Below are 72089 nucleotides of genomic sequence, written 5' to 3' on the forward strand. Positions count from 1 at the left end.
GGTTGTGTGCGGCCTGAAAGGCCTTTTTTGGTGAGCGGGTCTAATGCTAGAGTGGCTTTCAAGAGACCAGTTGGAAATGTGGTCCGGGTCTCACCTGCACATGCACCTGAATATAATCATAACGGCCAGGACATCGTTCCTGTGGTGTTGGCTCGGTTCTCTCCCTCTAGAGGGATGAAGGTTCGGGTTCCAGGTGTAGATCCTGGTGTCCGTGCATACAGATCTCCGCGACGGGGGAGCAGTACTTGCAAGGGACGTGTTTCCAGGGGATAAGGTCAAGTTGGAAAGCTTGTCTGCTATAAGCTTTTTTGAATTAAGAGTTAGTTTCGAAAACTGTATTCTTCGTGTTCTGTCCGTGTTAGTTCTGCTAGATGACTTGTCAGCAGTGGCGTAAGTATGCCGCTATGGCGGAGCTAGGAGAAGAGTGGCAATGGCAGAAGAGGCACAGTTTTGCCATTGGGTGGAAAGTCTGGTAAATGCTATATTAGCAGTTTCGTTCCGGGGGTGAACGACTGAGAACTAGATTTCATCTGCTGACGCGATCTCCATACTGGGAGAAAGTCAGTCATCATCGAGTAGTTTTCACAGACGTTACAAGTCTTTGAGGAATGTTACAATTGGATTTGTTGACGTCTCGCCTCAACGAGAGGCCTCAGGGATATTGTTCCAGGCCAAGGGTCGCTCAAGCTATGGCAGTGGACATCCTTGTGTCACCGTGGGTGTTTTTAGTCGGTCTATGAGGTCTCTCCGCTTTCACTTTTTCTGAAGGTGATAAACGGGAGATGAAAGAAGGTTCAGGCGATCCTCTTGGACCCGGTCTTGCCAAGGAGGGTTTGCTATTCAGTTTTTTTATGTTTACTCACAGAGGATTCCTGCCCTCTTCCTCTACGTGAGGATCTGTTACGACAAGATCAGGGCGTGTTTCAAGACTTACAGCGGCTGCGTCTGACGTCGTGGTGGTTGATTACCATATCCTAAGCTGAAAGGGTGTTCCCAGTGTAGTCATTTCCTCAATTCTTAAGACTAAGAAGAAGTAACGGCTAAGCTTTACCACCGTAGTTGGCGTAACTATGGTTTTTGCTGTGTATCCAGAAAGGCCTATGGAATACTTTCAGCTAGATCATTCTTATCCAGACTTTGCAAACCGGTGTGGATGCGAGCTTAAAGTTGGGCTCCATTTCTGTGCAGTGTAGCCTAATAATTTCTTTACAAATATTTCTCTCTTGGAAAGGGGTTGTGCTCTTGGCTTTGACATCCGCAAGGCGGGTGTCGGAAGTGGTGGTTTTGTCTCACAAGAGCCTTGTTTGATCTTGCATGTGGTTAGAGAGGACTTGAGAACTCGGTTAGTAGTTCTGCCAAGAGTGGTTTCTGGGTTTCGCAGAAATCAGTCTATTTTGATGCCGGTGGTTACTCAGGCATTAGCTGATTCAATTTCTCTCGATGTAGCCAGGGACTTGAATATTTTGGTCGCCAGTTGGGCTCAGTTTGGAGAACCAGTGGTTCTGTTTGTCTGGTATGTTCCCAGCATGGTTTGGGTGACTGTGTTATGCAGTCTGTTACACGCTGGATCTGTGATGCTATTTGGCATGTTCCTTCTTCGGCTGGATTGCCGTCACCGAGGTCGGTGGAGGCCCATTCTGCTGGGAAGACGGGCTCTTCGTGGGCGGATGCCCGAGGAGACTCGGCGGTTCAACTTTGCCGAGGGGATACTTGGTCGGGTTCAAACGCTTTTGCTATGCTCTGCAAGTTTGATACCCTGTTTGAGGGGGACCTTTTGTTGGCTCAATCGGTGCTGCAGAGTCGTTCGCACTCTCCCGCCCGTTCTGGAGCTTTGGTATTGACCCCATGGTCCTTTTGGAGTCCCCAGCATCCTCTAGGACGTATGAGAAAATAGGATTTTGGTACCTACCGGTAAATCCTTTTCTCTTAGTCCGTAGAGGATGCTGGGCGCCCGTCCCAGTGAGTCCTGTGTCTGCAGTTATTGTTTTTGGTTACACTCTAGTGGTGTTTCTTCTCTGTCAGACTGTTGCTGACGATGTTCAGGCCATGGCATGAGGTGTCTTATTATTGGTTGTGTTGTCACACAGGTTGTGTTACATATTCTCTCAGCATGTGGCTGTGTCTTGTTCATGCCGTGGGCTGGTTTTCTATTGAATGCCGCGTTCTGCGGTATGTTCGTGGTGTGAGCTGGTATGACACTCACCGTGTTTATAAATTCTTTCCTCAAAATGTCCATCTCTCCTGGGCACAGTTTTCTAACTGAGGTCTGGAGGAGGGGCATAGAGGGAGGAGCCAGTTCACACCCAGTTTAAGTCTTTATAGTGTGCCCAAGCTCCTGCGGATCCGTCTATACCCCATGGTCCTTTTGGAGTCCCCAGCATCCTCTACGGACTAAGAGAAAAGGATTTACCGGTAGGTACCAGAATCCTATTTTCTAACATGCTGGCTAACGTGTACACATAAAGAATAGACGGCACTCAAGGACTTTTAAAGTGAAAGCATATTGTGAGCAAAGTCACAAAATTTTGTGACTGTGTTTATAAAATACATTATCACTTTAAAAGTCTGTGAGTGTTGTCCCTTTTCTCTCTATATGTGTAAAGATGCAATTCACCCCAGCCCACCTAGTGGCCACCTGTATCTCCCCTTCGGGAGGTGTGTGTGTGTGTGGGGGGAGGAGTGTTGCAGGTTAGGGGAGCTAAGCTGAAACTTTGCCTAGGGTGCAGTGAGATCTTGCACCGGCCCTGTGTGGGGAGGCACTTTTACATTTTCTCGCTCAGGGTGCTAGTAGGCCTGGAGTCGGCCCTGTATATATATATATATATATATATATATATATATATAAAAGTACATTGGGATTGTAATGGACAGCCCTACAAGAAAATACAGTGGGGAGATCTGGACATACCTCCCCGGTGATGTGACTAATTAAATCACATGACCTGTAACGTTGTACTCTGAGTATAAGAATGTGTAATAAACCCTTGTTTTATTTTAATAGAAATTTTTGATTTTTGTCAACGTGAGAAAAATAATAAAGGAAATCTGCCTCCCATAATATGAATTTCTATGTGAACTGCATAACAAAGTTAGCAAAGATGGAATTGATTATCACTTAAGTCGGCTAATTAGCAGCCATATTGGTTAGGGCAGTGGTTCCCAAACTTTTCTGAATTACGCCGCCCTAGAAAATCAGAATTTTTTACATGGAACCCCTAGGCCAAAAGTTTCTTATTGAGAAATTTAGAAAGAACTACTAAATTAAGTAAACTGTGTTTATATGTCCTCCTTAGGTTAAATTGCGTGGTGAAAGACAAGAGTTGCTTCTGTTTGTTAACATATTTTCTGATGGGGGACACAGCGAAACCCATTAGTGGATCTACACCCACTATTCCTCTGGGTTGTGCAGCCTAAACCCTAAAGTCTAAACCAGACCTTAAGAATGTGTATCACTACAAAGACAGCGGATTGCTGAACTCAGTGCAACATCCAGGAGTTTCCAACTATTTTCATACCAACTCCAAGGGATCCAAGCATCTGTGCGTGAAATTCTTCCGCTAATTACAAGGACCCTTTATTCAACGCGAGTTTGGCAAATACGACGTTGCTGGACACTATATTTAACTCCTAAAGGAACTTTCCAGTCATTATTTAGAGGTTATCATAGGAACAGGACTCTTGACTATATGATGCTAACCCTATTGAGGAAAGGGGTCTGTGTGTATGAATTTGTTTATATATCTTTTTACATTTATCATTATTGTTATGCAATTGCTTTTTTTTAGCTCATGTATATATATTTACACATTGAATACAGGTGTTATTAATCCATTCCATATCTCGTGTGTGTACAATCATTCTTTCCACAAAAGGGTTGTCTCTATTGCTATAGGTAGCACCTCCACTTTTCCCTTTTAGAAGCTTCAGTGAATCTACCCTTTTGTTTTCTTTTCAGATCACATTCTGCCCACCAACAAACGTATACAGCATATTCTTCTCACTGCTCCAATATACAGCAAGAACAATGTAAACTTGCTGATGTTTGAGTGAAGTTGTCCAGGAGATCCCAGAGAGGGTCATCCTACTAGGACGTATTGAGGGCGTGGTGCTCAGAATCGCTTCAGTGTGTCCCCGCTCTTTTTGTACAATGCCATGAGCTGTGGTTTTGTGCCTCAGGAGTGAGAGTACAATGACGCATTTCACCTGAAGCATGGGAGAGCTGCCTAAAATTTGCAAGTCTCCCGGACATTACATGACAGATGTTATTGATGGAACAATGACATATGACAAACATGAAACTCCTACATCTACTTACTGTACTTAACATTTCCATGACTACATGTACATTTTTCATTAAAATATAATATGCTGTTATGACATCAATACTAGAACAATACTCACTCAAACCCACTTATCTTTTTAATATTTGAGAGTAGGCACCCACTTTAAGTAAGTCAGAAATGTTCTGGACAGATGAAAAATGCCGGTTAAAGAGATATACAGCACCCAAGCCAAGCAGGAAAGTATGATGGCAGTCTTTTCCAATGGCTGCTACTACTAGGGCTGTACCTAGGGTGGTGTGACCGGTGTGCTGGCAAAGAGCGCATATGCCCTGTGGGTGGACCTAGCTAAATTCACCCATGTTTTGTCTATGTGGGAGGGGGAGGAGGACTGAAACTGAGGTGATGGAGGAATGATGATGAAGATGCGGAATGGTAGCGAATGAGGAGGAGGAATAATGATGAGGGGGAATGAGGAGGAGGGGCTCTACTGTGGTGTAACATGTATAAAGGACTCTGCTATCTGGCACAACATGTATAAGGGGCTCTGCTGTCTGCCATAACGTGTATAAGGGGTTCTACTGTGTAGCATAATGTGTATAAAGGGCTCTGCTGTCTGGCGTAATGTGTATAAGGGGCTCTACTGTGTAGCATAATGTGTATATGGGGTACTATTAGGGGCGGAAGTACCAAAGACAATGAAGTATGTTGCCACCATGCTCCAGCCCTGAAGGACACACCTCCTCCATTGTCCCTCGCTCTGTGTCTTGCTGCTATAATAGAAGAGCCACCGAGTGGAGCACTGATCAGCATTAACTGAGCTACTGCTCCGTGACCTGGACTCTGTGCTCTTGTCTTGCAACCCTGACTGAAGATGGAGTCAAGGACACAGTTGCGGGCATGCAGAAGGAGGGTGGCACTGCTGTGAACAGTGCCAGGGGCCTGGGTAAGCAGCAGAAGGATGGTGCAGCTGTGCACAGTGCTAAGGCCCGGGCAAGCAGCAGGAGGACAGTGCAGCTGTGAACAGTGCCAGGTCTCCGGCAAGCAGCAGGAATATGGTGTAGCTGTGAACAGTGCCAGGGGCCCGGGCAAGCAAAAGGAGGGAGGTACTGCAGTGAACAGTGTTGAGGAGGGTGCCATGGCTATTACTCAGACTGTGGACAGGAATCAGGAGTGCAAGGAGTACAGCTGGGAGCAGTGGATAAGCAGCAGTGGGTAGTAACTGAGCCTGGAACCCGGGTAGTTAATTAGTATTACAGATTCTTGTAAGTGCAACTCTATGGGGGTATCATTCCATATTCCTGGTTACTGGTGATGACAGAGTGATCTATTTAAAGAGCAAGATAGTGTTTTAGGGGTAGATGTATGAAGTGGTGATGGGGGATAAAACAGTAACTATGCACGATGTGCAGGAGTTACCATTTCTCTCCATGTAATAATGTAGCGATTACCGGAAAATTGCAACCCTTCATTATCGGCTCTGCTATCTACATGATAGCAGCACCCATATCCTAGGCTATGTATAAATGGTCAGTGGCACTGACTGTTGTGACAGCTGCAGATGTCATTGCCCCATCCCCACAGCAAGGACAGCACTGTCCCTGGCTGCGGCGGCTGCCGGTCTCCTGGCTGCACAGGAGATTGCAAGATGCTTGTTAGATCTCACACATGTCCAGTGGAGCTGCCCGGGCAGTGAGACACAACACATCAGCACTAGGCTGATACGCAATGGGCTCTGACGGTCATCGCCGGAGAGGGGGGGGGGGGAACTCTGGAAAACGAGATGTTAATACATTTTGTCGCTACTGCTTCCTGCTTTGCCTCAGTAAAGAAGTGCTATAGCAGCACCATACGTGCCAGTATAGTACATCTCCCCCATATGATAAATTGATAGATACACCCCTGGTGCTACACCCCAATTTTCTTTCTGGCACAGGGCACCAAAATGTCTAGTTATGGCTCCGGCTACTAGAAAGAACTTTAGTAGTAAAACTTCTATGAACATGCTTTGTTTCAGTTTACCATTATTATGAGTGGGGGAAACCTGATGAATGAGACAAATCCATTTATCTATTTGTCTGGAATAAGACAACTTTCTGTTTTTACTCCACCACAAACAGTGCTGAACCGTGTTGACGAAATCATTACATTGGCAGAACATACTGTCTGGGATGGACATGTTTTTGCACATTTGTATATTTAACTCCCAGTTGACTTTTTAAAGAAAACATGAAAATGATGTTGAACAAAAAAGAAAATGAAGTCTTTGTGATCAATTGGTTTCACTCTAACAGGACAACAGAGGATTCATAAAGAGAAAAGCATACATAAAATAAATGGTATTAGATTTCTCCTAATAATAATAATCTTTTTGCAAATTCCAAATATTAAATCTGCAGCCAACTGTACTAAGTGCTGCACTAGAGGAGATATAATGGTGGACTGACTGGCTTACTGTCTGAATGGAGCTTTTTATTAGTAAAACTAGTGACACATTTTGTCTACTATGATAACATTAGAACATGAATAATATCCCTGTTTGAAAGAAATATAGTGCAAGTCAGTATAGGTTATGAGTGGGGGGAAATGGTGTTTATCTGCATAGTTTCATTATATATGAGTCTGTGCAGGGGTGTTTTTAGGGGTCCGAGCGCCCCTGGCAGAGTAAGAGACTGGCGCCCCCCTCCCCATATTTGAAATGAGGAAGGCCGAAAAAAGTGTGTGGCCACGCAATAGTACCCCCAATTCAAATCACATTACATTATTAAATTATATATAATACATGCAGCAGTGTATCTGGAGCCGTGTGGCAATCGGGAATCAGCAAAAGGCTACACACACTCCTTCTAAGCCTGCTCCCAGACTCCCATTGGCTAGTTTCACAGGAGTCTGGGGGCGGACTTACAAGGAGTGTGTGAAGCCTAATGCTGGGTACACACTGGTCGATATATATCGGCCATTCAATTGAGCGGTCGATATATCACAGTTGCGTCGGCCAGTGTGCACCAGCGATATGTCTGTGAACGACTTCGTCTGTGCAGCACAGCTGATGACCAATATATCTACAGACCACCTGTACACTTGATGCCAAGCCGATGCGGTGATTGACAGTGCAACTGGGCAGGCACATGTAAATGCCCATCCAATTGTAACATCAGTCATGACGGATCGGGCAGTGTGTATGCAGAACACACTGCCTGATCCGTCTACAGATGTATGCTTATTCCCGGGTGGTGCACGGCTCCAGATACACTATGTATGCCAGATCCCTGGGGGAGCCAGCCAGCACATATATTACATACATGATAACATGTATGTTTATATGTTCTAAGCGGTTCCCCTCTGCACTATATAGTCAGGGCTGCAGCCACCGGTGTGCGTGTGTGTATGTATGTATGTATGTATGTATGTATGTATGTGTGTATATATATATATATATATATATACATACATACATACACACACACACACACACTGATAAAATTCCCATTAGGCATATTTTATACATCTATAAATGCATGTGTGTGCTGGATCGAGACCTTGTGGCGCCCAGGGCGAACGTTTCCTTTGGTGTCCCCACTCCTCCCAAGCAGGGTGTGACAGAGGAGGGGTGTCAGGTGCATGGAGTGTGTAATGTGGGAGAGAGGGGGCACGAGGGGTGTCTGGGGTATGAGGGTGTGGGGACGGGGCATGAGGGTTTCTGGGGTATGTATATTTGCAGTGTAGGGAGGGGCATGAGGGGTGTCTGAGGCAGTGGCGTAAGTTCGTCACAGTTGCCCGGAGGCAAGATAAATATTGGTGCCCCCCTATTTCCTATATTAACATAAATATATGTATGTATGTATGTATGTATGTATGTATGTATGTATGTATGTGTGCGTGTATATATGTGTGTGTGTGTGTGTGTGTATATATGGAGTGTTCTGAAAAAAATGTATATACTGTATTTATACAATTAATTGTCTTTTATTTTAAATCACACAATTCTTAGCAGTCATACCCAGGATTAGAACCCATGACCTGTTACATTAACAGCAGACACTTTACTGATGGAGTTATTTGCTCCTTTAGCGGTAACATGAGAATTCTAACTATATGAAGTTACGTGTAATTGTCAGAGAAGTAACTTCATATACAGATGGGTCCACGGTTATCTTGACTAGTTTTCTGCGCCTAGTCACAACATGACTTATTAGCATAAACCCTTCATCTATTGTTCTCAGCTGCAATACAATACAGAGAACAATACAGCAGGGGATTAAGTCATTACAGCAGGGGATTAAGTTTGATTGGGCAGTCTCAGTTAATCCTATTAAAGGTCAAGATAAATGTGGACCCATCTGTAGTTAAACTTCTCATATTTCCTATACAGCAGCAAACAGTGCTTACAATGTAATAGGTTGTGGTTTCTAATCCTGGGTGTGATACTTGTAAAATGTGTATATTCAGTATAATAAAAAGGGTGTGATTTGTAAGGTGCAGGGACCAGTGAGGAAGTTGGCCACTGTTGAGATAGTGGCAGCTATCAATTAACTTAATTCAATAGTGTCACAGAATGGGAGGAGAGGTGCCCCCCTTCAGAGCAGGAGCCCGGCGGCAGATGACTCCATTGCCTCCCAGAGTTCTGCCTCTGGTCTGAGGTATTAGGGGTAGGAGGCGGTGGTGGAAGTACTGGAGTCAATGGAGTCGGCTATCGCCGGGCTCCTGCTCTGAAGGGGGCACCTCCTCCATTGCCTCTGGTCACTTCAATTACTGTGCGCCAGTTAGCAATGATGTGCACTGCAGCTCTCAAGTCCGTGTAAGGGGAGGCGGGATTTACCGGCAGTGTTGAGCAGCAGAGTGCCTGCCCCTTACAGCCTGGCTCCCGCACGCAGAGCCAACCAACCTCCCCCTCTTTTCCCTTCTGCTGTACGTCACGTGAGCACCACAGCCCTGCACTGTATCATCCTGCAGCATGGTGACACTGACAGGGCCAGTAGCAATGGGGGCAGCGGCTGGTAGCGAATATGGGAATCAGCGTCCGGCGCTCTCAACACTGGGAGAGATGCTGCAGCCCGCGGCTGCCAAACACCACTGTGTGGTGTTTGGCCATAAGTAAGAAGGAATGGGGTGTGTGCCCAGGGACGTCTGGGCGGGCGGCATCCCATGCTTGGAACTCACTACTGTGTGTGGCCCAGGGCTGTGGTTATGTGTGTGCATATGTGGCTGTGAGTGTGCATATGTGGCTGTGAGTGTGCATATTTGGTTGTGAATGTGCATGTGTGGCTGTGAGTGTGTATGAGTGTGTATATGTGGCTGTGAGTGTGTATATGTGGTTATGTGTGTCTGTATGTGGCTGTGAGTGTGTATATGTGGTTGTGTGTGTATATGTGGCTGTGTGTGTATGTATATATGTGGCTGTGATTGTGTATATGTGGTTATGTGTGTATATGTGGCTGTGTGTGTATGTACTGTATATATGTGGCTGTGCGTGTTGGTGGTGAAAGTGAAGAGGGGGGGGGGGTGGCACCATTAGTCTGGTTCACCTCTGGGCATCTGCTATAAACTTACACCCCTGGTGGGAGGGGTAATAGGGGTGTGACAGTGAGGGGCATGGTGAATATCTGGGGTATGGTGGGGAGAGCAGGATGTGATGGGGGGGGGTTCGGGGGCTTGGGGGGTGTAATGTGGGGAGGGGGCATGAGGGATGTCTGGGGTATTAGGGGGAAGCAGGGTGTAACAGAGGAGGGCAGTCAGGATATGATGGTGTCATTGTAGGGCATGAGGGATGTCTTTGGTATGAGGGTGTGGGGAGGGGGGGCATGGGGGATGTCTGGGGTATAGGAGGGAGCAGGGTGTGACAGACGAGGGGTGTCAGGGGCATGAGGGGTGTAATGTGTGTGGAGGGGGGCATGAGGGGTATCTGGGGTATAGGGGGAGCATTGTGTGACAGAGGAGGGGTGTCAGGGGCATTGGGGGGTGTATTGTGTGTGGAGGGAGGCAGGGGGATGTAATGCGCGGGGAGGACGGAGATGTTGGGGCAGGGGGTACAGCAGGCTGGAACAGTCTCATAAACACTAGGTCCTCTTACCAGTTCCTCCAGTCACCACAGCAGCAGCAGCACCGTGACCCCCCACATACCACCATCTTCCTGTCACCCCCAGAGCCGCCGGTCACATGACATGCCCATCAACAGTCATGTGCAATTAGCGCCTATGTCCGGCACCTCACTTTAGTGATGCAGCAATAAATAAAACTACAGCTCCCAGAAGCCTTTGCTGTCGGGAGCTCCTGGCAGCAATGGCTGATGGGAGCTGTAGTTTTTTAGCTGCCTCACTGAAGTGCGGTGCCGGACATCGGCGCTAATTACACTGATTGATGTCTCCTGTTCGGTCGCACAGGTCACTCACTGCCTCTACTATGCAATTGACAAGTCTACCCCCTGGCCGCGGGTGGCACCTCCGGGCAGCGCCCTTCTTCTGCCAGCGCCCCTGGCGAGTGCCATCCTGGCCAAGGGGTAGATACGCCTCTGAGTCTGTGTGTTCATGGTGCTATCAGGGCCGAGGGGATACGGTCGTTAGGTTGACATAGCTTAGGTCGACCACTGAAGGTCGACATGGGCATTAGGTCGACACGTACTAGGTCAAAAGGTCAACATGGGTTTTCACATTTTTTTCATTTTTTAGGCTTTTTCATACTTTACGATCCACGTGGACTACAATTGGGGATGATAACCTATCTTCAAATACACTTAAACACAATGGTTTCCTTATGGCAGTTAATACAGTGTACATCAGGTACAATAGGCTGCAGTGAGACTGGCAGTGTCTGCTTCATTTCAGGCAATTGGATGAAAATCCTCTCTGCACGAGCACATCCTCTTCTTCATGACTGATAAACAGTAGTAGATTAGCATTTAGCATAATACACTGGTCCATATCGGAAGTGATAGCAGTTGTACCTTGTTACTGTGTGAGTTTAATAAGGCCTGAGATGTGCAGATGTGCCTCCAGCAGTTAGTTATGTCAGAGATGTTGTCAATGTTGCACATGGATCAGTGGACGATTAAGATATCAGAAGCGATCAGTGCAGCTTACTGACAGATGGCTCAATTGTTTGCACCTGTTTCCCCTGCATTACAAATGTCTGGGATGAATTAATATGCTTTGTGTTAGACACATTTCACCTTTCTGTACCATGACGCATTGTTACTACATCTCTCCTGAAGTCACATAGAGCTCATCACTCTTTACCATGAGGTCAGGGAGAGAAAGTTATTTGCCAAGTCCTTACTTTTTTTTTTTTCTTCTTCCGAACATTTGATTGTTTTAAAAAATGATTGTTAATATTTAAGGACTTCCTTTCTGCAACGCTGCCAGGTTTGTGTTCAGTGGTTTTAGATACATTAGTACAGTCATGAAAAGGTCATTTACAATAGTGCGCTCTCCAAAGTGCAAATAGCATCTGTGCCTAGATTTGCGCAGTTGAAACATATTCAAATGGTGAAAAAACACATTTTGGGGAAGCTACCTAGTTTGCAGGTAGCCACACAGCCTTTATTTGGGTTTCTATCTATCTATCTATCTATCTATCTATCTATCTATCTATCTATCTATCTATCTATCTATCTATCTATCTGTCTGTCTGTCTGTCTGTCTGTCTGTCTGTCTGTCTGTCTGTCTGTCTGTCTGTCTATCTATCTATCTATCTATCTATCTATCTATCTATCTATCTATCTATCTATCTATTGTGGTAAAGAGGGTACTTTGCCACATTCTGATGTCCAGAACAGAGAATCGCTCCCTAGGACAATGGGCAGACAGGGTTAAGAAACCTGCATTTGCCTACAGTAAAGGTTTTACACACATCTGCAATACCTGGGTGTGATTGCTCTGGAGTGTGTGAAGAATTGGATTGTGGGTTCCAGTGGGCAGGGCTTCCAACACTGACTAGCAGCCAGATAATAGCTAGGGCCTGGTGTGGTATAGCTAGTGTTAGGAAACCATCTCATGTGTAGAAATCTGCTATTATAACATTTGTGATGAGTAAAGAAGCCATGTGACTATTAGTGATGAGCGGGTTCGGTTCCTCGGAATCCGAACCCCCCCGGACTTCAGCCTTTTTACACGGATCCGAGGCAGACTCGGATCTTCCCGCCTTGCTCGGCTAACCCGAGCGCGCCCGAACGTCATCATCCCGCTGTCGGACTCTCGCGAGGCTCGGATTCTATCGCGAGACTCGGATTCTATATAAGGAGCCGCGCGTCGCCGCCATTTTCACACGTGCATTGAGATTCATAGGGAGAGGACGTGGCTGGCGTCCTCTCCATTTAGATTAGAAGAGAGAGAGTGAGAGTGAGACACTTGATTTACTGGAGCTTAGGAGTACTCAGAGAGTGCAGAGTTTACTAGTGACTGACCAGTGACCACCAGTGCAGTTTTATTATATTATTATTTAATATAAGCCGTTCTCTGCCTGAAAAAAAACGATACACAGTGACACAGTAACAGTATACCATATCTGTGCTCAGCCTCAGTGTGCTGCATCATCTATGTATATCTGACTGTGCTGAGTGCTCAGTGCTCACACAGCTTAATTGTGGGGGAGACTGGGGAGCAGTAGCAGGAGTACATATTATTTAACAGTGCACACTTTTGCTGCCAGAGTGCCACTGCCAGTGTGACTGACCAGTGACCACTGTCTGACCACCAGTATATTGTGATTGTCTGCCTGAAAAAGTTAAACACTCGTCGTGTGGTGTTTTTATTCTATAAACGCATTCTGCTGACAGTGTCCAGCAGGTCCGTCATTAATTATATAATATATACCTGTCCGACTGCAGTAGTGATATATATATATATTTTTTATATCATTATCATCCAGTCTATATTAGCAGCAGACGCAGTACGGTAGTCCACGGCTGTAGCTACCTCTGTGTCGGCAGTCGCTCGTCCATCCATAATTGTATACCACCTACCTGTGGTGTTTTTTTTTTCTTCTATCTTCTTGATACTAGTAGCTTACTTTAGGAGTCTGCAGTGCTGACAGTGTCCAGCAGGTCCGTCATTATAATATATACCTGTCCGGCTGCAGTAGTGATATATATATATATTTTTTATATCATTATCATCCAGTCTATATTAGCAGCAGACGCAGTACGGTAGTCCACGGCTGTAGCTACCTCTGTGTCGGCAGTCGCTCGTCCATCCATAATTGTATACCACCTACCTGTTGTGTTTTTTTTTTCTATCTTCTTGATACTAGTAGCTTACTTTAGGAGTCTGCAGTGCTGACAGTGTCCAGCAGGTCCGTCATTATATAATATATACCTGTCCGGCTGCAGTAGTGATATATATATATATTTGATATCATTATCATCCAGTCTATATTAGCAGCAGACGCAGTACGGTAGTCCACGGCTGTAGCTACCTCTGTGTCGGCAGTCACTCGTCCATCCATAATTGTATACCACCTACCTGTGGTGTTTTTTTTTTTCTATCTTCTTGATACTAGTAGCTTACTTTAGGAGTCTGCAGTGCTGACAGTGTCCAGCAGGTCCGTCATTATATAATATATACCTGTCCGGCTGCAGTAGTGATATATATATATTTTTTATATCATTAACATCCAGTCTATATTAGCAGCAGACGCAGTACGGTAGTCCACGGCTGTAGCTACCTCTGTGTCGGCAGTCGCTCGTCCATCCATAATTGTATACCACCTACCTGTGGTGTTTTTTTTTTTTTCTATCTTCTTGATACTAGTAGCTTACTTTAGGAGTCTGCAGTGCTGACAGTGTCCAGCAGGTCCGTCATTATATAATATATACCTGTCCGGCTGCAGTAGTGATATATATATATTTTTTATATCATTATCATCCAGTCTATATTAGCAGCAGACGCAGTACGGTAGTCCACGGCTGTAGCTACCTCTGTGTCGGCAGTCGCTCGTCCATCCATAAGTATACTAGTATCCATCCATCTCCATTGTTTACCTGAGGTGCCTTTTAGTTGTGCCTATTAAAATATGGAGAACAAAAATGTTGAGGTTCCAAAAATAGGGAAAGATCAAGATCGACTTCCACCTCGTGCTGAAGCTGCTGCCACTAGTCATGGCCGAGACGATGAAATGCCAGCAACGTCGTCTGCCAAGGCCGATGCCCAATGTCATAGTACAGAGCATGTAAAATCCAAAACACCAAATATCAGTAAAAAAAGGACTCAAAAATCTAAAATAAAATTGTCGGAGGAGAAGCGTAAACTTGCCAATATGCCATTTACCACACGGAGTGGCAAGGAACGGCTGAGGCCCTGGCCTATGTTCATGGCTAGTGGTTCAGCTTCACATGAGGATGGAAGCACTCAGCCTCTCGCTAGAAAAATGAAAAGACTCAAGCTGGCAAAAGCACAGCAAAGAACTGTGCGTTCTTCGAAATCACAAATCCACAAGGAGAGTCCAATTGTGTCGTTTGCGATGCCTGACCTTCCCAACACTGGACGTGAAGAGCATGCGCCTTCCACCATTTGCACGCCCCCTGCAAGTGCTGGAAGGAGCACCCGCAGTCCAGTTCCTGATAGTCAGATTGAAGATGTCAGTGTTGAAGTACACCAGGATGAGGAGGATATGGGTGTTGCTGGCGCTGGGGAGGAAATTGACAAGGAGGATTCTGATGGTGAGGTGGTTTGTTTAAGTCAGGCTCCCGGGGAGACACCTGTTGTCCGTGGGAGGAATAGGGCCATTGACATGCCTGGTGAAAATACCAAAAAAATCAGCTCTTCGGTGTGGAAGTATTTCAACAGAAATGCGGACAACATTTGTCAAGCCGTGTGTTGCCTTTGTCAAGCTGTAATAAGTAGGGGTAAGGACGTTAACCACCTCGGAACATCCTCCCTTATACGTCACCTGCAGCGCATTCATCATAAGTCAGTGACAAGTTCAAAAACTTTGGGCAACAGCGGAAGCAGTCCACTGACCAGTAAATCCCTTCCTCTTGTAACCAAGCTCACGCAAACCACCCCACCAACTCCCTCAGTGTCAATTTCCTCCTTCCCCAGGAATGCCAATAGTCCTGCAGGCCATGTCACTGGCAATTCTGACGAGTCCTCTCCTGCCTGGGATTCCTCCGATGCATCCTTGCGTGTAACGCCTACTGCTGCTGGCGCTGCTGTTGTTGCTGCTGGGAGTCAATGGTCATCCCAGAGGGGAAGTCGTACTCGTAAGACCACTTTTACTACTTCCACCAAGCAATTGACTGTCCAACAGTCCTTTGCGAGGAAGATGAAATATCACAGCAGTCATCCTGCTGCAAAGCGGATAACTGAGGCCTTGGCATCCTGGGCGGTGAGAAACGTGGTTCCGGTATCCATCATTACTGCAGAGCCAACTAGAGACTTGTTGGAGGTACTGTGTCCCCGGTACCAAATACCATCTAGGTTCCATTTCTCTAGGCAGGCGATACCGAAAATGTACACAGACCTCAGAAAAAGACTCACCAGTGTCCTAAAAAAATGCAGTTGTACCCAATGTCCACTTAACCACGGACATGTGGACAAGTGGAGCAAGGCAGGCTCAGGACTATATGACTGTGACAGCCCACTGGGTAGATGTATGGACTCCCGCCGCAAGAACAGCAGCGGCGGCACCAGTAGCAGCATCTCGCAAACGCCAACTCTTTCCTAGGCAGGCTACGCTTTGTATCACCGCTTTCCAGAATACGCACACAGCTAAAAACCTCTTACGGCAACTGAGGAAGATCATCGCAGAATGGCTTACCCCAATTGGACTCTCCTGTGGATTTGTGGCATCGGACAACGCCAGCAATATTGTGTGTGCATTAAATCTGGGCAAATTCCAGCACGTCCCATGTTTTGCACATACCTTGAATTTGGTGGTGCAGAATTATTTAAAAAACGAGAGGGGCGTGCAAGAGATGCTGTCGGTGGCCAGAAGAATTGCGGGACACTTTCGGCGTACAGGCACCACGTACAGAAGACTGGAGCACCACCAAAAACGCCTGAACCTGCCCTGCCATCATCTGAAGCAAGAAGTGGTAACGAGGTGGAATTCAACCCTCTATATGCTTCAGAGGTTGGAGGAGCAGCAAAAGGCCATTCAAGCCTATACAACTGAGCACGATATAGGAGGTGGAATGCACCTGTCTCAAGCGCAGTGGAGAATGATTTCAACGTTGTGCAAGGTTCTGCAACCTTTTGAACTTGCCACACGTGAAGTCAGTTCAGACACTGCCAGCCTGAGTCAGGTCATTCCCCTCATCAGGCTTTTGCAGAAGAAGCTGGAGACATTGAAGGAGGAGATAACACAGAGCGATTCAGCTAGGCATGTGGGACTTGTGGATGGAGCCCTTAATTCGCTTAACAAGGATTCACGGGTGGTCAATCTGTTGAAATCAGAGCACTACATTTTGGCCACCGTGCTCGATCCTAGATTTAAAACCTACCTTGGATCTCTCTTTCCGGCAGACACAAGTCTGCTGGGGTTCAAAGAACTGCTGGTGACAAAATTGTCAAGTCAAGCGGAACGCGACCTGTCAACATCTCCTCCTTCACATTCTCCCGCAACTGGGGGTGCGAGGAAAAGGCTCAGAATTCCGAGCCCACCCGCTGGCGGTGATGCAGGGCAGTCTGGAGCGACTGCTGATGCTGACATCTGGTCCGGACTGAAGGACCTGACAACGATTACGGACATGTCGTCTACTGTCACTGCATATGATTCTCTCCCCATTGAAAGAATGGTGGAGGATTATATGAGTGACCGCATCCAAGTAGGCACGTCAGACAGTCCGTACTTATACTGGCAGGAAAAAGAGGCAATTTGGAGGCCCTTGCACAAACTGGCTTTATTCTACCTAAGTTGCCCTCCCACAAGTGTGTACTCCGAAAGAGTGTTTAGTGCCGCCGCTCACCTTGTCAGCAATCGGCGTACGAGGTTACATCCAGAAAATGTGGAGAAGATGATGTTCACAAAAATGAATTATAATCAATTCCTCCGTGGAGACATTGACCAGCAGCAATTGCCTCCACAAAGTACACAGGGAGCTGAGATGGTGGATTCCAGTGGGGACGAATTGATAATCTGTGAGGAGGGGGATGTACACGGTGATATATCGGAGGATGATGATGAGGTGGACATCTTGCCTCTGTAGAGCCAGTTTGTGCAAGGAGAGATTAATTGCTTCTTTTTTGGTGGGGGTCCAAACCAACCCGTCATTTCAGTCACAGTCGTGTGGCAGACCCTGTCACTGAAATGATGGGTTGGTTAAAGTGTGCATGTCCTGTTTATACAACATAAGGGTGGGTGGGAGGGCCCAAGGACAATTCCATCTTGCACCTCTTTTTTCTTTCATTTTTCTTTGCGTCATGTGCTGTTTGGGGGGTGTTTTTTGGAAGGGACATCCTGCGTGACACTGCAGTGCCACTCCTAGATGGGCCAGGTGTTTGTGTCGGCCACTTGGGTCGCTTATCTTACTCACACAGCTACCTCATTGCGCCTCTTTTTTTCTTTGCGTCATGTGCTGTTTGGGGAGTGCCACTCCTAGATGGGCCAGGTGTTTGTGTCGGCCACTTGGGTCGCTGAGCTTAGTCATCCAGCGACCTCGGTGCAAATTTTAGGACTAAAAATAATATTGTGAGGTGTGAGGTGTGAGGTGTTCAGAATAGACTGAAAATGAGTGGAAATAATGGTTATTGAGGTTAATAATACTTTGGGATCAAAATGACCCCCAAATTCTATGATTTAAGCTGTTTTTTAGGGTTTTTTTGAAAAAAAAAAAAAAACGAATCCAAAACACACCCGAATCCGACAAAAAAAATTCGGTGAGGTTTTGCCAAAACGCGTTCGAACCCAAAACACGGCCGCGGAACCGAACCCAAAACCAAAACACAAAACCCGAAAAATTTCCGGTGCTCATCACTAGATGTCAACTGGTGTGAAGAGTCATTCATTTGAACGCAAATGGTGCTAGGGGTGGGATGGAAGGAAACAGCAACCTTATCAGCTGGTGGAGAAGATTGGTGTCCTTTGTCTATTTTGTAACACTCCAAGAATTCGCTAGAGACCAATTAAATGATTGTGCATTGGTGTATGCTAACAGATATGTTGTGACAGTGAATGGAGTATGGAAAGCTGAGAGACCAGCTTAGAGAGAACCATACTTTATAATGCAAAGAGTCCTGCTATAAATGTAGTTCTGGTACAAGAGAAAATAGTTAATGAGCTCTTGGTGCTGCAGGTACACATTCTTTTGGTATTAGCAATGACCCATATACACCCTAAGGGAGGGCATTTGGGAAAGGAGATACTCTCAGTTGGGTACTCCAGAGGTTTTCTTGGCTGGGCATCCACATAGTGGTCAAGAGATACAGCCAAGCATGCACAGATTGCCAATGTACTATCCCTAAACATGATTACTGATATCCCCAGGTAATCTTCCTATAATCCCAGGTCCATTAGTAAATCAACACTTGAAGGCAGCACAGGGGTGGCAAAAGAGGGGTTACAACACCCAAACCTTCATATGCACCTTTAGTCCAGGTGAACAGGTGATTTTCCTGGTACCCACAAAAGAGAGCAAAATGTATGTGCATGGGCAAGGCATTTATGAAGTAACAAAGGTTCTAGGGCTGCTCTTATTGCAGTCCCATGGAGCATTATGTGTTCCTTAAGCTGTCTCTCTGTCTTGCCCACATAGTTTAACACACATGGGCAAGACAGTAAGTAAATAACAAACTTGGTAGTGCATGTTACCAGCAAAATGAGTCACGCACTATCAGCGATGACACTCACCCTAAGCACCTCTAACAACCCAGTTTGTGTGACAGAAAGTTCAGCTGATTCCTCCCTTTTAGTGTGGTAATATCACAATTTATGAATTGACCATTTAAGTTACGCCCTTCAGTATAGCTAGCCATTCATTTAAATTACAATAAACTGAGTAAATCTCTGTCAGTATTAATAATGGAACAAAACTGTTTGGCTCCTTTCCTAGTAAAGCCATGCTTTTAGTGGTGTACTTGTTCAGCCAAGGTATCACTGGGGTGGATAATTGTGTCCCCTGGCTAGGCTGCAGGGTTTCAATATGAGGAACACTAAGGACTTTATTTTTTAATAATCTCCAATTCTTTTCTGCTATAACCCCTGTCTACAAATTTTTCCACCATGTCCTGCATATCAATTTCTGTCTGTCTGGAATTACAAGTAATCCTTCTAACTCTCAACAGTTGAGAGTAGGGTAATCCTTTACGTAGTGGTTGGGGATAAAAGCTATCATGTCTCAAAATAGTATTCCTGTCTGTTTCCTTAACATAAGTGCTGTTTTCAGCCATTGGAGTGTCAGTGTAATATTGACATACAGGAAGTACACTGTATTATAGGACATCTCATAAGACTGAACTGCAAGATCTGTAGAATTATGACCATCTAATAATTGTTATAACTCTTATTCAGAACCAGTCCATACAATTAATAGGTCATCTATGTATCTCAAATATAATTTGAGGCACTGATGAACCTGTGGTTTAGAGTAAAATAACTGTAGTTCAACCATATGCATAAAGGCATTTGCATAAAATGAGCCCACACTGAACCCCATTGTGCAGCCTACCTTTCTTGTCAATACAAGTTCCTATAATGAAAAAATTCAAATAATCTGAATTCCCAGTAATCAATAATTCAACTGCTTTAATGCCCTCTCTATGTGGTATACAGGTATACAGTCACAGCACCCCGTCCTAGCTTGTATTCAGATACGCCAACCTGATGCAGGTGGTCAGTCGTGATGTGGATTGAACTCGAGCTACCAACAAGAAGAGTATTGAATAGCACTGTTGCATTCGCCGAACACTTAAATCACCCTTACAACATCCACCGTTATTAACCATATGAAGCATGGTCATCTCCAGACACATAAATTCTTAAATCACAGAGATAACGCTGACATTTTTTTAGGATTTATTGAGAGATATCTCCAAGGTTAAGTTACAAAGAAAACAGGTAAATAACAAGATATACAACTATAATATATGCACATGCTGACTTCAAGAAAATAAAAGGAATAAAGTCAGAAAACCTAAATAATCCTACTGTGAGGTTTTAGGTCATTCTGAGTGAGGGAGACCAAAGAAAAGCAGAAGATGGGTTCCCCTCCTAGCACGAAGCCACTCCCTTGTAGAATGACAATCAGCAGTGTGTGCTTCTGAGCCATACAGTTCCATAACCCCTCCTTCCTCAGTAACCCACACCCTTCAGGCTGAAAAAGGATTGTTCTTTTTTCTCACAAGACCAGTGTAGATACAAATTATTTGTCTCCGGGGACACTAATCAGATACCTCTCCGACAGGATATTGCCTCCCCTATTCTGTTGGTAGTTTATGGCAGGAGAGGCTGAATTAAAGAAACTGTAACTGAAACTCTCCCAGCCTGCCTATCTCCAGTGTCAGATCAGGACCCCCCTATACTGACCTTCAAAAGATCCCTAGTTCACACCTTAATACAGTTCAGCAAGGCTTACACAATGCAGATCCAGTTCTGAACCTACCAGCTCATACCACACATACATTTAGAAAATATACATTTTGTGAGCACTATAATAATTCACCTCATGGTCACGTCTGGGTTATTACTCTTAGGACAGAGAGCACCGCTTACCCAGGGCACACAGAATGCATACAGTCATGACACATGACTTTGAGGAATCGCCGTAGCCCATGGCAATGCCACACAGACTATTTACATTCGTACTGCACAATATCGGATTTAGGGGAAGCTGTCCCAATGCTTACAATTTCAATAACAATACTGTAATATCCTTCAAATAGGATGCAATTTGCTGCACACAAGGATTCAATAAAATATCTAAATAATCTGAAATTGGCTGGTACAAGGATGTCAGGGCCAAAATAATTGGCTAAGCAGAAGGATCCTCTAACCACTTGTGAATTTTTAACACTGTGTCAAAGATCGGAACTGCAGGAAAATCTACCATCAGAGCCTTTTTTATCTCAATATACAGTATACAAAATATATAACTTGCTGTGAAACTGCTGCAGACAGAATCATGTCTAATTCTTTCTTTCGTGTATCTGTCAGTTCTTTTGGCAGTAGTTTGTATGCAGACATACCTGTATCTTCAGTATGCAGCTGGCACTCTTTGTCAGAATATGTAAGGTCTTCTACTACCATGATGCCAGCTTTATCGGCGATATGGATGACAATATCAATCCACTTGCTGAGGGATTGTATGGACGACAAAAATGGGTCCTTACTTACTGTACATCATTTTAGCTGTTTTTATAATTTTTTAAAGCTATCCAGATCCAAAAATAAATTCAAAACATGCTGATAATTTAGAAATAAAATCAAAACACAGAGGTCTGCACACATGTCTAGTTTTTGCCCGATATTTAAGAGGGTAATGCTTTTACTAACAAGACACGGCCAGAAAAAAGCATTGACATTTTAAATATTGGGCATAAACATGATCAGAAATGTTGTATTTTACAACCCGATGATTCGTAAATAAACCCCCACACATAAAACTGATTTTTATAGGGGCAGTTACAAAAAGCTGAATGTGGGTTTGTCCTTAGTTATGTATGAAGCAAACAATAAGGCGCAATCTCACAAACAAAAGTGTATTGCCCACATATGAATAATAAGGTCCATAGTTTTAACCCTTTAGGAAACAAATTTGGTTTATTACTTTAAGCCAGCAAGCTTCAGGATCTTACATTATGCCCACAAATGGCTGCAGACTGTCAATCACCTGGCGAGGATGCAGGACCCATACTGCACTTGCACACCAGCAGTCCTGTACAAGAGTGCGTGAAAACGGCACTTTTCACAATCTATGGGCGCGATCAGCGTGAAAAAGAGATGCAATTGAATATGACCGCCACAGTCTCCCGTCACTTTAGATGACGCATTTTTTCCGATAATCAGAAAAACTGCGTTACCATCGCCACACTGTCCGAGCCTGGATCAGGCCCATTATGCAGTGCAAGGGTGTGAGACAGCCTCAGAATACATAACTAGATGAGTAGTATACTGATGGTGAGCATTGTGATGCAGACAAAGGGGGTAATTCAGACCTGATCGCTAGCAGGCGATTTTTGCACTGCTGCGATCAGATAGTCACAGTGGCGTGCGGTGAGGTCAGTGGCTGGTGAGGCACTACAGCCATAATGTCCGCCGAATCCTGCCGATGACCCCTACCGCCGCAGAGCCAATGCCCGCTACTGCCCCTGCGTTGATGCCTGCTGCTACCGCCAATGGCTTACAAACTCGCCCACCATCAACTGACCCAGTCCTCCGTCACTAATTTGCATCTCAGTCCGATGCCGCCACTGCCGCCAATGCCCGCTGCCTGCCTGCTCATCATATTTGTGATATATTGTACATTTTTATAGAAAAAATTATAATAATTCATGTTTGGGACTGGGAGTGGGAGGAGGACATGAATGCGATTTTGTTGTCCAGGGCTTTCACTAGTCAAATTACGCTGCATAGTAGCGCTACTTAGACAAATTACGCCAGGCAGAGCTCCCTTATACACATTACGGCAGGTACAGCCTCCTATTACACATTACGGCAGGTAGAGATCCCTTTTTAAACATTACGGCAGACAGCATCCCCCTTTTTACACATTGCGGCAGACAGCGTCCCCTTTTTACACATTACGGCGGACAGATTCCCCTTTTTTACACATTACGGCAGGCAGCGACCCCTTTTTTAAACATAATGGCAGACCGCGTCCCCTTTTTACACATTACGGCAGACAGCGTCCCCATTTTGCACATTACGGCACACAGTGTCCCCTTTTTTACACATTATGACAGACAGCGTCCCCCTTTTTACACATTACGGCGGACAGATTCCCCTTTTTACACATTACGGCAGGCAGCGACCCCTATTTTAAACATAATGGCAGACAGCGTACCCTTTTTACACTCTAAGGCAAACAGCGTCCCCTTTTTACACATTACGGCAGACAGTGTCCCATTTTGCACATTACGGCACACAGTGTCCCCTTTTTTACACATTATGACAGACAGCGTCCCCTTTTTACACATTACGGCAGCCAGCGTCCCCTTTTTAAACATTACGGTGGACAGCGTCCCCTTTTTACACACTACGGCGGACAGATTCCCCCTTTTTACACATTACGGCAGCCTGTGTCCCCTTTTTACACACAACCGGCAGGTAGAGCACTTTACATCCCCCCCTCTACCCTTAGGGTGTAATGTAGTGTAGTATAGTGTACTGTAGTGTAATGTAGTGTAGCATAGTGTACTGTAGTGTAATGTAGTGTAGCATAGTATACTGTAGTGTAATGTAGTGTAGTATAGTGTACTGTAATGTAGTGTAGTATAGTGTACTGTAATGTAGTGTAGTATAGTGTACTGTAGTGTAGTGTAATGTAGTGCAGCCACTTACATGATTCCTTCTTCCAGCGCTGCTGCAGGCTCCTGACCCGGCGCTCCCTCAGTCTGTACACTGTGACCGCAGGCCAAGGGGAGCGGGGGGGGGGGGGGGGGCTGGAGATCAGCTCAGCAGTCAACATGGGGGCCAGCCAGGAGAGAAGTCAGACTGTTGAGCACAGGGGGGACCAAGACAGAGAGCCGGGGCTGAGAAAACAGGAGCGGCGGGGGAGGGGGGGTAGGGATGGCCGCAGCACACAGAAGCTCCCGCTTGTCGGATCTTGGTACGCGAGAAGCGGCTGTGAGCAGCAGGGACATGCGGCCAATCGGAATGGAGGCATCTGGCTCTCTGCCCGTCCGTCCCAGCCCACCCCCTGCCGCTGTCCAATGATTGACAGGGGTGTGCCTTCATGTGGCCTGAAGGCACAGCCCCTGTCAATGAGGCAACTGTGCTGGTGCCGCTTTCCAGTCATTTTTCAATGGGCTTTTGCAGCCCGTGACTTGGCTCCGCCCCCTGCCCGCCCCCCTCTTCAGACACTATATCATTGTCACTGGGAGGCAGCGCTCTGAATCTCCTTGTGACTACCCGTGCGAATGGATTCTTCGCACAAACCCATCGCTGAGCGGCGATCCACTTTGTACCCGTGTGACGCACCTGCGCATTGTGGTGCATACGCATGCGTAGTTTAGACCTGATCACCCGCTGTGCAAAAACGCAGCCTCGCGATCAGGTCTGAATTACCACCAATGTCCTCATGCTGCTGATCCATACAATCTTTGTTTTGGCTCTGTCTATAGGAGGAATGCAAAAAAAAAGTTCATTTCTTAGACACTTTCAAATATTCTATAACAAGGGAATTATGTAATGCTTCCAAATGTAATAATTGGAAACAGGCAGTCCAGCCTTAAATTAATTCCATCATGAATTAGAAATCATATTACTCATTGCATGGGGTTTCTCACACTCAGGAGATCCTTCAGAAAAATGTTGCACATGATGATACTGTGTCTTTATGGCTTTAATAAATACAAGTTATTGTGCTGATATACAGTAAATTAAATTATATACAGCCTTAAATTAATTCCATTATGAATTAGATCCATTATGAATTAGAAATCATATTACTCATTGCATGGGGTTTCTCACACTCAGGAGATCCTTCAGAAAAATGTTGCACATGATGATACTGTGTCTTTATGGCTTTAATAAATACAAGTTATTGTGCTGATATACAGTACTGTGGCTATTAATTATAAAATAGAATCATTTATAATATAGCATGAGAAATGGAGTTTAGAAATGATAGATCTCACATAACTGAATCCACTTTATTATTATTATTATTATTATTATTATTATCCTTATCCTTCATTTATATGGCACCACAAGGGATCCGCAGCTCCTATTACAGAGTACATAAACAAATGAGCAAAACAGCACTTACAGTTCAAGACAATATAGGACAAGTATGGAAAACCAGGGGTTAGGTGCCATCAAAGGGACTATGGAGTGTAAGATAGTATAAGTAAGAGAAGAAAAGGCACATGAGGGGAGAAGGCCTGCTCTTGTGAGCTTACAATCTAAAAGGTGAAGGGCTAACAAAACAGGATGACACAGAAGGGGTAGACAGTGAGCATAGACAAGAGGGTTAGGATGAGATTTGTCTGGGTTTGGTGAAGAAGTGGGTCTTGAGAGCCCGTTTTAAGTTTTGTAGAGAGGTGGAGAGCCAGATGGGAAGAGGTAGAGAATTCCAGAGATGGGGAGCAGCACATGCAAAGTCTTGTAGGTAGGAGTTGGAGGAGGTAATCAGATGGCAGGAGAGGCGGCATGCATTAGCAGAGCAAAAAGGATGGGTAGGAGGGTAGAGAGAGATAAGGTCAGAGATGTAAGAGGGAGAAAAGTGGTTGAGGGCTTTGTAGATGAGTGTGATAAGCTTCAATTGGATTCTGAATGGAAAGGGTGGCCAGTGAAGGTCTTGCAAGAGTGGGGAGGTGGATGTAGTACGTTTGGTGAGGAAAATGAGATGAGCAGCAGCATTAAGTATAGTTTGGAGTGGAGAGCTGCATTTGTTAGGGAGGCCAGATAGGAGGAGATTACAGTAGTCCAATCTGAAGATAACCAGTGAATGGATACGGGTGTTAGTAGCATACTGGGTGAAAAAGGCTTTGATCCTGGAGATGTTTTTGAGATGAAAATGGCAGGTTTGTGAGAGGTACTGAATGTGTAGTTTGAAGGAGAGAGAGGAGTCAAGGATTACTCCAAGACAGTGCACTTGGGCGCTAGAGGTGATAGTAGTGCCAACAATGGATAATTAAATTGTGGCAGGTGAGGTTATGTGGGAGGGAGGGAGGGAAGATGATCAGCTCAGTCTTAGATATGTTAAGTTGATGAAACCGCTGGGACATCCAGGAAGAGGTAGCAGAGAGACAGTTGGAGATATGAGTGTGGAGTGCGGGAGAGAGGTCAGGGCAGAAAAGACAGATTTGAGTATCATCAGCATAGAGATGATATTGTAAGTCAAAAGAGCTAATGAGCTCACCTAATGAGGGTGTGTACAGAGAGAAAAGGAGAGGCCAAAGAACAGAACCTTGGGGGACACCTACTGGCAGAGGAAGTGGGGGGTATGGAGTCATGAGAGGAGACAGAGAAGGAACAGTCGGAAAGGTAGTAGGAGAGCCAGGAGAGGGCGGTATAATGTAGTCTAACAGAATAAAGGATTTTCAGGAGGAGAGAGTGGTCCACAGTGTCAAATGCAGCAGAGAGAGGTCAAGGAGAATAAGCAAAGAGTAGTGGCCCTTGGATTTAGCAAGGCGATCATTGCAAACATTCATGAGGACAGTTTCAGTAAAGTGGAGAGGATGAAAACCAGACTGGAAAGGGTCAAGCAGTGAGTGGGCAGTGAGTGGGAGGAAAGACAGTGAGACGTTTGCAGACAATACACTCAAGAAGTTTGGAGGCAAAAGGGAGGAGAGAGATAGATTGGTAGTTGGAGAGAGTTTTTGGATCAAGGGTAGGCTTTTTTAAGAATAGGGGAGACAAGTTCATGCTTGGGGACAGATAATAGTAATATTATAGTAATTAACAGATTTTATAGTAATTAATAAGCATATCACCTCAAATAAGCACCCTGGACCTCATTCAGATCCGTTTGGATGTGCTTCCTGATGAGGAGAGTATTTTGCGTATGATCAGGATCTTTTCAGCATGCACAAACAGGTCCTGCAACAGGGATCTCCGTTGTTGCACAGAGATTTCCTGGCCTCTGCAACGGGAGATATGCACGTTGTCATTGGTGTTGCAAGCCACCCAGTGGTGTGTAAGTTATCCGATATGTGCGTCCTAGGATGTAGGTCGGATCACTACAGCAGCAGGAGGCGTCTACCTTTAATAGGCACCTACTGCTACAATACCATACAGAGCTATCACTGCTGCTTCCAAGGAAGCGACAGCGACCCCAACCACATCTAACTGATCCTCCCTGTGCACAATATCAAACAAGTTGCATTTATAGAACTTTATTTAATATACAGTAGATGTGCATTTGACACACAGGGGTAAATGTAGGAAGCAGTGAAAAGAGTGGAGAAGTGAGTCAGTGGAGAAGATGACCATGGCAACCAATCAGCTGCTATAATATATAATATTTTTTTTTGAAATTCTTTATTTTTGTATGGTCAAACATAGTGGTTAAACAATACACTGAGAAAAAGGACAAATGGTCAAAGAACCATCGTCCAGCAGAAACCATAATTTTTAGAACAAAGAACAAGAACAATCAAAAATAAACATTGGTAATAAAGTATCAAATGCAGGGGAGGAGGGGGAAAGAAGGGGGGGGGGAAGGGGGCGAACCACGGTGCAATCAGATATCAGTAGGTACTTTGAGAACTAGTAGACTAGGAAAGAAGGAAAGGAGAAGAGATGGAGAAGAAGTAGAAGCTGCTGCCCACGGGTCTATGGATGGAGTCAAGAACAAGAAGGAGGGGGCGGTGATCTACGCTCTGCAAGGAGCCAGGGAGCCCGGACCTGCTCAAAAGCGTGACCCCGATCATGGAGGTAATAATAAGAATTTACTTACCGATAATTCTATTTCTCGTAGTCCGTAGTGGATGCTGGGAACTCCGTAAGGACCATGGGGAATAGCGGCTCCGCAGGAGACTGGGCACATCTAAAGAAAGCTTTAGGATCACCTGGTGTGCACTGGCTCCTCCCCCTATGACCCTCCTCCAAGCCTCAGTTAGGACACTGTGCCCGGACGAGCGTACACAATAAGGAAGGATTTATGAATCCCGGGTAAGACTCATACCAGCCACACCAATCACACTGTACAACTTGTGATCTGAACCCAGTTAACAGCATGATAATAGAGGAGCCTCTAGAAAAGATGGCTCACTACAACAATAACCCGAATTTTTTGGTAACAATAATTATGTACCAGTATTGCAGACAATCCGCACTTGGGATGGGCGCCCAGCATCCACTACGGACTACGAGAAATAGAATTATCGGTAAGTAAATTCTTATTTTCTCTGACGTCCTAGTGGATGCTGGGAACTCCGTAAGGACCATGGGGATTATACCAAAGCTCCCAAACGGGCGGGAGAGTGCGGATGACTCTGCAGCACCGAATGAGAGAACTCCAGGTCCTCCTCAGCCAGGGTATCAAATTTGTAGAATTTTACAAACGTATTTGCTCCTGACCAAGTAACTGCTCGGCAAAGTTGTAAAGCCGAGACCCCTCGGGCAGCTGCCCAAGATGAGCCCACCTTCCTTGTGGAGTGGGCATTTTAAGATTTTTGGCTGTGGCAGGCCTGCCACAGAATGTGCAAGCTGAATTGTACTACAAATCCAACGAGCAATCGTCTGCTTAGAAGCAGGAGCACCCAGTTTGTTGGGTGCATACAGGATAAACAGCGAGTCAGATTTTCTGACTCCAGCCGTCCTGGAAACATATATTTTCAGGGTCCTGACCACGTCAAGCAACTTGGAATCCTCCAAGTCCTTAGTAGCCGCAGGTACCACAATAGGTTGGTTCATGTGAAATGCAGAAACCACCTTAGGTAGAAATTGAGGACGAGTCCTCAATTCTGCCCTTTCAGAATGAAATATTAAGTAAGGGCTTTTATATGATAAAGCCGCCAATTCTGACACACGCCTGGCTGAAACCAGGGCTAACTCGTCACTTCCATGTGAGATATTTTAAGTCCACAGTGGTGAGTGGTTCAAACCAATGTGACTTTAGGAAACTCAACACAACATTGAGATCCCAAGGTGCCACTGGAGGCACAAAAGGAGGCTGTATATGCAGTACCCCTTTTACAAATGTCTGAACTTCAGGCACTGAAGCCAGTTCTTTTTGGAAGAAAATCGACAGGGCCGAAATTTGAACCTTAATGGACCCTAATTTTAGGCCCATAGACAGTCCTGTTTGCAGGAAATGGAGGAAACGACCCAGTTGAAATTCCTCTGTAGGGGCCTTCTTGGCCTCACCCCACGCAACATATTTTCGCCAAATGCGGTGATAATGTTTTGCGGTTACGTCCTTCCTGGCCTTGACCAGGGTAGGGATGACTTCATCTGGAATGCCTTTTTCCTTCAGGATCCGGCGTTCAACCGCCATGCCGTCAAACGCAGCCGCGGTAAGTCTTGGAACAGACAAGGCCCCTGCTGGAGCAGGTCCTTTCTTAGAGGTAGAGGCCACGGTTCGTCCGTGAGCATCTCTTGAAGTTCCGGATACCAAGTCCTTCTTGGCCAATCCGGAACCACGAGTATAGTTCTTACTCCTCTCCTTCTTATGATTCTCAGTACTTTTGGTATGAGGGGCAGAGGAGGGAACACATACACTGACTGGTACACCCACGGTGTTACCAGAGCGTCCACCGCTATTGCCTGAGGGTCCCTTGACCTGGCGCAATATCTGTCTAGTTTTTTGTTTAGACGGGACGCCATTATGTCCACCTTTGGTTTTTCCCAACGGTTTACAATCAGTGGAAGACTTCTGGGTGAAGTCCCCACTCTCCCGGGTGAAGGTCGTGTCTGCTGAGGAAGTCTGCTTCCCAGTTGTCCACTCCCGGAATGAACACTGCTGACAGTGCTATCACATGATTTTCCGCCCAGCGAAAATCCTTGCAGCTTCTGCCATTGCCCTCCTGCTTCTCGTGCCGCCCTGTCTGTTTACGTGGGCGACTGACGTGATGTTGTCCGATTGGATCAATACCGCCTCACCCTGAAGCAGGGGTTTAGCTTGACTTAGGGCATTGTAAATGGCCCTTAGTTCCAGAATGTTTATATGAAGAGATGTCTCCAGGCTTGACCATAAGCCCTGGAAATTCCTTCCCTGTGTGACTGCTCCCCAGCCTCGCAGGCTGGCATCCGTGGCCACCAGGACCCAGTCCCGAATGCCGAATCTGCGGCCCTCTAGAAGATGAGCACTCTGCAACCACCACAGGAGGGATACCCTTGTCCCTGGTGACAGGGTTATCCGCTGAAGCATCTGAAGATGCGACCCGGACCATTTGTCCAGAAGGTTCCACTGTGCGTGGAATCTGCCGAATGGGATTGCTTCGTAGGAAGCCACCATTTTTACCCAGAACCCTTGTGCATTGATGCACTGAGACTTGGTTAGGTTTTAGGAGGTTCCTGACTAGCTCGGATAACTCCCTGGCTTTCTCCTCCGGGAGAAGCACCTTCTTTCTGGACTGTGTCCAGGATCATCCCTAGGAACAGAAGACAAGTCGTCGGAACCAGCTGCGATTTTGGAATATTGAAAATCCAATCGTGCTGCCGCAACACTACCTGATATAGTGCTACACCGATCTCCAACTGTTCCCTGGATCTTACCCTTATCAGGGAATCTTCCAAGTAAAGGATAACTAAAATTCCCTTCCTTCGAAGGAATATCATCATTTCGGTCATTACTTCAGTAAAGACCCGGGGTGCCGTGGACCATCCCTACGGCAGCGTCCGAACTGATACAGTTCTGTACCATAACCTGAAATACCCTTGGTGAGAAGGGTAAATTTTGACATGAAGGTAAGCATCCTTGATGTCCCGAGACATCATGTAGTCCCCTTCTTCCAGGTTTGCAATCACTGCTCTGAGTGACTCAATTTTGAATTTGAACCTCTGTATGCAAGTGTTCAAAGATTTTAGATTTTAAAATCGGTCTCACCGAGCCGTCTGGCTTCGGTACCACAATAGTGTGGAATAATACCCCGTTCCCTGTTGCAGGAGGGGTACCTTGATTATCACCTGCTGGGAATACAGCTTGTGAATGGCTTCCAAAACTGCCTCCCTGTCAGCGGGAGACGTCGGTAAAACAGACTTTTGGAAACGGCGAGGGGAATACGTCTCGAATTCCAATTTGTACCCCTGAAATATTATCTGAAGGATCCAGGGGTCTACTTGCGAGTGAGCCCACTGCGCACTGAAATTCATTGAGAACGGGACCCCACCGTGCCTGAACTTGTAAGCCCTAGCGTCATACTGAGGGCTTGGCAGAGGCGGAAAAGGGTTTCTGTTCCTTGGAACTGGCTGATCTCTGCAGCCATTTTCCTCTCCCTCTGTCACGAGCAGAAAAGAGGAACCCTTTTGTCCGCTTGCCAACCAGGACTGCGCCTGATAATACGGCGTCTTATTTTGAGAGGCGACCTGGGGTACATCCCCTCTTTTAAGGCAATACTTCCAAATGCCGTTTGGAATCCGCATCACCTGACCACTTTACTGGAATAATTGGACAACGCACTTATACTTGATGCCAGTCGGCAAATATTCCGCTGTGCATCATGCATATATAGAAATGCATCTTTTAATTGCTCTATAGGCAATAATATAATGTCCTTATCTAGGATATCATATTTCCAGTCAGGGAATCCGACCACGCCAACCCAGCACTGCACATCCAGGCTGAGGCGATTGCTGGTCGCAGTATAACACCAGTATGTGTGTAAATACATTTTAGGATACGCTCCTGCTTTCTATCAGCAGGATCCTTAAGGGCGGCCATCTCAAGAGAGGGTAGAGCCCTTGTTCTTACAAGCGTGTGAGCGCCTTATCCCCCCTAGGGGGTGTTTCCCAACGCACCCTAACCTCTGGCGGGAAAAGGTATACTGCCAATAACTTTTTAGAAATTATCAATTGTTATCGGGGGGAAACCCACGCATCATCACACACCTCATTTTATTTCTCAGATTCAGGAAAACTACAGGAAGTTTTTCCTCACCAAACATAATACCCCTTTTTTTGGTGGTATTCATATTATCAGAAAAGTGTAAACTTTTTCCATTGCCTCAATCATGCAATGTGTGGCCCTATTGGAAATCACGGTTGTCTCCTCACCGTCGACACAGGAGTCAGTACCCCTGTCGGCGTCTGTATCTGAGGTAACGGGCGCTTTAGGGCCCCTGTATGAGACGTCTGGACATGCACAAGCTGAGTAGCCGGCTGTCTCATGTCAACCACTGTCTTTTATACAAAGCTGACACTGTCACGCAATTTCAACAGTACATCCACTCAGGTGTCGACCCCCTAGGGGGTGACAACACTATTACAGACACTCTACTCCGTCTCCTCATAATTTTTCTCCTCATACATGTCGACACAAACGTACCGACACACAGCACACACACAGGGAATGCTCTGATAGAGGACAGGACCCACTAGCCCTTTGGGGAGACAGAGGGAGAGTTTGCCAGCACACACCAGAGCGCTATATATATACAGGGATAACCTTATATATACAGGGATAACCTTATATAAGTGTTTTTCCCTTTTATACTGCGCCTAATTTGTGCCCCCCTCTCTTTTTTAACCCCTTTCTGTAGTGTAGTGACTGCAGGGGAGAGCCAGGGAGCTTCCCTCCAACTGAGCTGTGAGGGAAAATGGCGCCAGTGTGCTGAGGAGATAGGCTCCGCCCCTTTTTCGGCGTCCTTATCATCCTTTTTCTGTATGTTTTGGCAGGGGTTAAATGCATCCATATAGCCCAGGAGTTATATGTGATGCATTTATTTTAGCCATATAAGGTTTTTTTATCGATTTATTGCGTCTCAGGGCGCTGCCCCCCCCAGCGCCCTGCACCCTCAGTGACCGGAGTGTGAAGTGTGCTGAGAGCAATGGCGCACAGCTGCGGTGCTGTGCGCTACCTTATCTGAAGACAGGATCGTCTTCTGCCGCCGATTTTTCCGGACCTCTTCGCTCTTCTGGCTCTGTAAGGGGGACGGCGGCGCGGCTCCGGTGACCCATCCAGGCTGAACCTGTGATCGTCCCTCTGGAGCTAATGTCCAGTAGCCTAAGAAGCCCAATCCACTCTGCACGCAGGTGAGTTCGCTTCTTCTCCCCTTAGTCCCTCGATGCAGTGAGCCTGTTGCCAGCAGGTCTCACTGAAAATAATAAACCTAAACTAAAACTTTCACAAAGAGCTCAGGAGAGCCCCTAGTGTGCACCCTTCTCGTCGGGCACAGAAATCTAACTGAGGCTTGGAGGAGGGTCATAGGGGGAGGAGCCAGTGCACACCAGGTGATCCTAAAGCTTTCTTTAGATGTGCCCAGTCTCCTGCGGAGCCGCTATTCCCCATGGTCCTTACGGAGTTCCCAGCATCCACTAGGACGTCAGAGAAATGTAATCCTCTCCATTGATGCAATATGCCAGATTTTCGCTTTAAGGGGAGAGAAGGGGGAGAAGGATTTTTCCAATTGAGAGCAATCAGCGATTTCACCGCAGTTAGAATATGCGTAGCCAATTTTTTGGAGAATTTATCAAGGATCGGGGGAGGATTACACAGCAAGAAGTTCCAGGGATCTTTCAACACGGGAGATTCCAGAAGGGAATTCAGGAGGGAATGGACTAGGTTCCAGAAGGGAACAATGATTGGACAGGTCCACCATATATGAAGCATAGTGCCTCTACATCCACAATTCCTCCAACAGTTTGGGGAGGAAGACGGGAGGAGTCTATTGAGTCTATCAGGGGTATAGTACCAACGATAGTAAATCTTGTATGCCGTCTCTTTGAAAGCAGTTGCAATAGAGCTCCTAGCCATCCCCAGTCTCATGTCGTCCCAGTCCTCGTTCTCTGGGATGGGGGGTCCAAGATCACGTTCCCAAGCGAGTTCGTGGGACCTGAAAGAGGAAAGGGTAGAATCTAGTAGAAGGAAATAAAGTTGGGAAATTAAGCCTTTGGAGAGGTGGGAGTTTTTAACATATATTTTCAAAGTGGGTGAGGTCACGGAGTAAAGCAGAGGAGGGCAAGGAACATAAAAAGTGACAAATTTGTAGGAATTGGAAGGGATCAAGTGTGTGCGAAGGGGTCTTCTGTTGAAGATCAGATAGGGACAACCATTGGCCTCGATCGTCAAAATCAACCGGGAATTTAAAGCCCAGCAGTGTCCATGCACGGAATCTCGTAATCGAGAATTCAGGAGGAAACAGAGAGTTCTGCCAAATAGGGGTCAAGGGTGAGGGAGTGGAGGTAAGGTTCATCTTCAGAGAGTGAAAGTCCCAAATTTTAAGATTAAATTTAATAGTGGGGAGTAGTTTGGGTGTTGGGGGTCGGGAAGTGGAGGATAAACCCCACAAGGGGGTCAGGTCTGGAAGGTTAATATAGACTGATTCAATATCCAACCAGGAGACAGAACCAGGAGGAGCGTAAGAGGTGACAATATGAGAGAAATGAGAGGCCAGGTAGTAGAGTTTGATATCGGGGAGACCCCTACCTCCGGCGGACGGTCTTTTCAGAGTGTTGGCAGCATTGCGGGGGGGCTGTGATTCCAAATAAAACGAACGAGGGCTTTCTATAATATATAATTTTGTGTATACTGTAGTTTAATGTATAATTTTGTAGAATGCACTTAATTAATGTTACTTCAAAGCTGGTTGGTTGCCATGGGCAAATTCTCCACTCATTTCACTGCTTCATACATCTTCCCACAGTTTTCCATCAGCAGTCTGTGAGGAGCCTGAAATCATACCCTGGACTGTTGGGGAACCTTGCTCATAACTGTGGTTGCCCCTTTTGTTTCTATTCTCTTTAACCCATTTAAACATGGTCCCTGTTACAGGTAGTTTTTTGCTCGCTTATGTAATCACAAGAAGACAGATCACTGCTTCCCACAAGATGGATACTAGAGATGAGATCAGTTTTCTAACTGTTGCACAAATGTTTGTTTCTTTCATTATTCAGTCATACATAAAAAAAAAAAAAATTATGGTAGACTTACCATGGTTAAATCTCTTTCTGTGAGGTACACTGGATTCCAAAGGGAATAACATCAGGGTGTAGAGTTGGATCTTGATCCGAGGCACCAACAGGCTAAAGCTTTGACTGTTCCCAGGATGCATTGCACCACCTCCTCTATAGCCTCGCCTCCAGGCACTGGAGCGCAGTTTCGTTAACCAGTCCAATGCAGCAGCAGGTAAAAAAGACGGCAGATGTTAGTTACATAGAACCACATTCTCACGACAGGAGAAGGAACTAGTGGCTAATGCCATACAAACCCAAAGAAACTAAGTGCGTCAGGGTGGGCGCCCTTGGGAATCCAGTGTACCTCGCAGAAAGAGATTTAACCATGGTAAGTCTACCATAAATCTCCTTTCCTGCAGCGGGGTACACTGGTATTCCACAGGGAATAACATCAGGGATGTCCTAAAGCACTTCCTCATGGGAGGGGACGCACTGTAGAGGGTACAAGAACCTGGGATCCAAAGGAAGCATCCTAGGAGGCGGAAGTATCAAAGGCATAGAACTCAACGAACGTGTTCACGGAGGACCACATAGCCGCCTTGCACAATTGTTCAGTGGACAACAGACCGAAGGTCCAACAGACCGAGTAGAATGGGCTTTGATGGTAGCAGGAGCTGGAAGATCAGCCTGTGCATAAGCTTGTGCAATCACCATTCTAATCCATCTGGCCAAGGTTTGCTTATCCGCAGGCCAGCCACATTTGTGAAAACCAAAAAGTACAAAAAGGGTATCTGACCTCCTGAGGGAGGCAGTCCTCTCTACATATATACGGAGAGCCCATACCACATCCAAAGTCCACTCTTTGGAGGACAAACCAGAAGAGATAAAGGCCGGAACCACAATCACTTGGTTAAGATGAAAAGATGACCTTAGGTAGCTAACCAGGGCGAGTTCGAAGAACTGCCCAGTCATGGTGATTAATCAGAAAGGGTGGACGAGAGGACAAAGCGCCTAAGTAAGACACCCTCCTAGCAGAGGCAATAGCCAATAAAAATACGGCCTTAAGTGTAAGACATTTAAGATCCACAGACTCAAGAGGTTCTTGTAGGGCACAGACTACAAGAGACTCTTGTAGGGCATTTAAGACAGATCCCATGGAGCCACAGGAGGGACATAGGGAGACTGAATCCATAAAACACCCTGAGTGAAAGTATGAACGTCAGGAATAGATGCAATTTTCCTCTGAAACCACACTGACAAGGCAGATACATGAACCTTGAGGGAGGCCAGACGAAGGCCTAAATCTAGGCCTTGTTGCAGAAAAGCCAAAAGTCCGGAAGTTATGAAAGTATATGCATCATAATTCTTACAAGCACACCAGGTGAAGTAAGAATTCCAGACCCTATGATAAATCCGTGCAGAAGCCGGTTTACGGGCTTTCAACATAGTTTGGATAACCACCTCAGAGAATCCCTTGGCCCTCAGGAATGAAGCTTCAAGAGCCACACCGTCAAAGCCAGACTGGCCAGGTCTGGGTAGACACAAGGGCCCTAAATGAGGAGGTCTGGGCTTTGAGGAAGTAGAAGAGGACACTCTATCAAGAGACCCTGCAGGTCTGAGAACCAATGTCATCTGGGCCATGCTGGAGCGACTAGAAGTAGTGTTCCTCTTTCTTGCTTGAACTTCCGCAGTACCCTGGGCAGGAGTGACACTGTAGGGAACACATATGGCAGCCGAAAGTTCCATGTAATTGCTGGTGCATCCACGAATGCTGCTTGAGGATGCCTTGTCCTTGATCCAAAGACCGGATCCCTTGTGATTGTGTCGAGACGCCATCAGGTCTACATCTGGTAGGCCCCACTTGTCCACTAGGAGTTGAAAGACTTCCGGATGAAGACACCACTCTCTGGTGTGAACATCCTGATGACTGAGGAAATCCGCTTCCCAATTGAGGACTCCGGGAATGAACACTGCTGATATTGCTGGCAGGTGGCATTCCGCCCAACGGAGAATCTTTGATACTTCCAGCATTGCCATGCGGCTTCGAATGCCACCTTGATGATTTATGTACGCCACCATGGTGGCGTTGTATGATTTTACTTGAACAGGCCTGTATTAGAGGCAGGGCCAGTGTCAACACATTGAACACTGCCCGCAATTCCAGAATGTTTATCGGGAGGAGAGATTCCTCCTTAGTCCACCGACCCTGGAGAGAGTGTTGCTCCAACACCACGCCCCAACCCCGCAGACTGGCATCCATTGTCAGGAGGACCCAGTTGGAGATCCAGAAGGGACGGTCCCTGCTCAACTGTTGGTCCTGTAGCCACCAGCTCAGTGACAGACGAACCTCTGGAGTCAAGGAGATCATTTGAGACCTGATCCGATGAGGCAGGCCATCCCACTTGGAAAGGATTAACCTCTGCAGAGGGCAGGAATAAAAGTGAGCATACTCTACCATGTTGAAAGCCGACACCATGAGGCCTAGTACTTGTATCGCTGAGTATATTGACACTCCTGGGCGAGAGAGGAAATATCTGATCCTATCCTGAAGTTTCAGGACTTTCTCTGGAGACAAAATCAATTGTTAGTTGTGTGTGTCCAGTAGTGCCCCCAGGTGCACCATGCTCCGAGCAGGGACCAGCGAGGACTTTTTCCAGTTGATGAGCCACCCGTGGGCTTGTAGGAATTGGACCGTCAGTTCCAGATGACTGAGGAGAACCTCTTGGGAGGATCAACAAGTCGTCCAGATATGGCAGGATCCTGATTCCCTGACGGCAAAGAGCCGTAATCCCGGCCATGACCTTGGTGAAGATCCAAGGGGCCGTGGCCAATCCAAAAGGCATTGCCTGGAATTGATAATGTAGGTTGCCAATAGAAAACCGCAGACGTTGTTGATGCAACATGGCAATAGGTATGTGCAGGTAAGCATCCTGTATGTCCAGGGATTCCATATAGTTTTTGGGTTCCATGGCCAGCACTATAGAGCGCAGAGTTTCCATACGGAATTTAGATAGTCTCACAAACTTGTTCAATAATTTGTGGTTGAGTATAGGCCAGAAAGGACCCATTTGGCTTCGGAACTAGAAACAGGGTCGAATAGTATCCCCTGCCTCTCTGAGACATCCAGCAGGGATTGTACAACCAAGTGTAGAGCTTATAACAGATCCGCAGGGGTAACCGCTGTGCAAAACTGGCGAGGGGGACATCTCTTGAAAGATTGCGTACCCGTGAGAGACAACTTCTTGCACCCAGGCATCCAAAGTGGTATTTAACCAGGCCTGGGCGAACTGCAGAACTCAGCCTCCCACCCTGGGGTCCCCCAGGGGAAGGCCTGCCCCATCATGCAGCAGGCTTGTCTTGTTTGGATGCAGGCTGACGGACGGTCCAGTATTGTTTAGACTTAGGCTTAGTGGTTTTGGAAGCACGAGCCTGTCACGGATACGCCTGACCCTTTGCTTTTTCTGGAGGTCGAAAGGAACGAAAAGGTGGTACTCTTAACCTTCGGAACAGAAGGATTATTATTTGGGAGACACGCAGTCTTGGCAGTTGCCAAGTCAGTTACAATCTTATTCAGATCCTCCCCAAATAGGATGTCTCCCTTAAAAGGGAGCACCTCCAAGGTCTTTTTGGAGTCCAGGTCTACCTTCCAGGACCTCAACCACATAATTCACCAAGCCAGGATAGATGTAGCAGATGCCTGGGCCACCATTACACCTGCATCAGAGACCGCCTCCTGAATATACTGTAGTGGGAGGCTATGGTAATATAAGACAGATATTGTCTGGCTGTGTCAGAAAAATCCTGAGGCAGCTCATCCTCAATTGCCTGAAACCATGCTTCAATTCCTTTCACAGCCCAGGAGGCTGCCATAGTGGGTCTATGTACCGCACCAGTAAGAGAGTAAATAGACTTCAGGCATCCCTCCACATGCTTATCCGTCGGTTCCTTCAGTGAGGTGACAGTGGTGAGGGCAGAGTAGATGACACCATAAGACGGGCGACATGATAGTCCACCGGTCGGTGGAGTTTCCCACTTGTTATTCAACTCCGCAGGGATAGGATAACGAGCTAGCATCTTTTTAGACAGGGAAAATTTCTTTCCTGGAGACGACCAGGATTCCTGACGTACAGTATGTCAATTAAATGGTCAGAGTGTGGTAAGACTACTTTAGCAACCTTCTGACGTTTGAACTTATCAGGTTTCTTAGACGCAGTAGTAAGCTCAATGTCATCATCTATTTGAATTAGCTAAATAGCCTCTACTAGGTCAGGAACATCAACCTGGGTTGTAGATTCCGCATGAGAAGTAACTGTATCAGTGTCTGACGGATCAGTATATTCCCCATCCTCATCAGAAAAATTATCGGAAATATTAATGGATTGTGAGGAAGAAATGGCCTGTTTAGATGACCCCTTGGTCCAAGAGGAGCGTGGGGTAGACTTTTGTCTAACCAAAGATTGATTTAATTGTTGTAATTGGGTAGACCGAGTATCTGGCCAGGGCAGATTAACTACAGAGACAATATGTGGCTGTAATGGCACATGAGGTCCCACAGGGTGTTACAAAGTGTAGTCAGTAGACTTGAGAATGCTGCCCAAGGTGGGTCCTGATTGGCCACAGGTGCTGCAGGTTGACTGGGTGTATGGCACTCAGCGCCTGAACCAGCAGCTAACACTTCCCCCTCAGGTAAATCCGTGGTGCCAGTACTGCAGGATGCAGAAGCGTCCGCAGATTTCCCGCCCTGTGTGGCAGACATTATAAGGAATGTAGCCTTAGGGCGTAACAGTACAATATACAATGTACAGTAGCAGACAAACACAATACCTGCAAATAACCCCCTATGTTATGTGACAGTAAACACAGGACACAAAACAGAGGATTTAAGCGGTATGAGGTGACTGAAACACACAGCAAAAATATCCAATAGTATATTCTGTGTAACACTATATATATATATATACAGTATATATATATATATATATATATATACGGGACCCTGACGCACTTAGCCCCTCAGGGTACAGAATATAGTGATAGCAGTATGTGATATAGGAGAATGGAATCCCACACAACAGCTACAGGCACATGTACAATGCAGAAGTTATTACATATACACAATAAAACTGCACTGGACTTGTTAAACTATATATAAATATGTATGAGTATAGATATAACAATGCACAGTAAATACTGGATGTATATCACAGAACACTTGTACTAGATATTCAGATAGCAGTACACTTGTTCTTAACTAACACTGTCTAAAATGACATGTAGAATACTTAAGTGTCTGTAAAACCACAGCGCTGATGAGATAGGCGGCTTTACAGAGGAGACAGAGCCCTGCAGTCCCGGAGATCAGCCCAGCTAATAGTGAAAATGGAGCCAAAATCTCTGTCAGTGAGTGAAGGAGAGAGGAATGCAGCTCCAGGATGGGAACACCAGCAGTAGATGGCGCCCGGAGCTGGGGGAGGGGCTACAGGTCAGAGCCTTATCCCCTATGCTGTGCTGGGCCTCACCACCAGGTACTATGGAGCCTATATTAAACGGATTTCAGTAAATCCGACCTGTGCTCCCTGCCCTGGTGGATATATTGGGGTCCCTGTGCAGTACAGTGCCCACGCCAGCGGAGCGGTTCGTCTCCTGGGACCGCGACCGGACCGCAATTTACCGGCGGGTCCCACCTGGGGGACTCTCTTACCTCCTCCCTGATGTGCAGCCACTCAATCCAGGAGAGCATCAGCGGTGTGTGCCTGAAGTCCGGTGCACCACCGCTACAAGTACCCGGGAACCAGGCCGCGGGAGTATGCAGCGCTGCTGGGGGAGGTGATGGAGCCGCAGCACAGCATATCAGAATGACATAGAAAGTGCTGCGGCCCTTAAAGTCTTCTTAAAAAGCTCTTTTCAGGGCTGCCTAGCGCAGCCCCACCTGTTAGTGACCTGCACTGCAGGCACCAATTTAAAAACTGAGCTCCAGTGCCTGAAGGAGGGGCTATAGATGAGACAGTGCAATGCATCCTGGGCACAGTCAAAGCTTTAGCCTGTTGGTGCCTCGGATCAAGAACCAACTCTACACCCCAATGTTATTCCCTGTGGAATACCAGAGTACCCCGCTGCAGAAAAAAGTCTGAAAACAGTTTACAGTGTGCTGGCTTCTTCTGTGCCCCATCCTTTCTAGCCAGCAGCGCTGTATTTCTGGACACTAGGGTACATAGGAGACCCTAGCGCTGTCCCAGAGTCTACAGCGCATGGGCAGATTACCGGGAAAAAGGAGCCACGGACATTTCCCCAGTGATTTTCCTACTGTGTATGTGTGATACACCGGGAAAACTGCGCCGCGTCATTTGCCAGTGGTTTTTGCAGCGCTGATGCGGTGGGATTCCGGAGGGTAAGTGTTAAATAAATGTCTGCAGGGTGTACGGTGTGGGCCCCTGGTCCCCAGGGGCCTGTGTGTACCATAAATATGCCAGTTGATACCAGCGAGATTGATGCTAAATGTAAAGCAGCAACTAGTTATAAGACTGGACCAGCCTTGTAACTAATTGTCGCACTCATTTTATCGCAATTTCACTGAAATCCAGCTGGTTCTATAAAATCAGAACATATTGCATAAACCCTTTCGTGATAACAAGAATCAACAGTCAACAAACCAAAGAGGGGAGTGTACAGGTGTTTGAGAGCCCTAGAAGCTTTGAGAACATAGGCAATTGATTGCCTTCCCTGTAATCATGCCTGGACCAGTGACGTGCGGTTGAGGCAGGCAATTTAGCTCACTACACGTCCCTGGCTTGGACTGGTCTAGTGATCAGATTCCACACGGTGTGCTTGAATTATACGTTATTTATATTTTACTTTATACTGCATAGGACTATGGTGTATTTTCTACTGTACATTATGGTTATTAATCTGGTACATTATCATACATGCACTAGCAATATATTTTTTTTATCTGTTTATCAAGGGGGCCAGACCATGCCCTCTCTAATGGTTAGCCAAACCTCTGGAGACTGGCCACACCCCTAAACATTTGCCCCTACAAATGTATCCCTCCGATGAGCCATTCATGACCCAGTCCATCACTGCCTGTACTAAAGAAGCTCACAGTCGTTATATTTATTTTGCTAACTAGAAAACCCTTAGGCATAGAAATATATAGTCCTTGTAGACAGTGTTGGACTGGGGCATGTAGGGCCCACTGGGGGATTGGAGTGGTAGGGGCCCATGTTTAGGGGTGTGGCCAGTCTGCAGAGGGGGTGAGGTCTGCCATCTCATTGGTTTGACTAACCATTAGAGAGTTCAATGTCTGGGCCCCTTCATAAATATATACAGTAAGTCAGATGCTGCATTCATGATAATGTATCAGATTAATAAAAGATTAATAACAGAAAAGCACTGTAGAAAATACACCATTGTCCAGTATAAGGTAACATATGTATAATGTATAATTCAACTGCACGATAGCAGAAGGTGGGCTCCCAGGCAGTGGGGCCCACCGGTGGTTTCCCCTGTACCCATGTGGGCCAGTCCAAGCCTGCTTGTAGATGTCACAAAGGCTTTACAGGTTTTCATGAGAAAACCAGCTGCTGTATTGGATTTTATTTTGTTCATTTTAATTTTTGTCTATTCCTCACTCAAGATCCTCAATGATTATATAATTCTATTTTGAAAGCACAATAACAGCTTTTTATTAAGAACATATTTTATTCAAATGTTTATGATGATATATTGGGGTAAATGTATGAAGCAGTGGAGAAGTGAGCCAGTGGAGAAGTTGCCTGTGGCAACCAAACAGCTGCTCTGTATAATTGTGTAGTATGCAAATGATAAATGTTACTTTAATGCTGATTGGTTGCCATGGCTCACGTCTCCTCTCTTATCACTGCTTCATACAATTACCCCATATTATGATAATTCATTTAAAATTAAATAATTAAATTGTATAATTGGGGCGGGGGTAGTGAGCTGAAATGAAGTTTTCGGGTCCTCGGGCAGAAACATTTTGAATAGCTGCCGACGGGTACGCGCCGGTGCGGGGACCATCGATAACAGTTGAACTCCCCCCTATGCATGACAACATCAATATCAGGCCATTTTTAGACTACAATATATACAAATGACTATTTTTATATATCAGTGCAAACACTATCAAAAAGGTAAAGTAAGAAAGAATTCTAACAACCATTTACTGGTCTTCTGAGGTCTGCAGAATAACAAACCATGAAATTCTCAGTTTGGGCCAGTAATATAAATAGCCAAAAACAGGCATCAGATTTTGTGCTGTGGCTTGCAGACTAGGTCGCTGTGCATACCACGTATTCCACATCATAATAATGTTCTACGCTGAACAAGAAGGTAAATACTCACGCTTGTCCTGTGGCTGCTCTTGTTTGTTTTGTGGTTCGGACGTTGGCATGTCAGATGACCTAGCTAAAACGTTTCAAGAACATGAATACTCTGTTTGTCTGTGATATTCTAAAGAAGAAGTGGACATTAATACCTGTTTATTAGTATATCGTTAAGGAGTATTAAATAAAAATAAAAAAAATATAAGAAGGTCCAAATGTACTATATATAGCACTTGTGTATGCTCCTGTGGCTGAATTTCTATCAAACACTTACTTATGTTTTCAAAATTCTGTATTGGCAAGACTAACATTTAAATAGGGATTCTAGTGTGGACATGAAGCTGCACATATCTTATCTGGTGCATTTAGGGGGTAATTCTGACCTGTTCGCTTGCTGCTATTTAACGCAGCAGAGCGAACGGGTCCCTACTGCGCATGTGCGGGCCCCGTAGTGCGCACGCGCATGGCAGACGGCCGAAGGCCCTAGCAGGGATGCGATCGCCTCTGCCGGATTGTCAGGCAGAGGCAATCAATGGGTGGGAGGGGGCGGAATGGCGGCCGTTTCGTGGGTGTGGTCCGGCCAATGCAGGCATGGCCGGACCGAATGGGGGGCGGGACACAGCGGCTGCGTGACGTCACACGCAGCCGCTGCGGGCCGGGGAGTGATGAATAGCTCCCGGCCAGCACGCTAAAGCTGCGCTGGCCGGGAGCTACTCTTGAAGTGCAATGGCATCGCCGCTGTGCGATGCCTTTGCACTTCTGCAGTGGGGGGGGGGGGCGGGGAGCGGACTGACATGCTGGGCGTACCCCCGCATGTCAGGGAAGATGATCATAGCTGTGCTATGATCAACTCGGAATGACCCCCAAAGCCAGAGAACAGACGGCCAATGCATTTAAGTTCTTGCTAGAAAATATCTCCCATGATGCTTAGCTAAATACTATACAGTGCATTCGGAAAGTATTCACAGCGCTTCACTTTTTCCACATTTTGTTATCTTACAGCCTTATTCCGAAATGGAATAAATTTATTTTTTCCCCTCAAAATTCTACACACAAAACCCCATAATGACAATGTGAAAAATGTTTTCTTGTGATTTTTGCTAATTTATTAAAAATAAAAAACGGACAAATCACATGTACATAAGTATTCACAGCCTTTGCCATGAAGCTCAAAATTGAGCTCAGGTGCATCCTGTTTCCACTGATCATCCTTGAGATTTTCCTACAGCTTAATTGGAGTCCATCTGTGGTAAATTCAGTTTATTGGACATGATTTGGAAAGGCACACACCTGTCTATATGGTTATGGGTTATTAGGTCGACCACTATTGGTCGACATGCATTAGGTCGACATGGTCACTAGGTCAACATGGTCATTAGGTCGACATGAACAAGGTCGACATGGAAAAAGGTTGACATGAGTTTTTTTTACTTTTTTTGGTGTCGTTTTCTTCGTGCACCGTGTCACCTCGCATCTTCGGGCAATGTGCCTCACTCTGCTACCGCTGCACTCGGCACATGTTACTATTCCCAATCGTAGTCCACGTGGACCATAAAGTATGAAAAAGTAAAAAAAATGAAAAAAAACCCACCAAAAAACGGAAAAACTCATGTCGACCTTGTTTATGTCGACCTAATGACCAGGTCGACCTAATGCATGTCGACCAATAGTGGTTGACCTAATGACTGTTGACCTAAGTGTGGTCAACCTAATGACCGTATCCCGTCTATATAAGGTCCCACACTTGATAGTGCATGTCTGAGCTGTCAAAGTCAGAAAAATATCCCTATACACGCTGCCATATTTGCACCTCATGCTGGTCCGTGCTGCGCATGCGTGCGCTTTCCCGTGATAGCGCATACCCGCTGATGCGTGCACCCGCTCGCATCGGTATGCGTATTTACGGTAAAGAGTATGTAGTCGTAGCGTGCGACCCAATCGTTACATATTTTCACAATTAATGTAGTTTGTAGATCATGGTCCCTTTGATAGTTTCTGAAAGTTTAGTTAATATAGAATGTCCCTGAGCTGAGGAATCCCTCTTTGTATTGTGGGAAGGGTCTAACAAGAGTCATGCAGCAGTGTTTGGTACCCATCGGAAGAGTATTTAATTAGCAATATTCCGGTGTTGGTTTGGAGCGTATTAATCGCTCGTGCGAATAGTTATGGACATAAGAAGTTTATGTCCATTTCTATTATTTACTCATACTCAGGTATGCGGCGGGAAACCTAGTTTCCCACCCACCTGAGCTGTTTGAAATCGTCACAGCCCACCTGTATGAATCAACCTATGACCTTTTGTTATGATACAGGGCCGAATTCCGACGTCCAATGGACAATGGGATTGTAGGGACTATGAGATTGCATTGTGTGTGGGGCATAAATAGGCAGGCCGACCATATCCAACTTCACTCTCTCATCAACGGTTTTCTGCTGATAACCGGGAGCTGGATATCGAGGCGCATGCGATCATACCCTTTGTGCGTAAGTTTCTCTCCGTAATCATTGTCTTACTGTGAGCCAATTTCTCTCATCTCTCTCCATTTCTCTCTCTCTCTCTCCTTTCTCTTTTCTCTCACATCTCCCCTAGACTAGTATTGAATTGTATTAGATAGTATTGTATTTTGGTTAGGAAGTCTCTGTTATATTGTAGTGTATCATTTGTACTGTTATCCCCTTTTACAAGTATATTAGATATAATACAGTTAATAGGCTTTGGACCCTAAACCAGTATCTGTGTATTTCCTATAGTGTTAAGTGTTCACTTGAGCGTCGGTGACGCTCAAGCAGCTTTGTAGTTAGTCAGGTTACACAAGGTTGCACTTACACCCTGTATTCACATTAAGGTATTCTGTGTATTTCATTGGTATAAGGTTTAGACATAAAGGTATAGCGTTGTGAGCGTCAGCGCCGCTGGTGATCTCCTCGTGGTCTCGAGCGTCCGCTACGCCATAGCGAATCATTACTCTAGTCATAGCCCTTAACGTGCTGTCCTGTGATCGCTGGGCCGTGAGCGAACGTGACGCTTGAGCGTCTCGCCTACGGCGGAGCGATCGTTACGCAACCAGCGTACCCGTACGGTACTTCTTAAGTAAACAGCGTACAGTGTTCTTAGACTTCATAAAGGGTTGTTTATACGACAAAGGAATTTAACATTGTCAATTGGGGACTCGTCCTATCCTTCTCATATCTGCACTAGGTAGATCAGCAGACATTATCCCCCCAGCAAAGGGTGGGAGGTTGTCTCGCAGTGCTGTGCTGACGGGATAAGCGTCTGCTTCGCTTAGACAAAGAGTGCTGAAGGAATCCGGGAACCGGAAGTAAGAACAAAACGCTTGTGTCTTTTAAAACTGTTTATTTCTCTTCTGTCTTGCGTATACACGCACGCATACATATATATCTGCATTTCTTTTTTCAAATTTCGTATATCACTATTCCTGTTTGCCAATTTTTATAGTTGATAGAAAGTGCTAAAAGAGATTTGCTGTTATTTCATAGTAGAGGTAATAGTTAAAGTATAGACCAACACACGGCTTGTCTGGGAGATAAGGCAGTCAGTGTGGTGTGCGGTAGATGATCAGGGATCATCTACATTGATAAAAGTAGAAATTGTGTTACGGTGGATCTTTGTTTTGTGTACACGTGTCACTAACAAAGACTAGCGTACGCAATCCAAAGGCAGACGCACGCAGCGTTCATTACGCAACGTAGCGTCCGGTTACGCCCACGTAGCTCAAGTCAAGAAAAGTTGGATTTTAGCGCAAAGCGATAATTAACGCAAAGGCGATAAGTAACGCACAGCGGTAGATAACGCGACGCGGTAAATAACGCAAATCTATTTTTGGAAAAATCTGAAATTTAGTTTAACAGATCCTGCTCCTAATTGGTAACACAGCTGGGCTGAAGAAAATTTCTGCGCAGAAATAGATATAGAAACAAAGTGTACATGTGTTGAGTGAGTGTGTTTTTATCACATAAGTTTATATAACTTAGAGGTTGAACCAAAAGGAAAGTCGGGTACTCATCAAAGGACATACGTGTAAGTGACATATACGGTGGCTAGGGAGGCATCCCTGGTTAAATAATATTTGAGCATTAGAGTATAGCGGACCATAAGATAACAGACCAGGAGGTCATAAGGTAACAGACCAGGAGGTCATAAGGTAACAGGTAAAATAGACAAAGAGGTCCGCTATAAAGGTACAAGAGGCACAACGCCTGGGGTGTTGGTGCAGAACCCATATAGGCCATACAAGCTCTTGCTGAAGGAATCGCGGCCGGAAACATCGATTCCATTGATCTTTCAGTACATGACAAGTAGTGCTTATGTACTGAACGATTGTACCGCACGTAATTGTGTGCAGTAGTTAGTAATCTGACCTAATACCATTAGAGTAAAGTGGTCACAAACGCTATTTGTACATTCTGACGTGATTTGTGTAATTTTTTATTTTTGGAAGGGAAGTTCGCTGGTCACTCAGGAACTATCTAACAACCCCACCTTTACTGGAAAGAGTAAGTGTCCTGCGGGTAACCCTCATATGTTCCAGTAAACAGAAGGTTCCATAGGGGCCCTGTATCGAGTACGCCAGCACCATATCGGTGTGATCAGGTCGTATTGGTCGAGGTGGGCGAGTGAGTGGGGTACTCGGTAAACCGCCACCGCCGGCCTATTTTTGGACAATTTGGTTTGCTGTAAGGGTTCGCTGAAGACCGTGATATAAAGATCACAGGAGTAGTAAGCAACACCTGCAGATTATGGGGGCCAATTGTTCAGGTAGGGGGCGATCAACCTTGGTTCGGGTTGATTCAGAGAACCGACCCGTCGGGTCGGCAAGGTACATCATGTGTGAAAAATACGGAAGTCACACAGAATCTTTATGTGATGAATGGGAGAGAATGACTGTACAAGACAGGGACAAATTCCCAAGAATAGGTAGCTTCAGTCCAGAAGTGTTACAAAATTTAAGGAGGAGGATATGTCTCCTAAAATCAACAAAGAGACGAATTCAGCATCATGATTATTTACAGTTATGGCACCAGGAAGGTGAGATACAGAGAGGTTTGGCTCTGGCGGCAGGATCTGGGGCAGTCAGGAAGCTGATAGCCACAGCCCCTCCTCCACCATACATTGCAGGAGAGAAGTTGATTGCGGAGAGAAACGCACTGGGTTGTAAAACACAAACTCTTAGTAACCCCGTAAATGTTAATGATGTTAACCAAGTAACTCATGCAATTATTAACCCGTGCAAGATGTACCCTGTTTTGAACCTTCCTCAGGAGTGTGATCAAGAAGACGATTCAACAACAATTTCAGCTCTCTCTCTCGCGGCCACCATAGCAGAGACCACAGTAGGCACAACAACACCCACGAGATTAGCGAAAGCCCCTAGCGGAGGGATAGGTGAGGTCGTGTCAACGGGTAAGTACGGCACCATGCACTACACTGAAACAATTTCACCACAAGTTGTAGAATCTACACAGAATGAGGTTGTTAGACTTGCTCCTGTAAGGGTAATAGCAGTTCCCAATGGAAAAACAGATGTGTCTGGAGCCACTCCCATAAGGAACATTGCCATGTACACTCCATTTTCCCGAATGGAATTAAGAACAATAGTGTCCGAATTTCCTGACCCCAGGAAGGACTTAGTTGCTAGCCAAAAATACATCAGGGATCTAGGCAACACTGTAGAACCCAACAACAAGGATTGGCAGATACTGCTAAGAGCTTGTTTACCTTCCAATGTCGACGCAACTCAATTTTTAGCTGACTGTGCATTGGATAAAGATGTACCGCTTACAGACGTGTACAACAAGGATAATGTAAAAAGGATAAATTTACAGCTAAAGGAGTATTTCCCAGCCGTTGTTAAATGGAACAAGATATTCTCCATTAGACAAAAAGAGTCCGAGACGGCATCAGAATATTTTCACCGGGCACTATTAGAAATGGCAAAGTACACTGGAATAGAAGACATTAAGACCAACCCAAACCATCAAGACGTAGCAGTATCTGTACTGATGGATGGTTTAAAGGAAACATTAAAGACTAGGGTACAGACCACGCAACCATGTTGGCGAGGTCTGTCGGTGTCCACTTTGAGAGAGGCTGCTATTGATCACGACAGAAACATCACTAGACACAGGGAGTCGCAAAGTGATAAGTTGATGTCAGTAAGTATACAGGCGCTGACCACAAGGCAGCCTGCGTATGTACCATCGAATCCTGTAAGTAAATCAACTGTAATAACTTGTTATTCCTGTAACAGACCAGGACACTATGCACGAGAATGTAGAACAAAGAGTGTACAAAGATCTTTTCAACCCCCTAGACAACGACACGACACACGACATTGGGAGCAGGGTCCACAGAGGCGGAGTTTTGAGCCACATACAGGGGAAACAAAAAGATATCCCCCGAACAGAGACTGGCATGCCTCTGGTAGTTCCCAGCTAACTCCCTCACAAGTAGTCGCTGCCAGCGGGGTACAGGCAGGTCACCATACCCAATAGGGGTGTGGCCATACCTGTAATCTGCAGCCAGTTAAGTTGATTGCCAGTCTTGGAAGCGAACCAGAGATTGCAATCAATGTAGCTGGTAAAACTTTAAACTTTCTTGTAGACACAGGGGCGGCCAAGTCAGTGATAAATTCGACAGTGGGCATGAGAACCACTGGTAGGACAATTCCAGCCATGGGAGTAACAGGAGTAGTCCAGCACTACCCTGTTAGCAAACCAGCCGAGATTACAATAGGGCCTTTGCATACCAAGCATTCCTTTTTGCTGGCTGCATCGGCACCAACTAATCTCCTGGGTAGAGACTTACTATGTAAAATGGGTTGCGTCATTTATTGTACTCCTGAAGGTGTATTCTTGGACATTCCTGAGAATCACGCTCAGGAGGTACGAGACATGTTAGACTCCCCATCAAAATTAATGTCACATTCCATTATGACAAATAGGAATCCATCCCAAGTAGAAGAGATGACATCTCAGATACCAGAGTCACTTTGGACAAAAGATGGACAGGACACTGGATTAATGGCAAACGTAGCTCCAGTAGTTGTACAAGTAAAAGATGGTAGGATAGCTCCAAAAATCCCACAGTATCCTCTGAAGCCAGAGGTGGAGTTAGGAGTTTTCCCAGTAATAGAACGCTTGCTGCAACAGGGCATTCTAGTAAGAACGTCCAGCACAGCCAATAGTCCCATCTTCCCTGTTAAAAAGAGTGGGGGGAGGGGTTACAGACTAGTGCAGGATTTAAGGGGGATTAACAAAATAGTTGAGAGTCAGTTCCCCGTAGTGCCTAATCCAGCTGTCATCCTAATGCAAATTCCTCCCACTGCCAAATTTTTCACTGTTATTGACCTCTGCTCCGCATTCTTTTCGGTACCTCTGCACCCTGACAGCCAATATTTGTTTGCTTTTACATACAGAGGAGTCCAATACACGTGGACTCGGTTACCCCAAGGTTTCATAGATAGTCCAAGTATATTTTCTCAGGCTTTGCATGATTGTTTACAGTCTTTCCAACCGGAGAGTGGATCAGTATTGATACAGTACGTGGACGATTTACTGCTGTGTTCAGATTCACTGGAAGCCTCTCTGAAGGATACGAAACAGCTCCTGTTTCATCTTTCAGACACAGGTCACAAGGTTTCCAAAGACAAGTTACAATTATGCCAGACTAAGGTAAAATATTTGGGACACTGTCTAACACAAGGACTGAGACACCTGACCGCTGATAGAATCCAAGCCATTAGAGACATGACACTGCCACAAACCCAGCAACAGATCAGGACGTTTTTAGGAATGTGTGGGTATTGCCGTAATTGGATCCCAGGGTTTTCCATATTGGCGCTACCTTTGCAGGAAATGGTCTCTTCAAACAAACCTGATCGGATTTCGCATACAGACGAATCCGAAGCAGCATTTGAGAGACTTAAGCAATGCCTAACGCAGGCACCAGCACTAGGTATGCCAGACTATGGGAAACCCTTTGAACTATACGGAACAGAAAGTGCTGGGTGCGCAGCAGGTGTACTAACCCAAAAACACGGTGACGCCAGCAGGCCAGTCGCATACTACAGCGCCCAGCTAGACACGGTAGCGCGATCTCTCCCCACATGCTTGCGTAGCGTTGCGGCGATAGCATTGCTAGTGACAAAAAGCGAAGATGTCGTGCTAGGCCACAACCTCACAATCCATACACCACATGCGGTATCTGCCTTATTGAATTCTGCCCAAACCAGACACGTCTCATCAGCAAGGTTTACAAGATGGGAATTGGCATTAATGGCCCCAGTAAACATCACCATAAGGAGATGCAGCGCATTAAATCCTGCAACATTTCTACCAGGTGTGCCTGGTCAGACACAAAGGGTGGAAGGTGAGAGTGATGGGGAAGGAGGATTTAATGCAAAGGAAGATACACATGATTGTATGGAATATTTGACCCAAAATTTTACCGCAAGGCCTGACATCAGTGACAATCCACTGGAAGATGCAGAACTCACGTTCTACACTGACAGTAGTTGTCATAGACAGTCAGACTCGGGAGACTTGTGTACTGGATACGCAGTCGTAGATGACCAAGACACCATAGAAGCGGAACCGTTAGGCCCACCTCACTCAGCCCAGGTTGCTGAACTGGTCGCCCTAACCAGAGCATGTGAATTGGCTAAGGGCAAGTCAGCCAATATCTACACCGATTCTAGATACGCCTTCGGGGTAGTACATGATTTCGGAGCCCTATGGCGCCTCAGAAATTTCATGACGGCAGCTGGTACACCGATAGCGCATGCAGCTTATATAAAAAGGCTTCTAACAGCGATACAGGAACCCGACAGAGTGGCTGTTATCAAATGTAAAGCACATACATATAGTCAAGACCCAGTGTCACTTGGTAACAGCCGAGCAGACGAAGCCGCAAAGCTTGCAGCTGCTACCCCCATACAGACAGACACCACACAACTGATGGTATTTCATACCATCAACACACAAAAGTTGTGTGAGATGCAGAATTTGTGTTCCACACAGGAAAGAGCAATCTGGAAGGCAAAGGGATATGGCCAGGAGTCCTCAGGGCTCTGGACGGATGGACATGGTAAACCAGTGGCCCCCAGAGCATATCTTCCATGTCTGGCTGAAGCAGCTCACGGGCTGACTCATCTAGGCAAGGAGGGAATGTGCAAATTGGTAAGAGCATACTGGTGCGCCCCAGGATTCTCCTCTCATGCGAGTAAAAGAGCAATGTCATGCCTTACCTGTCTGAGAAAGAATATTGGAAAGGCAATACCTACAGAACCATCCCATATCCCACCTGCCGGCGGCCCTTTCCAGGTAATACAAATTGACTTCATTCAATTACCCCCATGTCGAAATTTGAAATATGTACTTGTTTGTATAGATGTTTTCTCGAATTGGGTCGAAGCATTTCCAGCAGCTACAAATACCGCTATGTTTACAGCTAAGAAAATTATGCAGGAATTTGTATGTAGATATGGTATCCCTAGAATCATTGAAAGTGATAGGGGTACCCATTTTACAGGTGATGTCTTTCAAGGAATGTGTAAATTAATGGGTATTGATAGCAAGCTGCACACTCCGTACCGTCCACAGGCGAGTGCGAAGGTCGAAAGAGTGAACAGCACTATTAAAAATAAATTGAGTAAAGTAATGGCAGAGACAGGATTGACGTGGCCAGAAGCTTTACCCATTGTTTTGTATAGCATCAGAACCACTCCCAGGTCCCCTCTTAATCTGTCTCCTTTTGAAATCTTGTTTGGTCGACAACCGCATGTCATGATTAACCCTCAGGATGATTTGAAATGTAACAATGAAGTAACTGTAAAGTACTTAATTAACATGAGTAAACAGTTAAGGAATCAAAATGATAATCTGAAGTTGGTGATTCCTGATTTACCAGATAGTAATTGTCATGACATTGAACCTGGGGATTATGTAATGATACGAAATTTTCTACGCTCAGGTTGTCTTATTGATAGATGGGAAGGACCATACCAGGTCTTATTGACTAGCACCACAGCATTGAAGGTTGCTGAGAGAGAGACTTGGGTCCATTCATCCCACTGCAAAAAGGTTGCTGATCCAGAGAAGTCCCGTGATAAGGAACAGACGGTAGAGGTTGTATCACTGGAGTGTCTGTTCCAGGAGGACTGAGGCGGCACCTGAGCCTTGAAGACCGAAAGCAGTTGTCGACTCCCCTCTCCCTTTTATTGTTTTTCTCCACTTCCCATCCCCTCTCCCTTAAAATTTCTTTTTCCCCCTTCTCATTCTTCTCCATTTCCTCCTCAAAGATGGACTTGCCCCAAGAGACTGTGATCCGGATTATGATGTTGACCATGATGTTGACCAGAGCAGTCTGTTCCGGCGAGAGTACCATGGAGGTCGAGAGAGGTTCTGGAATGGGTTCCGATTATGATGATGGAGGCGTAGTTTTCCAAGATCAACCAAACCAACAAGCAAAGGCGAGTATCAGAAAACGATCCGATAGCATTGATCATAGAAGAAATTGTGACGGATTGTTAGCTGAAGAAAACTGTATCTGTAGGCTCTGTGATAATCTGGTTGAAGATGGATGCATAAAGAAATGCCAATCCAGTTTTAATATCCATATGGACCGGCATCCATTGAGTGACTATCACTCCTTAGTGGGTAACGTATTAAACCAAACAGATTGTTGGGTATGCTCTCAAGTACCTCAGGGTCATAGCAAATCAGGGCTAGTACCATTTCCTTTAACGTTAGGGGAGGTACTTGAGCTAAGTGGTGGGAGACCGGTGGACCGGAGGTTTAATATCTCCAGCCCTCCTAGTTTGAAGCTCCACCAATACCATGTGGATAGGTCCCTCTTATGTTTCAACATCTCCAATCCCAGAAAACCGGGAAATTGGGAAGTGTCGTGGAGCAATTTAACCATGACCTTTTCACACAGAGCAGATAGAATGCCTACAGATACAGAGCTTGTACGCCACATAGCCAGTAGAGGAAAATCTTTCCGGTATCGATATACCTTAGGAAATAGGATTACTAGAGTTGGAGAGGTATCACCAGGATACTGTGCACATATCGTACAAACTGATACGTGCATTAAGCAGATGGAAGAATTAGGGTCAGGAGATTTCACCTGGAAGGTTTGTAACATGGTAATGTCCTTCTCCGTCCCATATGTTCTCCCCGATGATGCATATTTCATATGCGGGAGAAAGGCGTACAAGTGGCTTGCCCCAAACTCTGAAGGATTGTGTTATATTGGAAAAGTATTGCCTGAAGTGATGACTGTTACACATGACAAAATGAAGGACATACACCGTGGTGCCCAAGCTCCTTATACTCACACTCATTACGAGCACTGAGTTAAAAGACAACTGTCAGAAAGGTTAGAGCATCCGGCCTCTGATCTTATCCATGAATCCACCGGGATTCAGGTTCTGGTAGCGTTAGATTTCACTCGCACCGCTCGAGGAGTGATGAACTATAAATACATTTCCGCACTCGCCAATTTGTTAGATAATATCACTGAAATGTATGATGACACGTTTAGATACACTGGAAGAGAACTTCAAGCTTATAAAACAGAACTAGTTCAGCATAGGATGGTTCTTAATTATCTTACAGCAGTAACAGGCGGATATTGTGTTACATTGGCAACACAGTACGGCATAAAGTGTTGCACGTATATCACAAATAGCACCGAGGATCCGGTAGAGGTCATAGACCAAAAGATGGACGATATTCTCCAATTGAAGTGGGAATTTCGTCGAAAACACAATCTCACCCTTGCTGCTGTAGGTAATGAGCTGACTGGTTGGGTGTCATGGTTGAACCCGCGAAATTGGTTCTCCGGTTTGGGAGACTGGGCTCAAGGAGTCATAATGGATGTTGGAAAGTTTCTACTATGTATCTTGGGTGTCGTTATATCGATTGGATTGATATTTAGATGCGGGCAGGCTTTAATGAGGTGCAAACAAAGTACAAAAGTGATGAGCTTGAGGAGTGAGGAAACTGTAATTAACCTGGATTTGATTTATGACCCAATGATAGAAACCAGAATGTGATGAAAATGCGATTATACGGTCCGTTTCTTTCACCTGTTTTTCTGCTTTTCTCCAAGATACAAAGACCCCCTTGGACGAGGAAGTTGACGAGACGCTATACAGACAACAGACAAGCACCCAAGATGAAGTTTTGACAACCTATGATATGGACACTTGATGAACTTTGCCATGGATCCCCAGTTTCCCTAGTATTTTTAAACTCACGCTAGCCCAACATTTTTTGTAAATCTGATGGCACTGACAAAGCTATTTGCTCATGCCCAAGGAGCAATACAGCGCAAAGAAGACGACTCTCAACAGATACCGAACACAACTTCAACGACAGATGTACATTTCCCTGACATAGAATATCATTGCATTTTCCATAAGTGTTCTTTATCTTCATCTCTACAACCCTCAGGTAATGACACACATAGACGATAGGGAATACAGGCACAGATATCAGCAACCACATACCTCCCCCATTCATGTATCATCAACTAAAATGTGCATCCCCATTTTGTTACAACTGAAAGCCGAAATGAGCTCGGTAAAGTTTGACAGCCCATCCACAGACCCGTACCACGGGATAAGAAGGAATTCAAATGTATACTTCGCAATACCTCGAAGCTTGATTTACAACACGTACGGCACGATGATACATGACCCTCCAAACATGGACTCATACACACATGCTTCTGCTATCACACTAGGTCATACCCTCTTCACACCTACTCCTCTCTCCTCCCTCACCCAACCATGGAAATGAATTAACCCCTGACATATATTTTTCTCCTTTTGAAATGTTTTAGAAGGTGGCAGTTATTATTGACTGCCAAAGGGTGGACTGTCAAAGTCAGAAAAATATCCCTATACACGCTGCCATATTTGCACCTCATGCTGGTCCGTGCTGCGCATGCGTGCGCTTTCCCGTGATAGCACATACCCGCTGATGCGTGCACCCGCTCGCATCGGTATGCGTATTTACGGTAAAGAGTATGTAGTCGTAGCGTGCGACCCAATCGTTACATATTTTCACAATTAATGTAGTTTGTAGATCATGGTCCCTTTGATAGTTTCTGAAAGTTTAGTTAATATAGAATGTCCCTGAGCTGAGGAATCCCTCTTTGTATTGTGGGAAGGGTCTAACAAGAGTCATGCAGCAGTGTTTGGTACCCATCGGAAGAGTATTTAATTAGCAATATTCCGGTGTTGGTTTGGAGCGTATTAATCGCTCGTGCGAATAGTTATGGACATAAGAAGTTTATGTCCATTTCTATTATTTACTCATACTCAGGTATGCGGCGGGAAACCTAGTTTCCCACCCACCTGAGCTGTTTGAAATCGTCACAGCCCACCTGTATGAATCAACCTATGACCTTTTGTTATGATACAGGGCCGAATTCCGACGTCCAATGGACAATGGGATTGTAGGGACTATGAGATTGCATTGTGTGTGGGGCATAAATAGGCAGGCCGACCATATCCAACTTCACTCTCTCATCAACGGTTTTCTGCTGATAACCGGGAGCTGGATATCGAGGCGCATGCGATCATACCCTTTGTGCGTAAGTTTCTCTCCGTAATCATTGTCTTACCGTGAGCCAATTTCTCTCATCTCTCTCCATTTCTCTCTCTCTCTCTCCTTTCTCTTTTCTCTCACATCTCCCCTAGACTAGTATTGAATTGTATTAGATAGTATTGTATTTTGGTTAGGAAGTCTCTGTTATATTGTAGTGTATCATTTGTACTGTTATCCCCTTTTACAAGTATATTAGATATAATACAGTTAATAGGCTTTGGACCCTAAACCAGTATCTGTGTATTTCCTATAGTGTTAAGTGTTCACTTGAGCGTCGGTGACGCTCAAGCAGCTTTGTAGTTAGTCAGGTTACACAAGGTTGCACTTACACCCTGTATTCACATTAAGGTATTCTGTGTATTTCATTGGTATAAGGTTTAGACATAAAGGTATAGCGTTGTGAGCGTCAGCGCCGCTGGTGATCTCCTCGTGGTCTCGAGCGTCCGCTACGCCATAGCGAATCATTACTCTAGTCATAGCCCTTAACGTGCTGTCCTGTGATCGCTGGGCCGTGAGCGAACGTGACGCTTGAGCGTCTCGCCTACGGCGGAGCGATCGTTACGCAACCAGCGTACCCGTACGGTACTTCTTAAGTAAACAGCGTACAGTGTTCTTAGACTTCATAAAGGGTTGTTTATACGACAAAGGAATTTAACATTGTCAGAGCACAAGCCAAGCATGAAGTCAAAGGAATTGTCTAGACCAGTGGTCTCCAACCTTAATTGGGGTGTGAGCTACTCGAGAAAAATTAAACCTCCTGAGGAGCTACTAAAGTTTTTGGGAAAAAAAAGCCATACTTGAATGGTTGCTGGCGTGCTCTCAGTGTTAAGACTGGACTCATGGGCAAAGAAGTTTCTGATGCCCCTCCCATTGCTATATCAAAAGTAAAGAATTAGCGTGCGCCGTAGGCGCACGTGCTCCAAGGAGAGGGTGTGGCCTCACTGCAAGCGGTATGGCATTGCAGGAAGAGACTACCATTTACCCTAGTTTTGCAACCTGCACGCCCAGACATTGGCCACCACAGGAAAAAAAAAATCCTGATTCATGTCCTTTACATTATTTGTCATTTTTCCTCCTTATAGTAATGCCCCTTACACATTATACCACACACGTAATGCCCGTGACGCATTATACCACACACAGTAATGCCATTTACACAATATGCCACACACCATAATGCCTGTTACACATAATGCCACACACTGCAGTGCTCCTGACACATTATTTCACACACCATAATGCCCATGACATATTATGCCACACACCGCAATGCCCCTGACACATTATGCCACACACCGCAATGCCGTGATACATTATGCCCCACACTGTAATGCCTGACACATTATGCCACCTACTGCAATGCCCTCGATACATTATGCCACACACCGTAATGACCATTACACTTTATGGTCCACAGTAAGGTTTCTAATTAATTTTAAATTACCTACTCATTGTCAGGGGTCTCATGCTCATTGCCAGGGGTTTCATGCTCGTTGCCAGGGGTTTCATGCTCTGGGTATCCTACTTGTTACCAGGGGTGTAATGCTTGTTGCCTGGAGTGTAATGGTCATTGCCAGGGGTTTCATGCTCTGGGTTCCATGCTTTTTGCCAGGGGTGTCATGCTTATTGCCAGGGGTCTTGTTGCCAGTGGTGTAATGTTCGTTGCCAGTAATGTAATGCTCTGCGTGTCATGCTCGTTGCCAGGAGTCTTGTTGCCAGGGGTGTAATGCTCTTTGTGTCATGCTCATTGCCAGGGGTCTTGTTGCCAGGGGTGTAATACTCTGTTTGTCAGGCAGAGGGGGGGGCGCTCAGTGCCAGAGGTCCATATCCAGGGCATGCAGCAGCAGCAGCAGAGGAGTGTGAGATTGGTGGCACTGCTGTCACTGAGAAGCCACCGGCACCACCTGCAGCATGACACATTTTTATTTAGGGGCACAGGACTCCTACAGGCAAGCGGGACACTAGGACTAGCGGAGGGAGCCTCCTCCGATTCCAAACACGCTGTGTGTGGGGTGTAAAGGAAGTACCGGGAGCACCAGCGCTGAACACTCCCGGCACTTCCGGGTATCTATAGCGCTGTGCTGCATGACAGGCGCTAGAGGTCAAGTATGACATCTAGCGTCTGTCTCCTCCACGGCAGAGGAGTGCTAGGGACCGGACAGGGGGAGTCAATTATGGACTCCCCCCGAAATTGGGCAGCAGCAGCAAGCTACCCATCGCTCGCGAGTGACGGGTTGGCTACCGCTGGTCTAGACCTCCGAAACAGGATAATCTCGAGGCACAAATATGGGGAGGGTACAGAAAAATATCTGCTGCTTTGAAGGTCCCAATGAGCACAGTGGCCTCCATCATCCGTAAATGGAAGACGTTCGGAACCACCAGGACTCTTCCTAGAGCTGGCCGATTGGGGGAGAAGGGCCCTAGTCAGGGAGGTGACCAAGAAGCTGATGGTCACTCTGTCAGAGCTACGGCATTCCTCTGTGGAGAGAGGAGAACCTTCCAGAAGGACAACCATCTCTGCAGCAATTCACCAATCAGGCCTGTAAGGTAGAGTGGCCAGACGGAAGCCACTCCTTAGTAAAAAGCACATGGCAGCACGTCTGGAGTTTGCCAAAATGCACCTGAAGGACTCTCAGACAATGAGAAACAGAATTCTCTGGTCTGATGAGACAAAGATTGAACTCTTTGGCGTGAATGCCAGGCCTCATTTTTGGAGGAAATCAGGCACCGCTCATCACCAGGCCAGTACCATCCCTACAGTGAAACATGGTGGTGGCAGCATCATGCTGTGGGGATGTTTTTCAGCAGCAGGATCTGGGAGACTAGTCAGGATAGAGGGAAAGATGAATGCAGCAATGTACAGAGACATCCTGGATGAAAACCTGCTCCAGAGCGCTCTTGACCTCAGACTGGTGCGACGGTTCATCTTTCTGCAGGACAACGACCCTAAGCACACAGCCAAGATATCAAAGGAGTGACTTCAGGACAACTCTGTGAATGTCCTCGAGTGGCCCAGCCAGAGCCCAGACTTGAATCCGATTGAACATCTCTGGAGAGATCTGAAAATGGCTGTGCACTGATGCTTCCCATCCAACCTGATGGAGCTTGAGAGTTGCTGCAAAGAGGAATGGGCGAAACTGCCCAAAGATAGGTGTGACAAGCTTGTGACATCATATTCAAAAAGACTTGAGGCTGTAATTACTGCCAAAGGTGCATCAACAAAGTATTGAGCAAAGGCTGTGAATACTTATGTACATATGATTTCTTAGTTTTTTATTTTTAATAAATTTGCAAAAATCTCATAAAACTTTTTCACGTTGTCATTATGGGGTATTGTGTGTAGAATTTTGAGGGAAAAAATTAACATAACAAAATGTGGAAAATGTGAAGCGCTGTGAATACTTTTCGGATGCACTGTATATATTAGGTACTGAGTGTATAGTTATTTATGTTTCTTGCGTGTGCTGAAATTGTACCTTCTTAAAACTGATATTTTTAAAGCTGATCCAAAGCCCCCTCCCTCCTTCCATGTAAGAGATTAGGTGACTGGTGGTGGGTTCACTACGATCTGCCGGCGTTCGGGCTCCCAGCAACCAGCATACCGGCGCCGGGAGCCCGACCACCGGCTTACCGACAGTGTGGCGAGCGCAAATGAGCCCCTTGTGGGCTCGCTGCGCTCGCCACGCTATGGGCACGGTGGCTCGCTACACACGCCACGCTATTTTATTTTCCTTCCAGGGGGGTCGTGGACCCCCACGAGGGAGAATAAGTGTCGGTATGCCGGCTGTCGGGATCCCGGCGCCGGTATACTGTGCGCCGGGATCCCGTCAGTCGGCATACTGAATACCACCCACTGGTGGTTAGTGTTGTACATACATCCATATTACCTATGGGACTAGCAAGATTAGTGAGTGCAGAGCTGCTGTCATTTTTGTTTAAACAATGTGGTCACATACAGTGGAGGATTTAACCTATGAGCTTCAGGACTGCAGCCCCCCCCCCCCCCCCCACGTAAAATCCGCCACCCCTCAGTGAAGCCAGATGCAGTCCGTGACTAGACTGGCTTCACTTTGACTGGCAGTGACTTCCTATTGGAAGTCCTACCTTAAATTCTGTCACAGACACACAAGAGAGTTCCACTGGGAGATGTTTCCTCCCCTCTGGGATTGCCAGACCGGGCTGTGATTAGCAGAGAGCTGGCATCCTGTAGGAAGCCACTTTGTGCCTTTCACACAGGTCAAATCTCGCTTCTACTGGATGCAGCCGAAGATGGAGGTTTGCGTATGTGCAGTCACACCACGGTCTGTGCATGCATGTAGGCTGGCACTGACCCCTGTGTGTGTGTAGATTGGCACTAACCCGTGTGTGTGTGTGTGTGTGTGTGTGTGTGTAGGCTGACACTGACCCCTGTATATGAAAGTGTGTGTGTGTAGGCTGGCACTGACCCCTGTGTGTGCGTGTGTGTAGGCTGGCAGTAATCCCTGTGTGTGTGTAGGATGGCAATGTCTCCTGTGTGCCACTGCAGGACAGCCCTCTGAGTAGCAATAGACATGCCCATAGGTGGAGCTAGACTCGCCCTTTAGGCAGAGTATAACATGCCCCCAAAGCATATTTACCTACTTTGCTGCCCCCTCCTCCGGGAGGATGCAGTGTAGCAGGTGCATAGGGGGCGTGGATGGCGGGAAGGTGGGCTGTCCGGGGTATTACATCACGATCAAATCATCGTGGCTCCACCTGCCCTCTATCCAGTGTTGAGAAAACAGGCACTATAAAGCAGAGGCGGAGCTATGATGACGCAATTCAGCGTGAGTAGCGTCATTGGGTCCCCCTTGTGCTCTGTTGTGGGTAGCCGAGGTGGGGTGCTGGGGGCTCGCGGGGGAAGCAGGAAACATGCCCACCCGATTTTCTGAGCTTCCCTGCCATTCCGGAAGGGTATGCAAGTATGCCCATAACCAATGTGCCATGCAAACTCTCATACCGTATAGAATCACCCTGAAACTGGTTTCCTTAAGTAGGCACATATGTGTCAAGGTTAAGAGTTGGGTGTTTAATGCTTATGTCTAAGTAAATTTAGTAAGCAGGGATAGTTTAAGTGAAAGCTTAACTGTATTACTGTGCAGAAATGCATTGTGTAATGGAGGATTCATACAAAGGGCAGAGCAGGGCCAGTTATACTACCGTAATCAGTTTGCCAGCTGAACACCAGTTCCTTTTGTCCACATTGTTTCATGTCTGAAAATTCTTATTTTGGGGTTTAATGGTCTTTAAAGTAATACACAAGATATAGATGAGAGCTCATGAGATTCCTACCTGACCTGCTAACTGATCACTCTCACCATCTGTTCAGCAAAACATTCCAAGATTAATTCTAAAGTGTCTGGAGCCTAGTTACATGCTTATTACAGCAAAGACTATCAACTACTGTATGTGACTTTAGAGGTCAGCGATATAATGCCATTACAGGGGTCATCCTGTAACCCTGAGTACTCTCCTGTGGTTTCATCCCTTTCATGGAGAGTTTAAATCTAGAGTGTTATGAGTGATGTCTCTTAAATTTCATGTACAGTTGTTTCACCTGTGTAAGGCGGAGACGTAGTTCTTGAGAAGTGAATGCATAGTGGTATAATGTATATATCATAGATATTCAATGGCTTCGTATATCTGTCATCTATCCACTGAGTACTGGACTTCCACCGAAGCAGCTTCTCTGAGCTTTCCGTTTGTTCCACTGAAACAGTTTTTTTGCCAATGTACATGTGGATGTGCCGCCATGGTCTTACGTGCATCTAAGTCTCACTGCGCATGTGCCGCCATGTTCTTATGTGCATCTAAGTCTCACTGCGCATGTGCCGCCATGGTCTTACGTGCATCTAAGTCTCACTGCGCATGTGCCGCCATGGTCTTACGTGCATCTAAGTCTCACTGCGCATGTGCCGCCATGGTCTTACGTGCATCTAAGTCTCACTGCGCATGTGCCGCCATGTTCTTATGTTCCTCTAAGTCTCACTGCGCATGTCCCGCCATGGTCTTAGGTGCATCTATGTCTCACTGCGCATGTGCCACCATGGTCTTAGGTGCATCTATGTCTCACTGCGCATGTGCCACCATGGTCTTAGGTGCATCTATGTCTCACTGCGCATGTGCCACCATGGTCTTAGGTGCATCTATGTCTCACTGCGCATGTGCCACCATGGTCTTAGGTGCATCTATGTCTCACTGCGCATGTGCCACCATGGTCTTAGGTGCATCTATGTCTCACTGCGCATGTGCCACCATGGTCTTAGGTGCATCTATGTCTCACTGCGCATGTGCCACCATGGTCTTAGGTGCATCTATGTCTCACTGCGCATGTGCCACCATGGTCTTACGTTCATCTAAGTTCACTGCACATGTGCCGCCATGTTCTTAGGTGCATCTAAGTCACACTGCGCATGTGCCGCCATGTTCTTACGTGCATTTAAGTCACACTGCGCATGTGCCGCCATGGTCTTAGGTGCATCTAAGTCTCACTGCGCATGTGCCGCCATGTTCTTATGTGCATCTAAGTTTCACTGCGCATATGCCGCCATATTCTTAGGTGCATCTAAGTCACACTGCGCATGTGCCGCCATGTTCTTACGTGCATTTAAGTCACACTGCGCATGTGCCGCCATGTTCTTACGTGCATTTAAGTCACACTGCGCATGTGCCGCCATGGTCTTAGGTGCATCTAAGTCTCACTGCGCATGTGCCGCCATGGTCTTAGGTGCATTTAAGTCACACTGCGCATGTGCCGCCATGTTCTTACGTGCATTTAAGTCACACTGCGCATGTGCCGCCATGGTCTTAGGTGCATCTAAGTCTCACTGCGCATGTGCCACCATGATCTTAGGTGCATCTAAGTCTCACTGCGCATGTGCCGCCATGTTCTTACGTGCATCTAAGTCACACTGCGCATGTGCCGCCATGGTCTTAGGTGCATCTAAGTCTTACTGCACATGTGCCGCCATGGTCTTACGTGCATCTAAGTCACACTGCACATGTGCCGCCATGTTCTTAGGTGCATCTACGTCTCACTGCACATGTGCTCCCATGGTCTTAGGTGCATCTACGTCTCACTGCACATATGCCGCCATGGTCTTAGGTGCATCTAAGTCTCACTGCACATGTGCCGCCATGGTATTGTGATGGTTGGTTGCAGGGATTTATTTACAGAATGATTGACAGCTTGGGACCGTTTTGGGGAGTTAGGTGCATCTAACACGGAGTGGCCGCAAAAATGCAGGTTTGTGTCGCGTCTGACCTGAGGGCATGTTTGAGGCTGCAACTGCGATTTAATGGCTCCATCATCTAGCTTCCTGCGGCCACGTTGTGCGACCACAAGGACCACACCAAAATCGGGATACTTGGGGGATAATCGACTGATCTGCAATCATTGATATGTAATGATACATTTGCTGTTGCCAATGATTTGCATACATCTTTGAAAAACCCAAATTATCATTACCTCAACTGCTGTTAGACCACTGGGTACATTTACTAAGGAGCGGGTCGTCAAAGCTGCAGATCTTCTGCGGCTGTCACCGATAGTTGTAAAATGACAAGAGCAATGGCCCTCATTCCGAGTTGTTCGCTCTCTAGCTGCTTTTAGCAGCATTGCAAACGCTAGGCCGCCGCCCTCTGGGAGTGTATCTTAGCTTATCAGAATAGCGAACGAAAGATTAGCAGAATTGCTACTAAATAATTCTTTGCAGTTTCTGAGTAGCTCCAGACCTACTCACAGATTGCGATCAGCTCAGTCCATTTAGTTCCTGGTTTGACGTCACAAACACGCCCTGCGTTCGGCCAGCCACTCCCCCGTTTCTCCAGCCACTCCTGCGTTTTTACCTGGCACGCCTGCTTTTTTTTAGCACACTCCCTGAAAACGCCAAGTTTCCGCCCAGAAACACCCACTTTCTGTCAATCACACTACGATCACTCGAGCGTTGAAAAAACGTCACTCGAGCTTGTGTAAAACTACCAAGTTTTGTGTTAAATTACTAAGCGCATGCGCGCTGTGTACCATGCGCATGCGCATTTTCCAACTAATCGCTACATTGCAAAAAACGGCAACGAGCAAACAACTCGGCATGACCACCAATAAGTGATAAACAAGACTTGTATTTATTTCTATTGTTAGTTTAAACCATCAGTCAAAGCCACCAATGATCTGCAGCTCCTTAGTAAATCTGCCCCCATATGCCATATGTGCCAAAAATACTTATTTCCATATTGCACGAAATGCACATCCGTCCATATTGCACATGAGCACCAAATGTGCAAACAAACATATTTGTTTATGTAGCATTCACGTTTGTGTCCTTAGGACCTGGAGAAGCAAAATGCCGATGGGCAAGACAGTCAAGCACACGCAAAGCACAGGAAGGTATTGCAAACACTTCTATGGGAACCTATGTGCAGATGTTCCTTATGGGAGGTGTATCACTTACGAGTGCTGGAGGGATGGAGCAGTAATACACAGTAATGATGATGATGATCAGCGACGCTAACAAGACACTTGGTGTACTGACCCCTCCAGCTGATAGTACTTAATTCATTAGCGGTATAATATGGTCTTGACTGTCTATTACATTACTTAATTGACCTTTTCATTTGGATTACTGCAGAAAATAATTTTTAAATGGGTAAACGACAGCTGTTTGTATTTTGTTTAATTTAGCTGTTGTGTGATTTGTGTCTGGATTTAATTCCACTTTACTGTATATGATACATGCAAATTTTGCACTGATTAATAACACTGTAAAGACAATAATCTTTCGTGCTTGTGTGACACTTCATTATATTATTATATTGTGTACAAATAGAGTAATGTGTCTCTTGCACCTATTAGTAACACTGGCAAGCCACCTGTCTATGCAGAGGCATAAGTTCATACCAGGAGCCCAGAGGCAAAATAATTGTTTGTGCTCGTATTTACTACCAACACACACACTCCCCCTATACCCACATTCATTACCAACACCCCAGCAGCACACAGACACACACTCCCCCAACCCACAATCATTACCAACACCCCAGCAGCATCCAGACACACACTCCCCCTATACCCACATTCATTACCAACACCCCAGCAGCACCCAGACACACACTCCCCTATACCCACATTCATTACCAACACCCCAGCAGCACCCAGACACACACTCCCACTATACCCACATTCATTACCAACACCCCAGCAGCACCCAGACACACACTTCCCCTATACCCACATTCATTACCAACACCCCAGCAGCACCCAGACACACACTCCCCCAACCCACATTCATTACCAACACCCCAGCAGCACCCAGACACACACTCCCCCTATACCCACATTCATTACCAACACCCCAGCAGCACCCCGACACACACTCCCCTATACCCACATTCATTACCCACACCCCAGCAGCACCCAGACACACACTCCCCCTATACCCACATTCATTACCAACACCCCAGCAGCACCCAGACACACACTCCCCCTATTCCCGCATTCATTACCAACACCCCAGCAGCACCCAGACACACACTCCCCCTATACCCACATTCATTACCAACACCCCAGCAGCACCCATACACACACTCCCCCCAATACCCACATTCATTACCAACACCCCAGCAGCACCCAGACACACACTCCCCCTATACCCACATTCATTACCAACACCCCGCAGCACCCAGACCCACACTCCCACTATACCCACATTCAGGGCTGCAATCAGAAATTATGGGGCCCGGGACTGACAAAATAGGCAAAATAATATATATTTATCTGTTTTGCTATAGTTATTAGAGTTACTTAAATGTTGCTAATAGTTCATATAACTAATAATAACACATTTTTCTCCGGCAGGGTCCACAGGATAACAATGGGATATGATGGAGCGACAGCGGATTGGCACCAAACGATCACAAGTTTTCAGGCCTCCCAGGATGCAACGGGCTCATCCATATATCCCCGTCCACTGGCTCAGGCAAATAAGTTTTTTGTTTGGTGCGGCAGGAGTCGGACCATGGTCACAGGGCTGCTGTGTTTGGCAGCCCTAAGCTTTTTTATTTTATTTTTATAGTCTTACTACATTGTTTTTGAGTGATCTTACCTAACAGCTTCTTACACGCATATTGGAAAGAGTCGCTCCAGCAACTCTCCGCCGGGTCGCAACAGCGCTTACCCACGGTACAAGTGCTGTCTCGACAGGCGTCTGTGTCGGATATACTAGCAGGTCCAGCAGACGTTACCAGGCTGTGGCCGGAGCATGGGGAGAAGGTAAGGCATCGGTTCCACTTAGAAGGGGAATACAGACACAGCTGCACTGTTTTGGGAGGAGACTACCAAACAGTTGCTGGTGCGCCGCCACCCCAGGTGCTCCAGCGCTAGGCATTAGGGATCATAAGGCACCAGGATTAGTTTGAGGCTGCGATCCCTAGGGTTGATGTCAGCGGTAGGGAGTGAGACGCTTTACTGGTCGCCCCTCCCCCAATTCATGATCAGTTTCCGCGCGTCTCCCGCCATGAACTGATTGCTTCACTTCCGTCTCAGACGCTACCACGAGTGGTCTCGGTCGCAGCATAGGCCACTACGTCTTTGTACACTAAGGTTACCACTAGGAGACCGGGTTGCAGACGGGTGCACTGGCATTCACTGAGCGTCTGTGTCCACGAAAAAGTTCCCAGGGTGGCAATGTACACTAGTAGCGTCTGGATCCACTCAGCGTTCGCTAACGTATTGATCGATCCTGGAAGTGGGGTAAGTCTCCCTGTATCCCACTCTACGGAGTAAGGGTTATACAGCACTAAATTTCTATCTACTTTTTTGTATGAATAGTTAACTTTAGTGCTTACTTTATATATGTTTGTCAGTGTTTCTTCTGAGCCTCAATGCTGGTGCTTGGGTTGGGGTCATATTGATATCACTTTAATACAGTAAAGTGATTACAGTCACAGATTGTGTAGTATACTGTGTAAAGCTGATTATTTATCATGTCTAAGAGTGGCAAAGGTGACAAGGTTACATTAACAGTAACACCAACACTTATAACATGTTTATCCTGCAACGTGGGGTTATCAACTCAGCATCTGGCACATGATGGGTTATGTGCAAATTGTTTTGCGTTTCAGCAGATTGCAAGGCAGATCCCTGTTCAACGACAAATAGATCCACCTTGGGCTATGTTTGCACAATCCTTATCCAGTATAGCTGACAGGTTGGTCCCTACAGCTTCAACCTCAGGAATAGGGTACACTACATACATGCAGCTCCCATCTTATCGTATAGCCCCAACAGCTTCTACAAATCAACAAGCTGATAAACCAAGGGTAAATATATCATCAAATTCACAGGCTACACAGGATGACTCTACTTCACCATATGAAGTACAGGTAAAAGGTTTCAGCTCAGAGGATATAGCTGAGTTAATTGGAGCAATGAAGGCTATTCTGTCTCTAGAGGATTCAGCAGAGCCAATAATAAAAACGAAAGCACCTGTGTTTAAACGTCCCAAAACAGTTAGGGTTGAATTTCCAGGGTCAGAAGAACTGATGGAAATTATGGAGGAAGCTTGGGCGACACCCAATAGGAAATATAGAATTCCAGAAAAATGGGATTCCTATTACCCTTTTCCAACTGGGGACTGTTTAAAAAGAGAAGTGCCTCCTAAGGTAGATACGCACGTCATACGGTTAGTGTGAAAATCTATTTTGCCTTTGCCATCAATATCATCAAATGATTTCACAGACAGAAGAGTGGATGGGTTTTTGAAAAAAAAATTCTCTGTCAGGGGCAGTCATAAGGCTAGCTATGGCCTCGGCCTGGATGGCAAAGGCGGTAGGTGAATGGGCTGACAAACTGTAAAACGGGTTTTCAGCACCTACTAGGGAGCAGGAATCCCATATAGCTCATATGAAACAGGCTGCGCTATTTTTAGAAGAAGCAGCAATGGATATGGGTACGTTTGCTTCCAAAGCATCAGCCTTAACGGTAGCTGTTTGCAGAGCAATATGGCTGCGTACATGGAAAGCTGATTCAGAATCCAAGAAGGTTCTGGAAGCTTTGCCTTTTGTTGGGAACATTCTCTTTAGTAAGGAATTGACAGATATTCTGGAGTCAGAAGCAGAATCCAAGAAGATCAGGTTTCCTGCCAGTTATAACCTAGGACTAGGGGTTCGGGGTTTCGGCCATTTTGGTGGCAAGGTAAAACAAAAGGCAAAAATTATTCTAAGCAGACCCAGTACAATAAGTCTGGTAAAGCAAAGAAGCAATGGGCCACCAGATGGCCAGCTTCCAAACCAGAACAGAAACCATCAGCCTGATGGTGCGGGCCTCCACCTGGGGGGAACCCCAAGGTAGGGAGCCGGCTTCTTCAGTTTGCACACATATGGCATCAGTCGACAACAGATGCTTGGGTGCAAGAAGTGGTATCTCAGGGTTATGTTTTCCCTTTCAAGAAGCAGCCTCCTCGAAGGTTTTTTTGCACCAGCCCGTCTCATATAGAGGAGAAGGCCAGAGCCCTGCAAGAAGCAGTTCAGAAATTGCTTCAGTCCGGGGTAATTATTCCAGTACCCCCAGCACAATGGGGGCAGGGTTTTTACTCCAACCTATTTTTGGTTCAGAAGCCAAATGGGTCATTCCGGCCAATTCTCAATCTCGAAATGTTAAACAAATACATTTGGGTCCCAAGGGTCCACATGGAGACGTTACGCTCCAAAGTTTTGGCCATGGAACCAGGGGAATACATGGTATCTCTGGATATACAGGATGCTTACCTGCATGTGCCTATAGCATTGTCCCATCAGTGTTACCTCAGGTACGCCATCCTCCAGCAACATTTTCAGTTCCAGGCCTTACCCTTTGGGTTAGCCACAGCCCCCAGAGTATTTACCAAGATCATGATGGTTATGGCAGCTTATCTCCGCAAGCAGGGGATAAGGATTTTTCCATACCTCGACGATCTTTTAATCCTGGCACAATCCCAGGAATTGCTCTTGAGCCATCTCCAACATATAATAAATTGTCTACAGAAACACGGATGGCTCATAAATTGGGCAAAGTCGTCTATGATTCCGTCACAATGGATAATTCACTTGGGGGCTGTATTGGATTCAAGTCTGCAGAAAATATTTTTACCTCAGGAAAAGATATCCAAGGTGCAGTTAGTGACTCAGGAATTATTACACAGTCAGACAATATCAATTCATGCAGCAATGCGAGTGATGGAGTTGATGGTGTCAACATTCGACATGGTGGAATATGCACAATTCCACTCAAGACCTCTACAGCATCTGATTCTGACCAGATGGAATGGAATACATCAAACAATAAAGAAACAATTGATGGTACTTCCAGTAAAGGTAAAAAGGTCATTAGCCTGGTGGCTACAGACATCCCATCTAGACAAGGGAAGACCCTTTTGGATATCAGATTGGGAGATATTAACAACGGATGCCAGTCTACAGGGCTGGGGAGCAGTGTCCGGAAGATTATGGTTCCAGGGACAATGGACCACAGAAGAAAGTCGCCTGTCAATAAACATGTTGGAACTCCGGGCCATATACATGGCACTGATTCAGGCAAAGGACATTCTGCAAGGAAAACCAGTCCAGATCCGTTCAGACAATGCAACGGCAGTAGCGTACCTCAACCATCAGGGATGAGCTCGCAGCCAAAAAGCAATGAAGGAGGTAAGTCACATACTAAAGTGGGCAGAACTCCATCTTCCAGCATTGTCCGCAGTGTTCGTTCCAGGAGTCCTAAACTGGGAAGCGGACTTTCTCAGTCGACACACCATTCAAGCAAGCGAATGGGCTCTACACCCGGAGGTCTTTCAGACTCTAGTAGACAAGTGGGGGTTGCCAGAGATAGACCTCATGGCATCCCGTCTGAACAACAAAGTTCCGGCATACGGGTCAAGAACAAAGGACCCCGGAGCGATCCTTGTGGACGCACTGTCAGTGAAATGGGACTTTCATCTGGCATATCTGTTTCCTCCAATCTCCCTGCTACCCAGGGTGGTGAGGAAAATAAAGCAAGCAAAGGGTGCCGTGATTCTGATAGCTCCGGCTTGGCCCAGAAGGCATTGGTATATAGATCTGCAGAGGATGTCGTTGGATGTTCTAATTCTTCTCCCTCAACGTCCAGATCTACTGATGCAGGGTCCTTATTATCACAGACATCTGGATCGGCTGTCTTTGATGGCGTGGCTGTTGAAACCTCTATCCTAAAGTCAAGAGTATTCTCACAACAGGTAATTCAAAATATGCTCAGAGCAAGGAAGCCCTCCTCAGCTTGCATTTATCACTGAATATGGCAAGCCTATATTCATTGGTGCAGTGAAAGAAGTATGGATCCAAAATCTTTCAGAGTATCCAGAATCTTAGATTTCCATCAGGCAGGAATGGATAAGGGTTTGAAGGTGGCTTCCTTGAGAGTTCAAGTATCAGCATTGACTGCATGGTTCCAAAAGAAAATTGCCACTTTACAGGATGTGCGTACTTTTTTCCAGGGAATGCTGCGCATTCAACCACCCTTTGTTCCTCCTGCAGTACCTTGGGATTTAAGTCTGGTCCTCAAAGCCCTTCAGGGTGCTCCGTTTAAACCACTTAATAAAGTGGATCTTAAATGGTTGACAGCTAAAGTACTCTTTCTACTGACAATGACATCTGCTAGAAGAGTATCAGATTTAGGACTGCTGTCATGCAAGTCTCCTTTTCTGATCTTTTTATCCAGATAAAGCAGTTCTCAGAACTAGGTCTGGTTATCTTCCTAAGGTGGTCTCTAAGTTTCACCTTAAAGAAGAAATTGTAATCCCGGCTTTTCAGGTGTCGGGACTTTCTGCGGGAGAAGCATCACTGGACGTAGTCCATGCATTAAGAATCTATGTGGATTGTACCAGTGCCATCAGAAAGACAGATTCTCTCTTCATTCTCTACAGATTTCACAAGAGGGGATTGCCTGCTACTAAACAGACGCTAGAAAGATGGCTTTGAATGACGATTTCAGAAGCATATTCTCGAGCTGATCTCCCTGTTCCGGCTAATTTCTCTGCTCACTCTACACGTAAGGTAGGTCCAGCATGGGCAGCACAACATGGTGCTTCAGCAGAACAGATATGTAAGGCAGCCACATGGTCTTCCATTAACACATTCATTAGACATTATGCCTTGGATACTTTTGCCTCTCATGACGCTGAATTCGGGTGTAAGGTTCTCCTGTCTAATCAGG

This window comes from Pseudophryne corroboree, chromosome 5 (assembly GCF_028390025.1).
Source record: "Pseudophryne corroboree isolate aPseCor3 chromosome 5, aPseCor3.hap2, whole genome shotgun sequence".
NCBI lineage: Eukaryota > Metazoa > Chordata > Amphibia > Anura > Myobatrachidae > Pseudophryne > Pseudophryne corroboree.